The sequence below is a fragment of the Macrosteles quadrilineatus genome, unplaced genomic scaffold (assembly GCF_028750875.1).
Source record: "Macrosteles quadrilineatus isolate MER2022 unplaced genomic scaffold, UCM_ALF_1.0 Scaffold_4__1_contigs__length_99947679, whole genome shotgun sequence".
NCBI classification, from domain to species: Eukaryota; Metazoa; Arthropoda; class Insecta; order Hemiptera; family Cicadellidae; genus Macrosteles; species Macrosteles quadrilineatus.
Genome location: NW_026542597.1, coordinates 5,867,633 through 5,939,721, shown reverse-complemented (window position 1 = coordinate 5,939,721; position 72,089 = coordinate 5,867,633). Strand labels below are relative to the sequence as shown.

General features: G+C 32.6%; 2 protein-coding genes across 2 annotated transcripts; one reads left to right on the top strand and one right to left on the bottom strand.

Annotated features, from left to right (window-relative positions):
- Positions 1–1,767: 1,767 nt before the first annotated feature.
- Positions 1,768–13,965, top strand: LOC128991804 (zinc finger CCCH domain-containing protein 10-like). The gene is made up of 3 exons (XM_054414996.1): positions 1,768–1,934; positions 10,172–11,291; positions 13,392–13,965. The coding sequence occupies exon 2, from the start codon at positions 10,196–10,198 to the stop codon at positions 11,282–11,284; it is 1,089 nt and encodes a 362-aa protein (XP_054270971.1). The 5' UTR covers positions 1,768–1,934; positions 10,172–10,195; the 3' UTR covers positions 11,285–11,291; positions 13,392–13,965.
- A 5,026-nt stretch (positions 13,966–18,991) lies between these two features.
- On the bottom strand, positions 18,992–33,826 carry LOC128992561 (dephospho-CoA kinase domain-containing protein-like). The gene is made up of 4 exons (XM_054416199.1): positions 33,546–33,826; positions 23,983–24,186; positions 22,485–22,572; positions 18,992–19,322 (listed from the first exon to the last, which is right to left on the bottom strand). Exons 1-4 carry the CDS (start codon positions 33,655–33,657, stop codon positions 19,022–19,024), a joined length of 705 nt encoding a protein of 234 aa, XP_054272174.1. The 5' UTR covers positions 33,658–33,826; the 3' UTR covers positions 18,992–19,021.
- Between the last annotated feature and the right edge of the window lie 38,263 nt (positions 33,827–72,089).

Here is a 72,089-nt window from a genome sequence, read left to right as displayed (position 1 = left end):
TACGTGGTAAAAATTAAAAAAATCCCGTTTACTAGAAAAATTTATATAGTTGAAAGATCCTAAAAAGTACCGATTTTTAAGAAACTCTGCACTAACACTGAAGTTTAAAATTTAATTGTAAACAAACTACTCAGCCAATATTTGTGAAATTGTTATGGCTTATTGGTAGGTTTATTGTTAACAGTTCCATGCATTTTAAAATTTTTACTCACAATAGTCTTTATGGTGATGTTTATTTTTAAAACGTATGCTAACATCGTTAATAAGACGCTAAAAATGTCGTTCAAAATGCCATCGTGTTTGTCGTGACACAAGAAATAAAATAACACTAATATGACAGATTTATAATGTGAACAAAGATGTTTTTTAAACAGATATATATTTGTAAACAAAAATTTCTCCCGCGATAAAAAAAAATCGATTTACTACGGTAAAAACAATCGATTTACTTTAAGACATTTCCAACAATATACTAATACGACAATGTACTTCCAGAAAAACCTAAGTAATTTTTATACAAAAGTATTTTTACATTTAAACAAAGCCTATGTAAACAACACTGACTCGAAGCATAGCAGACGACCAGCGCGTTGCTGACGCCGGGACTAGGCTAGCGCCGCCATCTTTGTCCGTTTCGTCGGCTAGTCAGACTGCCACGCTCCTCCGCTCCGAGTAGCGCTTCTATTTTGTTATGTGTTCGCTGGTATAACCATAGACTAACCAACACAAGTAGACTTCTCATCCCATTGTAAATTTTGAAGCTCGTTTTTCATGTCTAGTTCATGTACGCCACACTGGGCACTAGTGTCGACGAAATTTTGTTTCTATTATTTTAGGGTGAATTTCTTGATTTGTGCTTTACTGTGTGGTTATATAACTAGGGGACAGGTTATTGTTTATGATTAGATCGTATTATTTGGTTAAACGAGGTTTTAAATGGCTGTAATAACGGGAAACAAATTGTAAACAAAACACGACCTCTACAGAAAACCGTACAGAACTAACAATAAAATTGTCTTCAGCTGTTCCATAAGGATGAGAAATCTACTAAGGGAGTATGTTTTATCTATGGTATAACCTTATCAGAATTTTTGTTTACTAGGCTACTAAGTTATAGTGAGCTTTCTGGACGGCCCTGCTTTCTGTCAAGTAAATCTTGCATTTTCCTTTAACTAGCCTACTAACCAACAGACAATCAGAGTTGCGAGAAGATAAATTATTTTGAACTACAAGGCTGAAACCGGGCTTAACTTACCTAGTTTTGAAATGAGAATTTTTTAGAATAGGATAGGCTAGAGGAGTAGGACATTGGACGATTGGTCACTGGGCTAGTAGGTTAGGGCTATAAAAAACGACTTCGGTTTGAATGTAGGAATAGATTTTCAATTAAAATCGTTTTGGTTTAGAACACTATATGTTTTATATTAAATATTTTAATGGATTTATGATCATACATTTACATTTAAATAAATAATCCGTAAATTACTAAGCTGGTGTCACTCGCTTTCCATGTTATCTTATGGGACTTTCAGGGCTGGACAGCACCACTTGCAACGTTGCCAATTCTACAAGGCCGCGGCCTGTAGTTAAAGGCGGCCGTGGTTACAACCACGGCTACCTTTAAGTCCAACAGAATGGGTAGAATTTAATCTATGCTAAAATTCAGATGTCTTTGTTAGAGATTCTTATTATTATATGTTATAATCTATATCTCAATGGTCCAGGGTGGCAACACTGTTCGACTTCGGTGCGATAATGAAATGGAATGGAATGGAATTGGAATGGAATGAATGAACAAAGAAAAGAAAATGGAGTAGCCACTAGCCAGTGTTTGTGAGTTAGACGCTGATTTTATCTAAAGCAATTTATTTCAGATCTTGTTATCGACAAATCTTTCGTCCCAATCATTTGGGTCCATTTATACATATTTTGAGGTAAGAATACATTGCATGGGTTGATGAATTGTTGGTATCTTCATTATGTTTGTTATGTATAATCTTTACACCTCTAGCCTAACTTAGGCATAATGTCGATAATCTTTAAATGCATATTTCAAATCTAGCTAGCCTCGAGAAACAATCGATATTAGCATAGCCCAGTTAAGAAATTGTACCCCGAGACACATTCAGGATAACTTAATTAGTCTTTGATTCAAGCGTCTTGTTTTGCTTCTAGGATTTTTTAATTGAGTGTTGAGTGCAGTCCATGTTTTTCTTTGATGACCAGTAGGCCTAATGACCTTGGTAACTTACTCTTAGGCCTACCCCTAACAGGAGCTTAATATCTACTCGAGAAACGGAATTGCTTTACAGAGTACAGTATTAGGCTCATCCACTCTGTGCGTTAGATAGACTTAGGTACTTATGAACATCACTATTGCCCTAACACCCTCCAATTACATGTAATTTTACTTATACTTAAGATAAGTTTAGCATATTCTCTTGACCAATCTTATAGGCCTAACCCAAGGCTATGCATTTATTTTCAATACAGTAAGTTACATCATTTAATCATCTCTTCTTGGATGTGTTGCCATTATTTGATTTGTTGGTATTGCGACGAACGTGACCATGGGAACCTATATAGGCCTAGATTTATTATAGCTAGTTTTATAGTTTAGATTTATAGTTTACTAGTGGCTTGTAGGGGCAATAGCCCCTATATATATATTCTAGTAAATATTTTGTACAAATTATTAGTCTCATGGGTTACCCTACCTTGAATTATCGTTCAACATTTTTGTATATTATAATATGTATAAAAGTTATTACATACCTGCATAATGCAATTTTTTGATGCCTGTTCTGTTTAAAATATAGATTCCAAAGGACTGTTCATGTAGTGTGTTTATAATACAAACTTTCTAATCATGATATACATCTAAGGAAGATTTTCAATAATAATCTTCATGACTATTTATTAAATATTTATCAATTCCTTTGAATATAGACAAATTCACCTAAATAAAACACATAGAGATAATGTCATCCTCCAAATTGTATAATGCTAATTATAACAAAATCTCTCTGAAAACAACAGAGTATAGTATCCATTTTAATCGAATCCTTGGTCTTTATTTTGTTCTAGTACTATTTTAACATCATCTGGCAACTTTAGCCCTCCGAGTGTCACGCGTCATAAAAACGACGCACAACACACTTTGTGTAGGGTCATGCGTCGCTTTTAAGACGCACAAACATCGTTTACGGCGAAGGCTCTATGACTGACTGAATCGGATTGAACTGGATCGAGTTAGGTATCGTTCTTTCCGTAATATTCTAAGCTTTCTCCAGAGGTCTGTCTCTAAGCGCTATTCATTTTAGTTCCGAAAATATTGTAGCAGACAGCTGACGTGCGTGTATTTGTAAACAGCTAGGTTCCCCCGGACCGATGACTGATGTGTTTTATTACGTTTATCATTGTTTTAGTGTTAAAAATCAAAAGTAGTGATATACGTGGTGCATTATAAGAAGATTTAAGTGGTTTTGAAGTGCTGGTTGATGATCCTGAAGAAGTAGGTAGTGATATTGATGTAAATTATCAGCCAGATTCCTAGCTATGGTTAGGCTAAGCATTCTTAGCTAAACGCTATGTACTGAAATCCGTTTTTCGCTCATAACTTATTTATTTGATAACTTACCTCGCTATATGATTATATATTTGTAATCCTCATTAAATTTAGAACAAAGTGGCTATTTTCAAATATTTATAGGCCTATAATTTATACAATTTCATTGAGCACGAACTTATTTTTTTTTTGAAAATTTTCGAAATTATATTTTTTTTTACCTAAAAATTTTTTTTTTGAAAAAATGTTCCTTATGTTTTATATATAATATTGAAGCCCATGATTTTCCAAACAAAATGGTATATAGAACATTAGAATTAACATTGTTTTAAGCTTCTCAGATCCGTTTTAATAAAACCTTGCAAAGGGGCCAAAAATAGGTGGACATTAAGGCCTAAACTATGGACACTCGGAGGGTTAACCGGCTAAAAGCTACATAAAGTTGACCATGGGTAAACACGGGGTTTTTTCAAATAAATGCCAACTTTTTGAAGGTTTGGCCTTGCGCTTTATTTATAGTAATATCGAAAGCTAATCGTAATAGGAATTGAATTCCTAAACTTAAACGGCATATTAGGATCTTTAGATGTTAGTTTTATTTTTGGCATGAAAAATATGTTCCCTTTGCCTACTCCAGTAATTACTTCTAACTTTACACTTTTTTCAGGCATACCTAACACAACTAATCTTATTCCATTAACTAATCCAGACCCTGGAAAAAGTCTATATTTCAGCTTTATAATAGTATACATCTTACAGTACATATATATGCTTTAAATTAAATAAACCACATGTTTTTAAGTAACCAAAGCAGACATGACCTGGATTCCCATGTTATTTAAATGTAAATTATTTTATTACGTAACGACCTTTTGGTGCATAATTAAGAAAAATGAATAATTTTCCCCAAAACTTCATGCCCAGACCTTTAAAATGAGACCTCTCCCAGCTTTCTATGTCCTCCCGTTCGCTCACAATTTCATTGTAAAATTTTGGGCTTACGGAATTAGATATATAGATCACTAGAAACTAGATTTTTAGCTGAAAATAACGGTGCAAAAATTTTTCCGCGCTCTCAAATATTACGGCTGTTTTAAGCTGTATTTACCTAAGTACTTTGTTTTTTGACCTAACCTATTTGTATGCCTGTTCTCTTTTACTTGATATATTACGTTAACCCTTAGAGTGCCAGGCGAGAAATAAAAGTAACGCTCAAAAAATGCCGATGATTATTCCCGAAGGTCGCGCTTAAAATGCCGAGCGCGATCTGGCGATTTTTAGGTTAAAATTTCGTAAAAATCGAATTTTCGATATTTCGACCAACGAAAATCGATGTATCGCATCTAGTAACTTTCGACTCAATGTTAATATATGGTTTAAAAGAATCCGAGTATCCATTCGGTTGTTATGACAACTGTTCGATCATTACGAAACGTCCGGTCAGCCGGACGTTGGCACTTTTGGCTCGTTCTAAAAACGTCCGGTCGGCCGGACGTCGGCACTTTTGGCTCGTTTTAAAAACGTCCGGTTCCCTGGACGTTGGCACTCAAAGGGTTAATTATAAGTTAAGTAATTAAAGTATAAGACTCACTCTTTACCTGGAAATAACAGCAAAAATGTCTCTGAGGCCATGAATATCTAATTAGGTAACTTAAGATAATTTGTCGTTTTGATTTCCTTTATCTAGTCCTACCTTTTAATTCTAGTCTGCTACTCCTTGCCACATTACGTAATTACGGAACGGACTAACTCACTAACTGTTACTCGTAGAACTATTACTGAACCTGAAATGAAAATGAAAATAAGTTAACTTACAAAATTGAAGAGAAGAGAATAAAAATAAGTCAATCAAGACATTCAAAGTAGCCTACATGTGCTACAAACATCTAAGAAACAACACGGCACTGAATAACTTATTTCAGAATGATTTTATTTAGGTATGTGTGGAAGGCAAGTCGGGCTTATGCGGATTCGTGACTGTTTTAAGTGTTTTGAAGTTAGGTTAGATTAGGAAGGTAAAGTGTAGGTTATAGTGAACCGAGTTGATAATTTATATTACACCCAGGCAGTTGTTGTGCCATTAAAATAGTGTGTTAAACACAAAGAAATAATGATTTCACCTCCAAAGGACTTAATGTAGTCACAAATCTGCATAAAGTTCGACTTGCCTTCCACACATGCCTTTTCTGTCATCATACTTATATTTTATGTTACAGCAAGTTTGTTTTGGTTAGGTTAGTTTAGAATAGTTTAATTTGAAAAATAATACGAATAACTTCTTGACCAGCAAAACAAAAATAATATATATTCATAGACTAATCAACGTGTTATTTAAGTCAATGAATAACACAATCACTCATCCCCTGGTTATATAACCAAATGTAAATACAGTTCATTACTAATTTTTTTAAATAATACTGTGGTATTCTCTGGTAATATTTAACAAAGTGTTATGATACTAGCGCTAAAGTGTCACCAACATGAACTAAGTTAGACATTGAAAAAACTTCAGATTTTAGAATGGAATGAGAAGTCTACCTTCGTTGGTTAGTGTATGTTTAATAAAAGTTGTTAGGCTTTAGAAGTATTCCTACATAAAAATCCTTATTCTATAAGGATTTTAATGGGGATAAAAGCTACATGGTTAAAGTAACAATGTTGGCCTATTTTGTGGAGTGGATTGGACTAGAACTGGATTTTGTCAAATCCATCATGCCGCCGCCACTAACCATTTCACTCAAGTAGCTGCGTACAGCTTAGCTATCTTGTTTCCCGAACGTTCATTATGCTGAAATTAATAAGTTTGCGTCAATTAACCTATTGATTGTTAGTGTGACTCTAATATTTACTTAAAATCACTTACAATTTACATAAATTTGATAATAATATATCAAGTTTCTGGTGAGGAAATATCGTAAATTAAAATAGACTAGCCAGGAGACTTACAAAGGTAAATAAAACTTAAAACAGCCGTAACTCCGTTAATATTTGTGAGCTCGGAAAAATTTTTGCACCGTTATTTTCAGCTGAAAATCTAGTTTCTGGTGATATATAAATCTATATAGGTTCCCATGGTCATGTTCGTCGCAATAATTAGGCCTACCTACCGATTTGTTAAGTAATAAGGTCTTAAAAATCTGGCTTGTTAATTATTAAAAGTTAAGGGTCAGCATTCACTCACACACCTCTAATAGACCTTGAAAGAATTGTAAAATTAGCGACTTTTTGATTACCGTAAGTTACCACACAGTAGGCCTACCTAAGTAAGTTAGGCTTGGCTTAACTTATTCTTTTACCAATCTGGATCAGCCTCACAGCCCACTGCTTAGAAATATCCCCATTTAAAGTGAAAGATCTGATGGCTTATTGCTTTACCTAATAATTCTGAAATGGGAACTAACAAATGTAAGTTAGGCATTCTAACCCTTTGCGGACAGGTGACGGATATGTCCGCCTAAGTCTTTGGTGATAAAGAACGGGTGACGGATATATCCGCATATGGTTTTTGATGTTCCGGACGGGAAGAGGTTATATCTGCCTTCTCTTCAGACAGACTGGCAGGTGCGTAACTACCGGTAGATGTTTCGCAGTACCAAGGCGCCTCTTTCCTGCTCTTTCCATGACTGCGCTCTACCCCACACCCCCCCCTCTCACCCGCGCCTCACCCCCTCCCGCACTCCCCCCTCTCACCCGCGCCTCACCCCCACCCGCGCACCTACCACCACTCCTACGCTCCCTCCCTCGACGTTTCGCGCTAACATTACGTTGTCTTTATTTATTGTTTACATATTGTTCTTTAATTATTGCCTAACGTTGTCATGGTCATATCTTCAAAGACGGGTGACGGATATTCGCTGCATTTCTACTCATCCGCGGGCGGGTAGTGGATATATCCGCATAGCCTAATTAAAAACGAGTAAACAATTATTTTGACAGTAGGCCTATAATGTGTTCCACTGTGTTTATTTTATGTATACATGTATAACAAAACACAAAAATGAAAAATTAATTTTTATTTTTTTCTCTAATTTTTCCTTGTCCTATATCATGATTTCGCCCGTCCGGGAAGGGTTAAGCCACGTATGGCTAGAGATAAGTTAGGTGTAAGTTAGTGGTGCGATTTTGTAGTCTTGTTAGTGACTAAGGCCGACATGTTTTTTATAGACATCCCAGAAACAAAAGAACCCACCTACCGGCGCGAACTACGTGATCTTTTCGTTTCTGCGCAGGTTGTTTTGTTCTTGGGATGTCTGTAGACACAGCTGTTAATTAACACCCTTACAACCAATGGCAGCTAAGGGACCTACTATAGTGGAATCCGAACCACATTTTTGCCTTGTAACCAATTTGTCTAATCAAGATAGAACTGTGGGTTAGTCGTAGTACTCACTAGTGCAGATGTTAATCCACACCAGGGAGTATCACATCCACAGTGCATGCCTATAAATAATCCACGATTCTGTTAATTTATAATCACACATAAAATAAAACCTTACAGTTACTTTGCCTTCAATGTTCCAAGTTAAATTCAAATTTATTAACAATTACATTAGCTTTTCATGGATTGGCTTGAGGCTGGTGAATGACCCTTTCCGGTAATTAAGTTATTTTGATCACAGACGTCACATTCAAAAGTGTTAATAGGCCTTTTTTTAACACTATTAACTTAAACACGTCCTGAATTAAAAAATTACGGTAGTTTTCCCTGGAAGAGACCCCAACTTAAACACGGAAAATCAGAAAAAATATGTACAATGGGTTCATATCCAAGTTAAATACACATTTAACTTAAGGTAGGTAGGCTACCGGTTTTTAAATTGTGCAGAATTTTATGCTAAATTTGAATATGTTTAACTATTTTTTTCCACACGATAAATAAATAGGCTATTAAACACGCTATCATCGAAAAAGTAGGTGTATGGTAACGGCAAGGAAACCAAAAAATGACGTTACTAACAAAGCCTATCATTGAAATTAAAATATCATTTTATGACCAAAATATAACCAGCAGCCCAGCACCATATTTTAAGATTGTTCATTTACATTAGAGCGTTATTAAGTAATTTGTTTTCCTTTAAAATACTATCCATACTCATTCTGTTTTAATACCTTCAAACGAATTTAAATTACAAATTGAGAGCTAAATCTTATTCAGGCAAAAATAAAATGAAACTACTTATTTAAAACTAAACTAAGCCTAAACTAACTAACCAAACTTGCTGTAGGCCTAACATTATGAAATTCCCTTTGATAAGTTAACAGAAAAGGCATATGGGAAACATCAAACAGATTTTTTGAATGTTACATCAAGTTTGGTTTCTTGGTTAGCTTAGTTTTTAACAGTTTCATTTCTTAATCAATTTAGGTATATATTTTTGCAAGTTGTGTACCTCACTAATTCGAACCTCGATAATTCGAAAACCTCTATAGTTAGAAATATGTTTGTTTGTTCCACTTATAAAACCGCTAAAAATTACAAATATATTAGGCCTATATGTACCAATAATTCAAAGTGATTTTTATGCTTTATGCAGCCTCTACAATTCGAATTTGCACAGAAGACTCTCTCTTATCCGAACTCCTCGGAACCGAGGCCAGTGCGGGTAATGAGTTTTCCAGTTTAACCGACGTCCCCAAAAACTCGTTAAAATGCATACTGTATACAGTATTTGTCTTAATTTTAGGAGCGCATTTCAACACGTGATCACATGGTCTCAAATCTTTCCCACGAGAACAAGTTTCAGTACCGCCAACACCGTGCCAAAGAAACCGTTTCAGTACCGTCGTCGATCTAGTCTGGTTAAACCGATGTGCTGATAAAAATTGTCTTGTTAAAGAGATCTAATTTCTACCGAGTGTAGTCCGGTTAAAAGGTATCCGGATATGATGGAGTCTACAATACTCGAGCCTCTACAATTTGAATTTTCTTGCCGTAATTCAAACTGGGACCTCCTTAATTTGAATTTTATTTATTCTAACCACTATAAATCAAACTCTCAAAATTTCAAACTTCCCATAGTTCGAAATAAATTGTCTATTCTCTGATATTCGAATTAGTGAGGTTCTAGGTTACTGTAATGTGGCAATTAAGTTAGTCTGTAAGATTATAAAAAGTTGCCAAGAAACATCTAGAATAATATGAGGTATTAAACTTTAGAAATGGATCAGGACCAGTATGAACCAAAGAGGGACGTAATTCATATTCAGAGCCTTCCTTTTGGTCTATAGTTAGACTGAGGTTATATTATGTTGGTTTTTACAATAAATCAACGTTTGGTACTCTACATTTTGTATATTTAAGTTACTGGTTTTATTGTTTAATGGTAGGCTATAAAATAATAAAAGTTGTCCTGTCTTGAGGAAGTTTGTAGATGATTGCATCCCAGACAAACTCTTATAGCCTAACTGAAGGCTGAAATTTCATCCTCGTGACAGAAAGCCATCATCGAAACAGTTTACCAAAACAGTTGTCAGGCGCTACTGCTTTGTTACTCGCTCTACTGGTGTGTAGTAGCACCAACACCCTAAAACCAAGTCTGTAATCTAGAGTTTATATATTTAATCGCTAGTTTATAAAACCAAATACTTTTTCTTGATTTCTAGGTGACAGTATTCCCTGAGACCAAGATGGCCGATTTCGAAGATAGAGGGAGAGATGACCGGAGACAGATTTGTCGAGACTTCCTCAGAAATGTATGTAACCGAGGCCGTGACTGTAAATATTTGCATCCAGATCAAAGGGAAAAAGATTATGGCATGCGATCCAAAATATTAACATTTTGTCATGATTATCAAAATGGCAAGTGTCTCAGATATCCATGCAAATTTTTACACTGTTCAGACGAAGAGGAAGAGCATTATAAGCAAACAGGAGAACTTCCTAATAGGATCCTTGACGAACCTTGGAACAAATGGGTCGCTGCTGAACTGTTATCAGTTAAAATGGGAGAAACAACACCTGTATGTAAAGACTATATAAATGGGGATTGTACCAGAAGAAATTGTAGGTTCCGTCATATATCATTGAGAGAACTTGAAGCGCTTAATAACAATCGCAACCACCAGAGATTGCCTCCTGCGCGTCAATCGTATATTGATGAAGAGCCTATGTACCGTAGGCGAGACGATAGAACAAGGCCTGTTCTCGACGATTACGAGCCAGTCTACAAGCGTAGGCGATTAGCAGAACCAACTTACAACAGCTACCCTAATAATGGGCAAATGCGATCGGATAGGGCGATGTACGTTTTGGAAGAAGAAAACGCAATTTTAAGACAGCGGGTTGCAGAACTGAAGAAGCGAGTGGACGATTTGCAAGCGACCAATGAGTTTTTACTGGAGCAAAATGCACAGATGAGATTGAATGATAAGGGCGCAGCGAGCTTGACCGCTGTCACAGTACCAGCAGTGACCATTACCAACACTGCACAGATGCAGCCTGCGCAGGCTCCAAACCACCAGGTGATGAACGCAGCGATTCGCACAGTGACTGCAAGCGTTGCCACAGTGCCTGTTTCCATTGCCGCAGTCGCTGGCACGCCGTGCTCCATCGCTACCGTGTCTATGGCGCCTGTACAGATCCCACCGGCCGTGGTGACGATGGCACAACAACCCAGCGGACAAAATCCATCCATGTCCATGAGCGAACCCCCCGGACCCCTTGTCTCCTACCCTATAATGACCAGACCAGTCCTGCAACCCAACATATCTCATTAGGACTCAGGTACGCCCATAGTAAACATTTGGAAAATATAAACATTATACCAGGCTTACTTATTATATCTTATATAAATAAAAATATAAGTAGCATTCATAACTAAAAAGAAGTATGGTAGCCTATTTAATTTGTTATGGGATTGGCATTTAGGCTACCTGTTTAAGAATTGGTTTAGTAAGTTGGAAAAAAACATTGGCTGAGACATTGAGTCTAAGGTCAGGGTTAATGATGAACTTAGTAGGCTGTGTTACCATAAAATTATAAATCAGGCATTCTATACATTGCAATGAATCATGCAAACCATCAAATTAAACTCATCATTTAGTTTGCCAAGTCATTCTATTAAATGCCTGTTGGCACCACAGGTAAAGTATAAAATATGCTGTTGTAGGACTTTTTCAAACTTGATTTTTTAGTTTCCTTGTTTCTCATTAACTAATCTAGCCTAGAATAAACAAACCAACCTGAACTATTTACAAAAATAAATGTTTCTAAAGAACTAAGGGAAGTTTTAATTCTTTTTTTTGCATAAGCCAATCTCATCTAAAGTAACCGAACAGACCTAAAACATTTTCTATACAAATATCTTTATTTTATTTTCAACTTTGTGTAAAAAGTTCAGGCAATGTTTAAAATGCTTGCATTATATTCTTTTCTGGTAACATACATACCTATAACTATAGCTGGATTCAAGTAAAATTCCTGGAAAGTTCACTTACCAAAAATTAAAATGTAAAATCACTCAAGTGCAATATCTTGAACTATACGTTTTACAGCGATGGGGCTTTACACTTTTGTTTGAGTTAAAAAGGCTACAATATACCTACTAAATTTTATTAAAAATCAGTCAAGCCTTTTTTTAATACAAATTTTTCAGTTATTTTATGGGTTTTTATGGTAAAATTTCAATTAATAATTGGAATTGTCCCAAAAAATGCCTGTGTGACTCAATTTAGTATTGGACTACAGTGTGTGGTCTTAAGCTCTGTACATGCACACGGAAATCATTTCGCAAACCCACTTTTTTGGGTTTAGGGGTCCCAAAACCAATAAACCCACCCAAAACTCAAACTCAAAAATGTTGACAAAAACAATACTTTCTCCATATAGGCTACTAGTACTATGTATAGAGGGGAAGTCAGAAACAAAACATGAATCAGTATAGCAAAATGTTTGATTTATATTTCACAACAAGATAAACATACACTTTATAAAATAAACTATTTTGGGGAAGGATATGCCTACCCACTAACTCAAGTAACGTATTGTCTTAGTTAACCTGAGACAACACCAGTCGTCCTTCTTTTGTCCGCAGTGAATGGCGAATGCGGTTACTGCTGCGTTGCTATTTGTTACGTGGCTCATTCAGTAAGCGTAGCTTGGTCACTTTTGAGCTTACTGTTATCCATTTGATTACTTTGGATACACATTAAACATTTGTAATAAGAGTGTTGTATTTGTTAACTCCTATGTTGGTTTCTATTAAACACAAACGTGTGAAAGGGTATGCAATTTACAGACACAAATCTTTAAGGGACTGCCCCATTTTATTTATAGAGCTCAAATTAAGTTTTATGATTTTAGCTTTGGCCTGACTCAAAGAGTAAACACTTGTTCGTTTATCCACCAATGATGAAATAAGTGACTCAAGAGCAACTTTTAGCCTACAAAACTTGTTTATCTTATCTCGAAGCAATAACTATTCTCTTTAATTATCAAGAATAGAAAATAGTGGTCAATATTTTAAATATGTTTGTTTTAAAATATAGAAAATTACAAAGATCAAAAGTCAATACCTCAATATACTTTCAAAACACACTTCCATAATTTAGTTTTGAAATAATCAAATAATGATAAATAATAATGAATAATGTTTCTATTGTCAATTTATTTTGTCATCAACTTCATATTGTTACCAACAAAAATTATACATCACATTTAACTGATCTAAAAGCTTCCTTTCAAAATATCAGGTTTTAAATTTGTTTTGGGGTTCCTGTTTTCTTTATGTGTTCTGAAAATTTGTGCCTAGTTATAGTAGGCTCCAAAAGATTAGATTATTCATACTCTCCTATTAGCTACTACATATTTATGTTCTTGTTACAGGCATGTGACGCAGAAAAAACTTACACATTCTTACTACCTGAGCCAGAAATGACCAAAGACATTTTGGCTAGATTTGTGAGAAAAAATTTAAGTGTTCTAAGGGTATGTGTGAAAGTGGATGTTTTGTGTGCTACTCAATTTTCAAACGTCATTTTAAAGTACATTATTCTGTACATAGTATGGGATTACCTTTGTAAAGTCTATATACTATATAGTATACAGACTTCTGGTGTTTTTTTTTGTCTTGGCACATTTTAAAGTTAGTTTGTATGAGACAAATATAATAATTTATAAGTGCAAAATAGTAATCTGATACAATTATGCTTTTACAAACTATTTTAAGGTCTGATCATATAGGCTACTATTAAAAAAATTCTTAAGTGTTTATTGATTTGTTATTTTAGAGCATTTTATCATAACTTACAAAAATATGTATTTATGTTAAATAAGACGTGCAGTAATAGCAGGGATAGTACTGTCACATAGATATTTTGTATTACATTTTGTAATGTTTAAACACATTTTTTTCACATTTGGTTTTGTTTTTGTTTTGCTTACCAATAAAATTATTTTGCAGTACAAATATAGTTTTTCAATTTTTTATCACATTCGTAATAGATAATAGGCTAGTAAGTAGGTTAAGTAATTAAAAGGTTTGAGATGGTACATTGGATTTTGTTAATAACTTGCCAAATTTAATCAAAATATAGGGTGTCCAATCCACAACTCAGCTTCAACTGAGAGAAACTCTGGGAAATGGTGCTATATGTCAAAATGAAAAGAAAATCAGGAATAAGACTTTTTCCGAAATTGCTTCCTTAACCAGATATCTGCCATTTTATATTTTTACATAAAAATGTTTATCTTTATATTGTTCCAACTGATCTTTATGAAACTTGTTATTTATGAACAAATAGAAGACACAAATATTTTTTGCCGGCTCAAGATCATTTTAAAAACGATCAAGAGCTGCAAAACCCTTTCAGCCCGTGGCACAAACGCATTTTTTCACCACACTAGACAAAATTAAGAAAATATATACCATAAATGCACACAAACAATTTTATATTCATTCAAATACCCATAGTAACTCAAAATAATTTGTAGAGAAGTTAAAGGTAAAAGAGACAAATCTTGTTCAATTTCATAACAAACTGTAAGTTGCTGTTGATTCAAAATTCAGTGTCGGAGCTAAGGAATCAACAGATCTAATCCATGTCTTTGAAATAGGGATGAGCATCGATAGGTTAACCATCGATGGTAACAACGACGTCAACCATGGATGTACAGATAACATCGTTGCAAAAACATCAATGTTTTTAGGACTAAAAAATAAAAAAAATTTTTCAGTTTTTTTGTCTGCTTTTTGTACTCTCTAGTAGTAACGGAAAACATCGATATCTCAATACTTGGTGAGAAACTTCGATGACTGACGAAAACATCGATGTAACAAAAACGTCGGTAACCTACCATCGATGTAAAACACTACGAACATTGATAGAAATACCCCCGCTGTAGCAAACCTGCCGACTAAGTGAATTTCCATTTCACTGAATGATTTTCAATTAAATCTATTTAAATAACATTAGGTTTAACGAGTACCTAGCCACAAAGCTGCCACAAGGAAACTGAAACTAATAAAGTGAGTTTTAGTCAAATATTAATAGCTTAGTTTAAATTAAATAAATTTGCCAAGTTTGATCAAAATATATCCATAAACAAGCAAACCACAACATTTTCAATATTCTCCATAAGAATTTTTAATTTACAATTTTTTTAATTTTCTCCGTTACCTAACTGTACAAAAAATCTTTGATATACTAAATTATTTGTTTTTTAAGCTCTTTAATATGGTCCAGAGATAAATTGGGAAATTTTGTATTTTGGAGGTCAAAAATGAGAAAAACCAATCTTTACCCCATAAAACCCCGTTCCCATGGTCCGATCATGCTGGTTCGCCACACCACCTTTGAACAACAACAAACACAAACACAACGCCAAACACCTTTGAACCAAATTTCATCAAAATCGGACAAAAATAACTAAGTTATCGTGCGGATTGACACACACACACACACATATATACAAATATCAAAATGAAGAAGTAAATCGGTCTCGGGCCTAGGTCTTACCATGAGACCTACGGTAATAGCTACTTTCCTATAGGGAAATTCGCTATAACATCGACTATCGATGCTCATCCCTACTTTGAAAGGCCAGAGTAATAACACCACTTATGAATAGTACAATTTTATTAAAAATGTCTATTCAATAATACAAAAAAAGCATTTTTTCTCCTCAAAAATTTATTAGTGGTTACATAAAATATAAAAATGAAGCAACAAAATAAAAATAACACACTTAGGCTACTAATGATGAACTCCTGCTCCATGTTCTCTTACAGATTATTTGGTACACGAGAGAACTATATTTTGTAAATACCAATTTGAAAATATCACAGTGGTCAAATGCGTACAAATATAAAGCAACATACTTTAGCTTTAACAAAGTAATTAACTTTCATGATCAGTAGAAAAAAGTCAACAAGAACTTGTGATTTTACTTTGTGTAATGTTTGTAGGGGTTGTTAATTGTGTTTTAATCAAAACGTCTTGTACCGGTACTCCTGAACGTTAAGAGCTCATATTTTTATAACAGTTGTAAAATTCCAAAATAAACTAACATGAGGTTTTGATGTTAAATATAATCTCAAACTCAAACATCATTATTCTTTTACATTGGTGTAGCTTCAGTTTAAATTCCCAACCCATTTAGCATTTCAACGCAGTTGATGAAAATAATCACTAACCTTATAGATGTTAAGCTTGTTTTATGAAAGAAGATAATCGTGTTTACAAATAAAACTCAACCAAAATTCGTATTTGTTAAAACGGTTGTAGCGGAACAAGTACTTTAATTTTTTAGCTCTATCTAAGAGGAATCAGAAGAAAAAAATAAATGGTAACTTAAGCGGTAATTCAAATTAAAACTAGCCGAGAACTTTCTACCTAAGTAAAACTACAATGAGAATTAAAGCTATACAATAAACATAATGTCAGTAACAAACCAAGCAATAACAACACCAATATAATCTCTTAACATATCTCAAATTAATCAGACGTTTAGGTAAAAATAATATAAGGTAAAAAAATCCTCATAACTAAAATACAAGTTTATTATGTAAATGCAATCTGAATAATAACAACCTATTAGGCGGACACTTATTGCAACTATACAACATAGTTTGGTTTTGGTAGTGGTCATACTTAAAAATACAACGTACAATAATTATTGTTATCTGAAGGTGGCTGGTTCAATGAAGAGATAAGCTTGAAGCATTTTGATACAGTTAAAAATAGAATTTCATCCCAAGCGGCATTTCATCCTTGGTATCCAAATAATCCTGGCTTAAGCCGGGTTTTTTCACTATAAAAACTAAGCCACTTTAGGCGTCTCTCCAATCGCACAATGACATTCCAATTTATGTACACTTAGTTGGAGATTAATAATTTAATTTTGAATATACAAATATCGTGGATCCCCAAGTAATCGCCACTCCTTAAACCATCACTCTCTGTTTATATGTCATCTCTAAAATATGTATGGCTGTTTTTTACTGTAGGTTTTAGCCGCACCACAATTTTTCAATAGAGTGAATTATAATGTGTCAGCATGTATATACTGAAAGTAAAATTATACTATGTGCAACTCACATGTACCAGTGTTGTACATACAGTACTACATTCCCAAAATAATTGTAAACATCAAAACTGTAGTTATTTTCAAAAGAATTTCTGTTGTCTAAGGTCATACTTAAGGACCCATGGATGGCGGTCAGTTGGGGTTTTACTGCACATAGTATTTAGTTTTGCACTGTAATTTGCTACACTAGTAATCCTTATATATAATACGTGAAGGCGATTTCTACGACACACTACTCCTCCGTTAATAATTGACAGATTTTTACAAACGAGGTACCAAAATTAAGTATATTTTGTGTAGACGCCCCCTTTCACAAATTCCTATAATAAAAGTCTTCGGGCTTTGCCCCACAGGCCATCAAAATTCCAATGTACTTCTCATGAAGAAAATATTTTGTTTACTTAAACAGACGAATAATTTGTATTAATTACAGCTGTTCATAGTAAACACATGATACACACAAGAGTGTCCGTTTTTAGAGTGAGTTCGTTTTCAGTTTCGATAGATGGAGTGGAGTGAGTGTTCATTTTCAGAGGGAGTTCGTTTCCGGTTTCGATAACTGGAGTGGAGTGATTGATTACATTATCTTTGCTTTGAGTTGAGTTGACTCTTTTAAGTCAACGGAAATTGTGACTGTTATTCCTTAAAAAAAAAAAAAAAAAAACACCTTTAATATTTTGCACCCAATTCAGGTGCACTAGTATGTAAATAATAGTTTGATCTGGTGTTGCAGCCTTTTATATTAATGAGAATTGTATAAAAGCACAATAAGTAAGTAATATTACTAAATCTTTTTCTTGCTGTGGAAGTAATCAAAACTTGTGAACAAATCAGTTTCGATTTCAACGAAGAAACCATTCTATATTATATGACAACTTCACAAAAAATCCAATGCTGAAGAAGATTCAATTTTTTTATCATTTAAGTGTTAGGCCTGCTCTTCAGATTCTATTTAGTTCTAGGCATATTGGTTTGTGTTAAATAAGGGTTTTGATAAACATTTGTTCATACTAACTACAAACTACGGTTACTATATAAATGATAAAAGCACTTTCAATGCAATTTACATTATTGAGCCCTTTTGAGACTAAGAAATTAGGTCAGGTTTTCAATTTTAATACACTTTTACATATATGAGATTTTTCCTTGGGTTTAAAAAGTTCATAATGTTAAAAAGATTAGAAACCAATAATAATTTTTTAGTAAAACAATCTTTTTTATTAGTGATCTATTCAAAACATGTCCAGAGACAATTTGATAAATGCCAATAATAGCAAGCTCTGTAAAAAGTCCTAAGCTGATAGACAAGTAGGTTCTGTTTGAGAAATAGAGCTAATTTAAAATCACAATTAGAAAAAAATACTACTAGAATAACTCCCAGTTGAAAAATGTGTTTAAGGTCAGTAAATGCCTACACCTACACAATTCTTTAGCGTAACCTTTGACTATTAATCAATAGTCAATGGCGTAACATTGATAGAAAACTGTTCATATTAAATTAAGATTTTGCACACTTAATATTTAACAATTTCCTATTGCCTATGGTTTTTCACCTGAGATTCTTTATGGTATCCATTGAAATTTGTATGCAAGTTGTACATTCAATTAGTAACACGAATCAACCATAAATCATGACTTACCATTTATCAGCATTTATTTTTTAGTTGGAGGCTGGTTAACCAATCAACAAACTTGGTTTTAATTGGTATTTTTTTACGTATACCTGGTGTTTCTGTTTTTACATTACAAATTGGTGTTGGAAGAACGTTTGTTTTGTGCTACTGACAAGATCCCTATCAAGATAAACGTATAATAAACATAATATGCCAATTGATGGTGAGTCATAACTTACAGATTTTTTATAGTTGGTGAGAAAGGGTAAGAGACTTACTACCGTATGCGTTGCTGGTAGACATTTATACACTACATCACTGTGTGATTCGGTTCTGGTACATTCTAGTTCCGAGCCATATAATAAAAGATACGACACCAGAGCAGAACAGCCCGGCAATGATGCGCAGTCTCCAGTGATGTCTACTGCATTTGAGAGCAGCCACAATCCTTGTGACTTGCTCCCGAGTGTCGTCTACGCTGCCTGAGTTCTCTATCACGTAATGTGCTCTCTCACACTTCTGGTCCAGCGCCATCTGTGAGGCGATACGCTTCTTGGCCCGCGTCTCAGTCAGATTACCTCTCTCTATCAGCCGCATCAGTTGGATGTCTTCCTCACTGGAAAACCATCAAATTGAATAATATACAGTACTTGAGATAACAGTGATAAAGTAACTGCTATCATACTTGGGAATAACTAATAGAAATTCTATCGAATAGCACTATTAGTTAGTTTTTTTGGCTAACTTCTATTTTATTCGTTCGTTTTTAAATTAACTAACTAATAACTTCTATCAGTTACTTTTTACGGGACTAACTAATAACTTCTAACCAGTTAGAATTTTCAACTAACTTTCCCAATTATGCGGAAGCATCTCAAATACGGGTTATGTATTTCACGTGATCAGTGAGGGTTGCGTGCGGTCGTGAGAGGTCAGCGCCCTTATATACAAACAACGCGGGGGGTGGGGAAAGAGAAAGTCAAAGTCCAGTTGCTTTGGAATGCAGTGGGCCTGTGGAAGGGGTAGCGGATTTTTATCCCCCTGGAATTTTACCCCCTGGGCAAACGTGACGTCACAAACCAGGGGGTAAAATTCCGGCCGCGAACTTTTGAGTTTCGCGACATCAGCTCGATGGATTAAACGCGGAATTAAACATATATTTTCACGGTTGTGAGTTTAATCAGAACACATCAAATTATAAAAACCTAGAATGTACGGCCCGGATTTTTACCCCCCGGAATTTTACCCCCCGGAATTTTACCCCCGGAATTTTACCCCCTGACCAGATATAAATTAGTGAGAATGATTAATTATCGTCATTCAGTTTTAATTTGATGGTAAACATTTTATTATTAAGTAGCCTATCTTAATTTATATGTACCATTAACTAATCGAACAGGGTTTTAATATTAATTTTGGGATTCGAGTGTCAGGATTCGATCTTTGAAGCCAACTGTTGGTTAATATGATCAAAATAAAACAGCAAATTCTGTTTACTTAGTTGAGATTACAAAATAAATAAATAAAGATAGGCTACTAAATAATGAAATGTTTACAATTAATTAAAAAAAGAAATAAGAAAATCAATCATTCAATTTCTAAAATCAGCCAGGGGGTAAAATTCCGGGGGGTAAAATTCCGGGGGTTAAATTCCGGGGGGTAAAATTCCGGGGGTAAAAATCCGGCCCGTACATCTTCAGTTGCCTAAACGCTAGTTATATGGACAGGGGGTAAAATTCCGGTTTTTATCGCTAATCTAATTAACCACGCTCTGACTATTTTCATTAGACTTCCAAATCCGCGGGGGTAAAATTCCGGCCACGAACAAACTTTTGGCCACTCAGGTTACTACGTCATAGTGACGTCAGCTTTGCCCAGGGGGTAAAATTCCAGGGGGATAAAATTCCGGCGACCCCTGTGGAAGGGTAGTGACGGCCATTATCAACACCCCAAGCACTGATGGGTGGGAAGGGGAAATGTTTGTTTGGTGATTGATATATCATCTCAAGTGTCAAAACATTGTCTTTAAATGATGTTCATTATCTGACAAGTTTTATGTCATTTGTTTATGTTGTAGTAATGTAAAATGTGACAATGTTTGATTAAAACACAAGTACCAGGGGACCGATCTTGCTCGAGGTGTTTGATTTGTTCAAGAGGTAAAAAATAGAGCTTATAAGCCTACAAATATTTTCAGTCTTACTACGATTAATTAAGTAGTAAAGTCAATTCGTTTTTGTTAGACATCCACTTATCCTCAATTTAGTCTACAAAACTTTTTAATCTGGACGATCAATCTATAAAATGTCCACAATAAGCTTCAATCAATATAAAACTCATGATACATAACATCTGTTATCTGACGACCGTTATTGCATTAAGTCACTGGGATTGTGGAACGTTGCAACTATAATTACGGGATGGTGTAATAACGCATCAATTCGTGCGGTGCATCGTCGAAAAATACAAATCTCCTTGGCCTTTCCTTTAGATTTTTAGTTCAATGTCAGTGTATATTGTTTTGCAGTAAAACACTTAATGTTTTTGAACAGTCGTAATTATCCCTTTGGTTAGTAAGACATCATACAATGCAAATGTATTATACAAGCAATTTTCAATAGCATTGAAATTGGAGGAAATCGTAGGAGCCATTTTTTAAATCATATCGTGCGCAATGTTTACTCATATTATAGTATATATTAGTAACCAAGATGTGACATTAAAAAATACTTTAAAACAACTGCCCAACGAGCAGCTAATTTCTACTAAAACTAACTTTATTTTCTAATTCTATCAGTTAGTTTTTAAACTAACTAATAACTTCTATCAGTTACTTTTTAAACTAACTAACTTATAACTTCTATCAGTTACTTTTTACGGGACTAACTTATAACTTCTAACTAGTTAGAATTTTTGACTAACTTTCCCAACTATGACTGCTATTTCAACAGCACTTATCCACATACCTCCTTAAAAGTAAGTTTTTGCCGCACAAATACAAAAAGGCAATATTTAAATTTAAACATAATTTATTATTTACAAATACAACCATTTACTCATTTCAAACACGTATTTAATCAAGAGAGAGGTTTATTAACAGGAATTTTTAGAGTTCAACTAGTTTATCTGAGAAAATTTAAGTCCAGGGACTTAAACACAAAAAATATAATTATTTCATCCTAATATAGGACTTTTTAGGAAGAAGGTATAAGACATAAGTCACATCTCCTACTTAGTTTCCGTTACATAAGGTATATACAATCCTTAGATAATTATTAACGTTGCGTTTTCCGAGGAAAAACCAAATTCATGGATTTCTAAACTTCTGACGAGCGAGGAAAAGTCCTAACACTGGGCAAAAATTGTTATTGCACAGGGTATCTTCTTCCAACATGAGAGTGAGGGGGGCGGATGGGGGGGTCTTTGCCCTAGACACCAGCACTGGTGCTAAACACAACTTAAGTGTATCATTGATTGTTTCCTCTGTATCTTCTCTGTGGTTTACTTAAGAAAATTTCCAAAAGAAGGGCACACAAAAAAAGGCCACAAAATATGGTATTTTTTTCTAATATAGGATTTCATCAGAGAGTAGATTGATAAGAAATTTAAATTTAATTAATAACTTAAATAACTATCTCCCCTTAAATGCAAAATTCACTCTGATAGTTTATTTTTCCACTTTAAATGATTAATTTAATTTACAGACTTAAACAACATTGTAATCGATCGATCAATTTTTTTATTTTTAAATATCAGTTTAAATAAACACAGCACCTACCATGTAACAACTATAATTTTATGGATATAATCCAGCATTGCACCAGATTCAAATAGAAGAGGCAAATCCATTACAATGAACTGATGACCTGGAAGAAACATGCAAATTAGCACATGATTGACAGAAACACAAAGACATTACAATTAGTACTCTTTTGATTCTTAAAATATTCTTTTAAAATAAATATTTTGTTCCATATCTTGAATATGGATCAATTATATATATATCCATTTAGGTGAAATGTCAAGTAGAAGAGGCCCGTACTAATCCATTTTTTTATCTTGCTTTGAGGCATAACCCGATTAACATGTTCACTGCAGCATACATCAAACAGGGGCACGCCAATGGCGGCGAGGCCCAGGTGCGCCACCGAATCAGCGAATGCAATTGGCATTCAAATATTTCAGCCTGACGAATAACAAAAGAGCACCGGTGATTGTGCTGCGATACCTCGATAGTGGAGGTAGTTCACTGAAACACCCAAAGATAGCAGTACCTGAATCCGTAGCCAGTAAGAATAAGAATAAGAATCCTTTATTATTAGACACAGTTGTGCAATAGACATTGTCAAAGCTATAAACTAAAAAATGTAACAGAGTCATGAACATTAACACAGTGGACCTTAACAAAATGTAAAACTTAGCATATATCATCAACCTGTGTTACACAGTGTCTTTGTAATGTGGCTTGAAGAGAGAAAATCTCCAAAACCGGGACAAAAGCATTGCCAGACAGGATTTTACAAAGATTTTTAGTACCAACCTATACCAAAATAAAGCTCACTTGCTGCTACAGGCTGGCAACAATTATAACGTTCCCCAGCAACAACGGAGCTTAACATGAATCAATATATTGGGAGAGACCCAATGACTGGTAAACCCGGCACCCGCAGTGAAGGTGTTAAAAATGATTTATTCCTTTAATGATATATTATTTATTAATCACAGGAGCAGGATGAAAAGGTCCATGGTAAGTTGAATGAAGTTCTGGCAAAGTCTAAAATACTATTATTCATGGTTAAGTACAACTGAAGTGGAGGACTGTTGTTTTAAACTATATAGGTACAATCGTAAATCCACAATTAACTTGTTCGCTGCGGGCTACTATAATTATTGAAGTGCCTGAGCACTAGCACTGCACGCAACCTACTATACATATAGCACTGCGCTTCACTTACTAACATTGCCTCGGACAGTCTGAGCTCAGCATTCGGTGGGGAATGTTTTTATTGTTATTGTTATTGTGTGTAGTGCCGGTTTTGGACGTTATTTTAGTGCAATTCGTTTTTGAATTGGTTATTCTTGTATCAAATTAACATAGGTTAGCAATGTCAAACTTCCATGGTTTGATGTCATAACAAATTGTAAAACCCATACCGTAAACCACTAATTAGCTTGAGAAGGATGAGTTAAGCTTACACATTACTTATTAAGTTTAATAGGCATATAGGTAAGTTACATGTCCCAAGTTCAACTAGAAGAAAATATCAACAACTCACCTTGGAAAAAACATCTGACGGCAGCCCAAAGCAATTCTTTGTAAATCTCTGGATGAGTAATTTCATTTAATTTCCTCCTCTTTTTTGGGTCATCAAAAATTATATCTCCTAAAGCTTCCCTGTTAAGTTCTCCTGAAGGATGAAAAACCTCCTCTCCGAATTCTTGTCTTATTTTTTTCCATGCTACTTTTCCTGGTTCTACAACTGAAATTATCAACAAAATATATTTTCAAAGGTTTTTATATATAAAAACTATTTTCAATTAGGATAAGTTATTATAATTGTATATTATTTCATCACAAGGGCTGAAGGGCTTAAAGTGACTCTTATCGACCTAAGTTCTCCTCAGTCGGAAAATGAGCGAGGGTCAAAAAGACACATATTGTATGATGAACTATTTTCGTCATAAATTGCAACATTATTTGACAAACTAATTTAGAAAACGAAACTAGGCTACTTTTTATGTAAAGATAACCTCTTAATAGCCTATACCTAACTATTTCCAACTAGTTTTCAATTTTGCTTGCAAACTAACAGATGTTCAGTAAATTGTTTTGACCATTAAGATTGTGTTAGAGCAAATTATAATATTGATATGTTGAACAATTGACAAGAATGTAGGTAACAATAAGTTACTACCAAATTAAACAATTGATACGGTACATTATTATGATAACATGCGATTGCTTAAGCCGCGTTTACACCGAAGTTAGGAACACATGTTTACAACAAATGTTCCTAAAAACCCAAGAAACACTACTGTTTTAACAGAAACATTTTTTTATTTAGTGTTTACAATATAAATTTTGTTTCCCACTAAAAGTCGGTAGAGATCAAAGGGTGTTCAAAAAATTAGGAAATGTTTTTGTACTCCTATGATGTTTACAAAACTTCCCCACTACCCTCCCGCGCCTATCGAACACCACGAGACTACGTGGCACGCCCTCGGCGCTAGTCAGTCTTCGCGCTGTCATATAACTGAGTGCACTGTCTGCTACTGTAATTAGATGTTGTGTCATTCAATTATTCAAAAATTCAACATTCATCATCATTCAACAGGTCATTGCCACTGTATTTTGACCTGGCTTGTAGCGACGATCTCGCCCAGTACAAGTACTGTCTACACTGTGACGATAGGATTACACACGCCGCTTTGGCCAGTAAAAGATCCTCTTCTGTAAACATCTTGAGAGGGACTGACTGACTGACTTAGTGTTCTCGGGAACAGTGATTATATGTTTCCAACAAAATCAAAGAAAGGTGCACTTTATGTTGTAACAGAACAGAAGTTTTTTCATTTACTTGGCTCGATTTCTACTGAAATATTCCCTTAAAATTGTCAGATTTATTTCCTATTTAAATTACATTAATTTTCGTGAGTATACTAAGGTTTGCTTCTACAGGGAAGGTATTGAGGTGTGTTTCTTTTTCAATGTTGATAGTTTAGTATGAAACAAGATTTCCAAATTTGATAATTTTTACTCGAGTTATCACACTAACGGACATTGTATATAACTTAGGCTATATGAATTTGAACAGATGGTGTTTGTGGGCTCTGGGGACCTCAAAACAAAAGTAAATCAGTAAAACAGCTTATTCCCTAAGTATAATGTATGGGATATTCGCTAAAACCTGTAAATCTTACTCAATTGGATGGTAGCTTTTAAACTAACTTTAATATAGCCTAATGTGTGGAATTGTGGTCTTCAGGCAACAACTAATTTATGTCTATCTTGACAAACAAACTATTCTTCACCGACGTTTCGGCTTCGATGCATGTCTACGGGTGAACTGACTTCCACACGGATGAAGTCAGTATTTAATAGTCAATGATACAACTGAGGAATTTTACCTCCAAGAAATTAACCTGTGCCAAGTCCTAGTAATAACTGTCCTAAAGGGACCTAAGCAAATAAGCGTCTAGGCAGCCAGTGCAACTCTGAGGCTCGTGGATTAGATCGGAAAACCCCCCACCACCGTTCCGTGCCGATGGCGTGACGTCAACCACTACCTCAACCATACGGAGCTGACTCATGAGCCTTGGTGGTGTAATGGTTAGCGTGTCGGGCTGGTAATCTGGAGGTGCCGGGTTGGAATCTCACTGGTAGCACTAACTTTTTGACAAACATTTTTTTCATATCATCAAGTTTGGTTGGTTTGGTTAGGTTATGACAGTTTAATTAAATTAAAAAACTTAATTTAATTATTAAAAAAATATAAAATTGAATTTGAGACATTTTATTTATAATTTTATTTTTTAGATCAGAACTATTTTTTTGATTACCAAACCTTCATTAGGGTTTGTCATTATCAGCAAGTTTGGTTAGATTATGACAGTTTAATTATATTTAATTTAAATTTAACCTACAAACGATACGTTTTGACAGCGACAGTGATAGAGATAACAATTTTCCGCTAACAGTTAGGCTATGCTGATGCGCTGGTATGATTCGGAAGCGTATGACATGGTGCGGTGGTAGGGGGTGTTCTGATCCACGATCCTCGGAGTTGCACTGGCTGCCTGTGGTGTCCCATGAAATCATTTTGTCCAAGCTCAGGAAGTACGGGGTAACTGGTGTGTCCAGCAGACCATTACCTCCTATTTTGAAGGTCGTAAGGAAGTTGTCTCTCTCGGCGGTGCGACATCTGGTGTGAAGCTTTTAAGGCACGGAGTCCCCCAATGCTCTGTTCTTGGCCCCCTCCTTTTCACTAGATCGTCATAAATGATTTATCCTTAAACAATAAAACCTCTCTGTTTGCAGACGACACCACTTTGGCCACAAGAGACAGGGACCTAAACCAACTACGCACTGACGCAGAATGCCTTCTTGCTAGCGCAAAGGAGTGGTTCAATCAGAATTTACTCAAATAAATGGGTCGTTTCAAAAATTCGGTCACATTTGGACGTTGACTTTTTAGGAAATTAAACATGATAGAATGGTTAGTTTTTTAATTGCTAATGAATGTTTATGGCTCCCCCAGTATGTTACAGAAGTGAGCACACATAATTTTCAACTTAACCATAGTTAAGCCATAAAAAAAAAAATCACTTTTGTAGGGAGTGAAGTAAAAGTGTAGGGAGTGAGAAATAATGGCGTTTTGATTTTTAAATGTTTATTTCCAACATATTTTACTGCTACAAAAATTATGAATGAGCTTGAAAATTATTGCTAAGAGTAAGTGTAACATCACAAATAAGTCCAGTCTTGTAATTCAGTCTTAAAGTGAGCAAAATATATATATTTATTTATTGAACACATAAATTAACTGGCTAATTATATTTAAATATATAAATGAGTTTCATTCAGCTTGAAAATGAACAAACTATAGCCTAATTTATATTGACAAAACAAAATACATTGGCTGGCTTGTTTTAAAATTATTATTTAGCATTTAAATGTAAAGTCACAAGCGAGTTTTGTATTTTCAGTCTTTAGTAACAAAACATTCATTATGGTCTTAACACAATGAATTGGCTGTCTTTTTAACAACAACTGAAGTTAATTTAAATTTAACACTTCTTTGCTAAAAGTTGTAGGTAGATTCATAAGTTAATATAACTCACAAACTAAAACTACTTTACCAGAATACAATTTTTGAATAAAAATTCAAAATAAGTACGGTACGGTATTTTAGTACGTTTTCACTTTTCACAAATATTAATGTCTTCATCAAAACAGTAAACCACTTTTCTTTTGGTCATTATAATATGAGGTAGGGGAAGTATTGCGACTACATCTTCTAGTTTTACAGCACATTCGTCGTTTTCTTTCACTATAAATTGTTTGCGTGAGTGTTCAAAGCTTCTTAGACCGTTTACCCATAGTGAACCATTTTTCTGGTCAAGCTTCTCTACACTGCAAACGTATCGAAACGATTTATTCCCAAAACCACTGAATTGAACCAAGGCAAAACTTCCAGGGGCTGGTGTTTCAGTGGTTGACATATTTAATGTCGTTGATTGCATCTTGGCGACCTCAATTTGAGGCTGGGTAGAAGGCCCCGGATGAAGTATTTCATCGTTCAAAATCTCGCAGTCCACATCTACTATTTGGGTTGGAGAATGGATGTCCTCAGATATAACTCCAGAAAGATCATGAGTCCCCAGAAGATGCTTTTTGCAGTCAAAACAATGGAAGCAGCTTAATGTTCTCATTTTGAGTTCCTTTGGGTTGTCTTTTAGGAAAACAATCTGGTGGGTCTTCATGGTTCCTTTAAATGGAGGAAGAGATTGTGGAATCATTTGCTTGATAGCTTTAATATCATCTTCATGGACAACACAAAGTACTATATTTCGAGTATTTTCCTGCAGGACCTCAACCAATCTTGGCAGGCTATCAATGTCATGTCCTTGTGCAACAACTGTGTCAGCTGTCCTCTTCAAACAGCCGCCGATTCCATCAGGAGCTCCCTTCCCGTGACCAGCAGCTGAATAGTTCCATGTTGCCACAGAAATGTGGTCAAATGATGCAGTTATGGCACTACCCAGTAAATAGAATATAGTGCGATTTCTGTACTGAGTGGCTGGGCTATCTGAGAGGAAGTGAACAGCCTTGATTTTGGGAACAGTGTTTTTAATCATCTGAAAAACGGGCTGTAGATGAGCCCAGACTGCATGAGGCCCATGGTCTAAACTTTGCGATAAAGTGCACATGGATTTTGAAGATACTTGGCTGTAAGCATCTTTTTTAAAGTAAATTTCACAAGTGTGGAGTGTAATTTGTTTGCGACTTCCACCAAAATGAAACGACTGTACCTCTGAAGCGTATTTAAGTGAATAATTTTCACTATAATCCATGTGGATTAGTATTTCTTCTTCGTTCAGCCTCTTCTTAAGGAATCTAAGGGCTCGAAATTGGTGTGAAATGATGCCTTCATGGAATAAGAACTTAGGAAATTCTTTTTCAAACAAGTCAATGGCTTCTAAGGCTGTCATTGTTACAGTTTCTTTAACTGTGTGTTTGGTTTGCTTTTCTACACCATTTTTATTTTTGTATGTTTCCATTTTGTTTACCCATCTACGGAAACAAACTTCTGATGATCCATCAAATAATAAGTAGGGAACCATAAGATCTTTACAATTAGTGCAAGTTCTTTGCAAACATGACGGGTTTTGGCTGTCGCAGCACACAAGGTTAACAAGATCACTAGGCTGAGAATGGCCAATTATGTTAGCTTTGAATAAGCTTGAAGTTAGTAGCTCCATGTTTGCATGGATTGTGCACATACATGTGTCCCTTTCGTTTTGTTTGCGAGAAACGATCCAAAATGGTCTTAGCTTTGTGAAGGTGGTGTAGCTTATTTTGTAATCAACCTGCTTACAGAAGAGGGTGTGAAGCTTTTTAAGAGAACTTGAAAGAATTCGTTTTTGTTTTTTTACCTTTTTCTTTGTAATACAGTCCTTTTTCCCGGGACATAACTTTGAATGTTCATCATCCTCAAGAAATGTTTGCACGTCTTGTTTAACCTTATCACTTATCTTCAACATTTTTGTTCGCATTACGGAATTATTCGTAAGTAAAACACGTTTTTTCCTAAACACTTTTTCTGATATAGATCTCAAGCCTGATAGAAGACGATATTTTTTAAAAGTTTTGGTGTTCCCGCATACAATTTGTCCAAATTTTCTTTTTTCTTTTTTCAAAAGAAGTCCATTGAAACTTTCATGTAGCTGGCGTTTACAGATTTCACCGAAAAGTAGACGTCTCCTAACTTCTTTCTTGTCTCCAGATTTCATTATCCGAGCCACAATCTTACCCGGAGAATTCTTGTCAGTGCTTTTACTTATTTGATGTTTTAACCTAAAAAACTTTTGACGCCATTTGTTTGATAGTTTCTGTAATTCTTTATTCTTTTTCTTAAGTTTCACGTTGTCTCTTGCTACTTTAGCCCTATTTTTCTTCACTTTCTTTCTCCCAGATTTCCGTCGAGATTGAAGTAGGCCTAAGTTGTCTGGTATGGGAGCTTGGACATCGTTGTCACTTTCAGGAGGAGTGTTACTTGCCAAAAAGCTGACTGCCTTCCCTTGTGTTTTTTTCCTCTCGTAAGATCTTTTAGCCCTCTCCCTCCATGCCTTACGTTGAGCCTTCAGATCCCTTACGCTTGTGATGTCCTTCACTAATTTTACCTGACCTTTCTTCTTCTTCGTGGCATACTTTTTTCTTTCTTTTTCTCGTTCTATTTCTAGCAGTATCGGATCATTTTTTATTCTTTCTCGTCTTCTTTTTGCAGCTTCCTTCCAGTATGCCTTCATCTCAGCCTGGCTCCGTTTTCTTCGAGGACTCATGACTAACCTGGAATTAATGACTTTGTTAACATTTTGTATAAAGTTATATTAATTTTTTTCATAATACAGGCTTTTTTATTAGGCCATATTATTTAATCATCCATTAGTAATATGAATTATTTTAATTAAGTATGCATTCAATTTATTTTGAGTTCCCTTATTTTTTTTTATTTTTTTACCATATCATCCCCTCACACTCTTACAAAGAAACACCATTTTTTCATAGGCCTAATTAACTAAGCCGGTAAATGGAAATACACAAGTTGTAAATACGTTTTATCAACATTTAATCAACAATTTTATTCAAAAATTGAAAAAAATCTCACTCCCTACAAGAAATTTTCACTCCCTACAATTTAGAAATCAGTGAACATTGTAGGGAGTGAATGAGTAGGGAGTGAGGTTTTTACCTTTCAAGGTCATTACAGACTAGTCAACAATAGAAACTGGCTATTATGAAATGTTATCAATAAATGAGCAATTAACTGCACTTATTGTGTATTGTATAGTTATATTTCACTTACCAGTACGAAAATGCATCAAGAGTAGGTAGTGAGGGTCAAAAAAACCACGCATTTACTTGACTTTCCAGTGACTTCAGTAAATCTCACATGGAATGGTCTAGAAAAGTGAAACAAACCTTACAGACGCCATATTAGATCAGGGTTGCCAATAGCACTGAAACTGCATGAAAATTTCCCTTCTCTGTCAGTTGAAAATAATTATTGAACTTTTTGTAGGGAGTGATATTAAACTGTGTGACACACTTGAAACGAACGAAAAAGTTGACTTGCATTAGTCTAATTTATTTTTCAAAGGCTTATATTAATTCTAGACATAACATTGTTCCATAATATCTCAGTTTTAAGCTTCCAATATATATGTTCCACGAATAAGAGGTTATGAAAGTTACTTACCTCTAGCCAGTGACAGTAGTAGGGAGTGAGAAATCAGCACTTTAGTATTTTTTCCTGGATTCCCTGGTTGCTGTTTTCACCAATATACCCATGGTACTTCAACATCCTTATGGGTAGATCATAATAAAAATTTTAGATAAGAAACCCTGTGTTATTTGACCCTAATATTTTCCATTGACATAAATGAGACCGAATTTTTGAAATGACCCAAATGACGAGAAGACTCAAACACTGCCGTGTAGGTACACTCAAACCAGACCATCTGGGTGAAGAAGCTGTCAAACTCCTGGGCTTCTGGATTGACACAAGGTTAAGTTGGAAACACCAAATTAGCCTGGTATGCGTCAAGTTTGCCAGAGTGGTCTATCTCCTGGAGGAAACATGTGTTCGTTATCTCTAAACCGTACTTAATCACAGTGTACCATGCTCTCTTTCAAAGCCACGTAAGCTATGGCATCACACTCTAGGGCCATACAGCTGCAACACACAACATCTTGCTTCTTCAGAGAATGGCGTAGATGCGAGAAAAAAAAAAAAAAAAAAAGGCTTTATCACGATAGCTGGGCACAATTATGAACACTGTTAAAGTAGGTCTATCTTTAAAGACCTAGAAATGTTCTGACCATCTACAGCTAGAACATCCTATAAATACCATAGACTTAAAGAAAATTCAGCAAAACTCGCTCGATTTAAGTGACCAACATTCATACCAAACACGACATGGACATCTCCTTGACCTACCCAGATGCCGACTTGTCTGGACTGGAAAGGGTTCCCTTTACTACAGTAGTAAGCTCCATAACATGCTCCCAGTTAAAGTGTGTGAGCTGGACATTAGGGCCTTTAAAGATATACTGAGAGATTAACTTATCTGGTGGCCAGACCTTTATATTAACTAACTTAAGTGAGCTGGACGACACAAGACTTTTTAGCAACCTGCGTCATCTTAGTTAGCTTTCATGTTAAATAACTTAAATAGCATAAGAAGTTACTTGACACAATCCCTTCCGACTTTGTTGGTCCCCGATGCAGTATTCAAGTAGGTTTCATTAACTTAAGTATCGAGTAGTAACTTATTTCTAGCAGTAAAAATTAGTGAGTCCTCTAGGATATCTAGGCCTACTGCCAAAGTGAAGACATAACTTACCCTAGGCCATGGCAAGCAATGCTCTACAAACATTTAACTTAGGCTAATGGTCACATGTCTTTTTGAAGGGGTGAACAGACCGTTGTATATTATGTAAGTTGCGCCTAAATCTAAACTTTAGAGCTAGATACCTTATAACAACCACTCATTTTACATCAAACTTAACCCTCCGAGGGTCACGCGTCAAAAAATCGACGCACAACACACTTTGTGTAGGGTCACGCGTCTAGTTTAAGACGCACAAACATCGTTTACGGCGAAGGCTCTATGACTGACTGAATCGGATTGAACTGGATCGAGTTAGGTATCGTTCTTTCCGTAATATTCTAAGCTTTCTGCAGAGGTCTGTCTCTAAGCGCTATTCATTTTAGTTCCGAAAATATTGTAGCAGACAGCTGACGTGCGTGTATTTGTAAACAGCTAGGTTCCCCCGGACCGATGACTGATGTGTTTTATTACGTTTATCATTCTTTTAGTGTTAAAAATCAAAAGTAGTGATATACGTGGTGCATTATAAGAAGATTTAAGTGGTTTTGAAGTGCTGGTTGATGATCCTGAAGAAGTAGGTAGTGATATTGATGTAAATTATCAGCCAGATTCCTAGCTATGGTTAGGCTATGCATTCTTAGCTAAACGCTATATACTGAAATCAGTTTTTTGCCCATAACTTATTTATTTGCAAATCTACTTCCTTATATTATTATATATTTGTAATCCTCATAAAATTTAGAACAAAGTGGCTATTTTGAAATATTTATAGGCCTATAATTTATACAATTTCATTGAGCGCGAACTTATTTTTTTTTTTTAAATTTTCAAAATTATATTTTTTTTTTACCAAAAATTTTTTTTTTTTTAAATGTTCCTTATGTTTTATATATAATATTGAAGCCCATGATTTTCCAAACAAAATGGTATATAGAACATTAGAATTAACATTGTTTTAAGCTTCTCAGATCCGTTTTAATAAAACCTTGCAAATGCGCCAAAAATAGGTGGACATTAAGGCCTAAACTATGGACACTCGGAGGATTAACTGATTTAATGTTATTTGTTACTAACATAAGAATTGATGATAGACCTAGCCTAAGCTATGCCTTAATCCTTGTAAATAATCAATTATTTTAAATAACTTACCGTAACTTAAATAGCCTAGGCCTTGGTCTAGCTTAATACCTACAAATAATTATTTTACTACCTTCCTAGAACCTACCTTTTCTGGCCATCTTATCTGCATCTATCACTGGGATCCCATATTCTTCAAACATTTCACTTACAGTTGATTTTCCAGTGGATATACCACCAGTTAGGCCTACGATAAACATGACTTTCAAATTGCTTTGACCAAGTCTAAATTACTAATCACAGATAATTTGATTTGAATCAAAATGAATTGCAATTTGCAGTTATATAATAAAATGGAATGTTGCTGCGAAGTGCGAAGTATTAAAAAGATTAAGATTGCTATAACATAACCTACTGAGTTCTGAGTTCAGTGAGTTGATGTTTAAAAGTTAAATCTATCATGAAAAACCAAACCACTTTTATTTACATTAACAGCTGTTTTGTTTTGTTTACCCGAGTGTTTTCCTTCCTTAGAGCCTAAGCACAAAAACTGTACTGCCAGACTTTGGAATAAGAAAAAAAAATTATTTGACCATTGATTATAGGAGCTTTACAATTGGACCTCATAAAGAGAACATGTAATCTGTGAATTAAGCCATGTGTGGAAGTTAATAAACGTTATGTTGAACCAGTAGAATCTGTATATTTATTAATAAAGCCCCACTTGCAAATAAATAATTAATTTAATGAATCCAAATCAGAATATACTTAACCTTTATTAACTTTAAGTTATTTTTAATTAATATCTCTTGCTTAAGGAATATTAAATAAATGACTAAAGTAATATTGGAAAGTCTGGATAAACCTAACAGAAATAGAACTGACTGTACAGTTAAGTGTCATATCCCTGAATCTGTCCTAACAACATAAGTTAAGGTTTAGTTCATGGTGGGTTTAGGATCTTGTCCGATGAGATGATTAAAATTGACGAGAAAGGCAGCTCCAGAAAGTATTACTAATGAAAGGTTTTGTTTATCAATCACCCAAGAATGAGAGTTTCCACTGATCACTTGCTAGGTATACAAACACCGTGCCAACAGACGCATCGATAAGGAAAAATCGTGTTGAAATGTTCCATTTCAATCGTAATCCAAAGATTGATCTTGAAAGGTATGTAATACCATAGATAAAACATACTCCGTGATATCTATGGTAATATCTATGGTAATACCATAGACTAACCAACACAAGTAGACTTCTCATCCCATTGTAAATTTTAAAGCACGTTTTTCGTTTCTAGTTCATGTACGTGACACATGGGCGCTAGTATCGACGAAACTTTGTTTCTATTATTTTAGGGTTAATTTCTTGATTTGTGCTTTACTGTTTGGTTATATTTAGGGGACAAGTTATTATTTATGATTAGATCGTATTATTTGGTTAAACGAGGTTTTAAATGGCTGTTATAACGGGAAACAAATTGTAAACAAAACACGACCTCTACATAAACCGTACAGAACTAACAATAAAATTGTCTTCAGCTGTTCCATAAGGATGAGAAATCTACTAAGGGAATTGTTTTATCTATGGTAATACTTTGAAGGTGTCGTTTTAGCCCTGATGTTTTGTTATTGAACTGCCAATAGAAGCTACCTTTTCATCCTACGTGCTTTACCCTAATCATAAGCTCTTCTAACAGTAACCTAGCTGCCAAGTTGGAATTCTACTGTGTTTATAAGTTAACGTGCATTAATAAAACTGAAACTGAACTTAGAATAGTACACATTTTCAATAATAGACTAAAGATACGTACGAATTTACTTGGGTTGTTCACTATACAATTGATTGTTGTTGGACCACCAACACGACCCACCTTACTTTATACGTTTCTGGAAATGCGTTTCGTATCAGCCTACCTGGGTTGGTATGACGTGAAGTTGTTTTCCATACAATTTTTTTAATATCATAATAATTTTTGGACCATACCAAATGACAGCTTAGTCTTGATGTCAAATGAATACTCTGTACAAATTGAAAGCTAATTTACATTTTGTTTGTGGTAGCACTGGTTGTGTCCTAAGTCCTGTGGTAAACCTACAAAAAAGTCAGAGCCCTAATGAACTCGTCAGTGACAATAATGGTGAAACTGTGGTTCTTATTGTTGTACTAATCCAACTAAACTTCAAATTATCGAAGTAGTTTATTTAGAACATGACATAGCAGAAGTTTGGGCATGATTTACTGACACCACGATTCAGGACGTGTAAGGATAGAGATTGTCTCAGCTATTCAGAGGTTCTCAACTTAGGTCTCAAGTTATCTGTCACAGTCAGTGACGTAATTGAAGAGTCAAAGACAATGTTATCTTTGCTCTGGCTGGTTTAGAATAGGCAGGATTCTCTTAAGAGCCTCCGTAAATTTGCTTAGACACTAATATGTATTACAGCTATTCAACCTAATAATTTCGAAAGCTAAGGTTGGATGAATATAATCGAAGCCTAAGGTAAAAATATAATAATATATCCAATTTATTTTTGAGAGATGGTTATACTTGTTGACATTAAAATGTATACGAAATTACCCTATGCAAAGCTACCGTAAAACGTAACACTATATTTTAAATAAGTTATAATTCATAACAAGTACTAAAAAAATTAAAATCCTTCATATTTGTTACGTTATGTATATTTTGGAATATGATTGTTAGTGAGCCTAATCGCATGAAATTGTGAAATATGATAATATGCAAGCTGATCCGTAAAGCTCGTCTGATAATTCATAGCCACATTATCCCAACGTCAACTGTGGGATGAAGATATAATGTCCTCGTAAATTATGAGGTTTTGTTGTTGGATAAAAAGTTAGTTAGAACCCAATGGACTAACGATGCTCAGGTCACACGTTTTGCACCTTTCAAAGTGCTTTGTGAGAGAATCCATCGATTGATCGTCAACAAACTTGTACAGATGTACAGTATACACCATTGAACATATTCACTATAGTGTATATTATATAGTCAATGATAAAATTAAATAAAAATGATAAATCAAATCAAATCAAACACAGTTAATTCCAACGCAATAAATACATTTATTTATTGGAAATAATGCATGGATGGTTTGTCACATAGGCGATTTTCTTGTATGGGAATGATTTACCATTAGCATTAACTAATTAACTTAATATAATTTATGGTATAATTACACCAGTAACCAACTGAGTAATAGCATTATACTACTGTATTTTTTTCTTTCTAAATTTGGCTTGGTTAATTTCATGACAAGAACTTCAGAGGTAAGTTTTTTTAATTTTATTTAGTTTTTGTATTTCACACAAAACAAAGTGATGGAAGTAATAATAATTGACGTCAAACGATTATAACAAACAAATAAATAAATAAATATATGTTTATTGTCACATAAATGTTTTACAGATTACATAGCATAAGCTACAAAAACAGGCGACATTGTCAATATAATCATAATATATCATAATAAGTACCTAAAATACTAAAAATAAACAATGATTCTTAGAAATAATTATTTGGGTTATTTTATAAAACATAATATTTAGTAATTTAAAAAAAATTACCATCATTCAAAAAATTCGTCAATACTGTAATATATTTTGTTTACAAGAAATGAGGCAAGGCTGCTTTTAAAATTAGTTTTGTTTATTTAATCTTTATATTTTGGTTGCAGTTTATTAAAAAATTTCTTCCCCATATATTTTGGTGTTTTTTCTATTAATTTTAATCGGTGAATCGGAAACTGAAAATTCTTTTTGAAACGGGTGTTATATGGATGGTCAAAATTCTCCGCACATAAGTTTTAACATACATAATACTTAACATTGTCCGTAGCTAATTTCCAAAGACTTTGTAAAATTGGGTTTAATAGCACAGTAAACGTACTGTACTCAATGTACTCATTTTTAAGAGTGTTAACAATCTAAGGTAAAAAATGTGCAAAAACCCATACATTATCCATATAAAATAATTTCGAGAAACATTGAAACATTTAAAGAGAAGTATTTAAAATTTAAATTAGCAGGTGGGAATGATGGAGAAGATGAGTTTGTAATCGCCTTAGTGGATTTGTTGATAAACTGGTTAGAAAACCGTGAGTCTTAAATGAGATATATTTTAGATATTGATCCTAAACCAATTTTTTTAGCTAATAGTTAATCAGACGGATGTTTTATGTAATTAAAATATCTTTTTTAATCAGTAAGTGTGATAGGTTAGTCTATAAACACTTTTTATTAAAGATTACAATTCTTGTTTTAAGATGACAATATTACCTTATAATTGATCTGCCCCTCCCTAAAAACTTTTAAAGATAACCCTACAATTTTTGTTTTTTCAGTTTGGTGTTGGTAGTATGACGTCGAACTATTAGATTTATTTCAATATTTTATATTTTTAAAGAGGACATCATTCATGATGCAAGGAAAAATTGCATCTTTCCAAATTAAAGAAACCTCTATCAGTCGATTCCAACGTTGTATCGTTATTGTAAGGTATTTAAAATCAATTTAAAATTCGTTTTGTTAGGTAACACTTGTTTAGGTCAAGGTAGCCTACAAATGTTATAAAAAAGTAATAAAAAAATAAAATCACTAAAGTAGAAATTTTTTTAACAAAGTGAATTATTTATATGGCTGAAAACGAAAATTTATTAACACAATTACTGCTTAAACGAATTTAAAACACCTTTACTCATAGTTTGTACCAAAATCAATGATTTAGGCAGTAGCAATGCTAGCGATAGCGATAGCATTGTATTTTGTAACACACAAAACCCATCATTCTGAAAGCGTTAACAATTGCACCAAGAAAAGGAAATTGCAAACATATTTTGTAACTCCCTTTAACATTGAAAAATTTAGTTTTAATTAAAATATAAAGCATTTTTTTATTATAAGAATGTATTGTAATGCATGTTCCACTGTTAGACACAGACAAATTAAAGTTGAACAAATTTAAGCTCAGCGTCGAGGACCGTCACATCTTGTTACGGAATATTATGAGCATTTACATTTTATGAGGCTGAGACCACCAAGCGGAAAATTTCCTCCACAATCTATGTCACCAAAAACCCCTTTTATAAAACTTACCTTTTTAGCAAAAACAAAATATTTATATTTATTTAATTTCCATTTGAATCGTTGTCAGGTGGAAATTCGTAGATTTTGTGAGCTAAATAACATGGGGATTGTGGTCAACAAAGTTAAATCCACCATAGTCAACATACATTTAGTCACACATTTTTTGTATTACTGGTGCCAGTAGTGGCAATATGATGGTCCTATGACACTTTAGGCACGTTTTCCCCATAAGAATAACATGGTGAGCTTTTTTTGACCACTTTTTTAAAAATCCAGCTCTCGGCCTATACAAGCCTATATAAATGTTCAATACCATTGTATAACACTATTACTATTTCAAATCCACATCCATTCACAAAATCGAGCGAGGTTTGTATGCGAACTTGGGCGCGCTCCCGGCTCATGGCATGCTCCCTTGGACATCCTTAGTGGAAATCCATGAGTTCTGGCTACTTGGGAACCCAAGCCATTTGACATATAATAAATCACCTTTTCTCCTAATAACCTTTTCTATCAAATACATGTCTTTATATTTGGTCTTTAACAATTCCTCTGTATAGAAGCCTCCCCTGATTATATTACCATTTTCATCTTTCAAGATATAAGTCACAGGCTTTGTATTCTTTACTTCTGCTATTGTAAATAGTTCCCCTGTCCAATTCGGGGTATATCCTTTACTAAAAACATGTTTATACTTGGAAATCCTCACACTATCACCTACCTTATATCTTGGCTTTTTAACTTGCACTACTTTAGAAGTCAACCTCTCATGCACATATTTACTGTTCTTAATATTCACTTGGTTAGGCTTCATTCCTATAGATCTATGCACCTTATTATTATATTTTCGAATTAACTTTGGAAGTAAATCCAACCATTTATAACTCCCCTGAGCACTAAATTCCCTATATAACCAATTCTTTAAAGTTCTCTGAAACCTCTCCACAATTGCAGCCTTAGTTGTAGAAAATGTGTGATAGTGATTAATATTTAATTGTTTCATTAGTTTGCTAAAATATTGATTAAAAAATTCTTTTCCATTGTCAGATTGAATGTTTTTAACCCCCTTTGGTAGAATGGTTTTAATGGCTTCTGTAACCACCAAACCCGTCTTATTCTTTAGCGGAGCAGCATAAGCTTTTTTAGAAAATGTATCTATTAAAGTTAAAATATATTTATTGCCAGAATTCTCTCTAGCATAGTTTTGCATATCAATTAAATCTATTTGTACAGTTTCGTTTATACCTAATACTTTAAAAGACCTTCTAATGAAATTCTTTCTTGCAGGCTTATGAAGTTCGTATGCAATTTCATTCATTTTTTATAACATCACTCTTTCCTTGTACTGTAAATATATTACCATTAGCCCCAATCAATAGATTATCTTCCATTCTTTTAAATACATAGTTTTCTGGTATATATGGTCTATTATCTATATACTTAAATCCACTCAAAGATGTGGGGTCGGCAACTAATAAATCAGGATTGTATTCCATCAAATTAAATTTTCTTCCTCCATATACAAATTTTGATCCATCATAATACATAGCTTGTGACATTAAACAAATATCATCTAAATATTCCCCCATTGGCAGATTTCTTATATATTGTTTTTTGGCATCCCAACATTTTTCTTTTTTATCAAAAGTTATAGTCTGTTCTTTTGTAACACAGTCAGTGTCATCAACGGCAGGTTTAACACGTACTAACCTTTTATTATTAAAATCCCAATAGCCTGCTTCCATTTTTGGAACTTGTGAAACATTCACAGCATCCTTACTATCTGTACCTTCTATCAAATTGCTAAGTTTCTGTTTCTTAGCATTCCAAACACCATTCTCTGATTCTAAAAATTCATAATTATTATCGTCTTGTACAAATTTACCATCTTCTTTTCGTATTAAAGTCTGTTGTAAAGTGGGCACATCATTTAAACTTTCACCCTTTTCTACATTAGTAATTTTCCGTTTCTTAGCATTCCAAACACCATTCTCTGATTCTAAAAATTCATAATTTTTATTGTGTTGTACAAATGTACCACCATCTGTTCGTATTAAAGTCTGTTGTAAAGTGGGCACATCATCTAAACTTTCACCCTTTTCCACATTAGTAATTTTCTGTTTTTTAGCATTCCAATTTTTATTCTTAGATTCTAAAAACTCATATTTAGTTTTACCTTGTAAAAATACATCACCTTTTCTAGTTAATGTCTGACCCAAAGTTGATACATCATCTACAAACTCCCCATCTTTAACATTACCAATTTTACGGTTTAAACAATTCCAACTATCGTCTTGTAAATTTAAAGTAGGTTCATTACTAGCCCTGGGTTCTGTAGGCTTATTATATGGATTATATAAACGATAAAATTTATCTATAAACATATTTTTATTTAATAAATAATTCCACTTTCTCTTAATTCCTCAATAATGGAATCTATTTCATTATCCACTCCTGAGTTACCGGCTTGGCGACTTAGCCAAAGAAGTCTTAACCTATCTACAAGCTCATTAGGATCATCCCAATAAATATAGTCTATTTTATTACCAGTCACTTGTCTCAAACCTTCACCAACAGATTTAAAAAGAGGTTTAATTATATTAAGATATTTAGTATGTCTATTACTTGAAATTGGTGCACCATCTTTGTAACTCTTTAAATGTCCATTTGTGGCTTCCAAAATCTCTTTATAATTTTGCAAATCAACCTGAGTATAATCCTCAGGTTCTTTTAAAGTTAACAACTGCCACAAGCCTTTTGTCCCCTTGTAGGTTTTATTTGCAACTGTGACATCATCATTGGCAATATCAACTTCCTTATTTCCAATAAAAAATTTATTTGCTTCTCGTCTAATACCATATGTAGTGTCTGTCATACTACTTTTACTGAGGTAATTTCCTAAATAGTCTGATGCTAAAAGACCAAAATCTAATTTCTGTGGAGTGGATTGCTGTAATGGTTGTAATGGTTGTAATCTTGGTATCATTGATATTCTAGATGGAGTCATTGGGAGTATCTCCATTTGAGGCCTCTCTGTTTTGCCAATAGCTGTGATTTTTTTTAATTCTTGTAATGGCTCTATTAAAGGTTGGAATGTTTGGAACCTCTCTTCAGCCTCTAGAAACTTGCCACGTTTTAAAGCTCTATATTTCTCTCGTATTTGATTTGCAGAGTCAATCAATTCTTGTTGAATGTTTTTCATCTTTTATTTACATTTTATTTATCTCATTTGACAAAGGATTGTACTCAAACACTTTATCATGTATTATCAAACAATATGCAGATGTATTTGCTGGCACATTGTCTGCAGTTTCAATCTCTAATTTAATATCGACAATTCCTTCCTTCACTGTTTCATTCTGTCTAGAACAGTCTATTATAATTAGTGGATATTTCTTCATAAACTCAGCCCTACTAATCATAGGATCTGGGATAGTATTATAGTAAGTCTCTCTAAACCTCATAAACATCTCATAAGCTTTAGAGACATCTCCATTTTCAAAGTCAAGATTTAAATCACTATAAGGATAATATTCAGAGTTTAGAAATACTTTGAGATTTTTTAATTTACAGTGATCAAATTCGTCAGTTCTTTTTCGTGCACTATTATCCCTAGCTGTTTGGAAACCAAATATAATATACCTAGGCTTCTCCAAACTTGAAGATGTCTTTACTGACCATGTATGTCTTGTGGTATTGGGATATGATGGAAGTTCATGCAACTCTAAACTTCTAAATGCAATTTGCAAATTTTTATTTTGCAATAATATCTTTTGTAATTGTAACTTCTCCCCATCTGATGGTATCACATGTGGCATGACCCATTGAATAGAGTTAAGTGTAATTTTGGGAATTGTATCAGCAGTGCCACTGGCTGGAGCACTAGTGGTTGTTAATATACAATTCAAATCATTTTTGGATCTTTTCAACACCAATTCTTGTTTGACATTTACTAATACCTTATTAAAATCCTCGAATACACCCATTAACAACTCTAATGGCAAACAAGTACTGAACTTGCCACCTTTATGGAACTCTTTTAAATTCGTGTCAGAATCAAATGCTACATTTGACAATTTAGTAGTTTTATTGTAAGAGCTCAATATTTTCATAAGACTAGAAATTCCTGGGTTTCTTACAATGTCTATTTCTTTACCTGCAACTTCGTATCTAATTTCATCAAATAAGAACGCAAATGCATTATTTATAAAATGACCTTTATCATGATTTTCAATTTCTCCCTTAATATACAGATAACTCCTACATGGGAGAGTTAGCAAATCTTGATTATTAATACATATTCGAATTTCATCAGAATTATTTATTGCCAAAGTGTTGTGGGGAACATAGGAGTGATTTGTAATTTTAACCACACTATCGTCGAATTGGGATTTCCCTGTAACGTCTAGAAAATCTTCCATTTTTATTAATAGAAAATTTTAACTTTAGTCCTATTGACTTTAGGAACCTAGCATTTTGTACACTTATAGATAAATTCTTATAAATTCTCATATCTTTTTTATATGACAAGTAATTGTAGTTTCTTCTCCGTTAAAGTCAATTGCCTTGTCATGTTGATCGGCAAATGTAATACTGACAACATCTAAACTTCTCTTATTTACAGGAAAATATATAATATTTCTTGGAACTTCAATAATTTTGTAGCCAGGAGGAGCTTCTGGATAAAAGCTATGTATGGTGTGTGATTTGTTGCCATTTAAATAGGACCCGTTTGCAATATTACATTTTACTCTAATCACATTTACATTATTAATGTTTATTTTATTTGTAGATTCAAACTGAACACCAGGAGTAGAAACACCTTTAAATCCCAATAAGACAGACCCTAAACATGGTTTTGTAAAATCAAACACATGGCTAGAAAGTAATGTCGCTTTCATAGTTTTATTATTAGCTGTAAGGAAAAAGTCTGGGATTTGCTTTTGAATTTCCTTTGCAAGCTCAACCACCTCATATGTTCCTTCAGAAATTTCTATTGTAACTGGAGCATTGTGATCATAATAGAAAACATCATCACCTTCTCCAATGGTTAATTTGTTGCCTTTAAGTTGATTTAATTTTGGAATAAGCCCTTTGAATAAAAGTTTGGATTTAGTATTAATTAATGCGTCTCCATTTTTATCTATTATAACTTTAAGTTTACCATCTAATAACTGGTTTAAATCATCAACTGAGATATCTCCTTTTGGTAATGTTTTTTTCTCTACTTTATAATATGTTAAAGTATTTAGAGGTTTTTTAACATTAAATATAGAATTATAACTTTGAAAATCTACTAATCCAATTACATAATCATCATTTAATTCTATGGGAGGAAAGAACACTGACTTAAGCTCTGGCTCTGTACCCGAAAATGTTATAGTAAATGAATCCATTTTTATAAACAAAAATTTTTTATGAATGATAAACATAAAATTCCACAAATAGAACTATTTAAATCTTGTATTTGATCGGTTGTATAGAAGATTTTATATCCCTCAAAATATTTAATTACTTCTTTTGGAGGTTGGATTCCAAATGGGTCAAAATAAATTACAATATCTTTATTTTTACGATATGCTGTCCAATGTGTGCCAGATGAGCTATCTAAATTAACTATTCCGCACTCTTTTACTCTTGGTTTTAGATTTTTTAGCTCGTTTTTTAGGTACACCCCCCTGAAGTGAGGCACGTCTTTTGCGGCCTCTAACAGCTGGTAGTTGTCCATCTTTTTTATTAAATTTTAATCCCATTCCCATTTTTGCTTTTGCCTTCATCAAATTTGTCACGGCATAAGCAGCAGCTTTTTCAGCAAGACTTGCGTCCTTGGCCGTAACTCTAGTCCAAGCTAAGTCTGCTAATCTCATGTCTGCTTTGTTCCGAGCAGCGGTATCGGGATTATTCATGTAGAATATGTCATGCTCTTTACAATAAGAGTCTAGTTTATTTTTTGGAGGTACATTTTTGGCTAGATTCCCACGTATATTCGTTCCAGGTCCACAGTACTGATATGATGGTATGTGAAGTGGGAATGGAAGGTTATTTATAAGAGTATTCAATAACCCTCGACCCCTGTAAGGCTTTAGGAATAAACCTTTGCCCTTTTTACATGTTTTCTTATTATCATTTTTTACCATTTTTATTATATAAAAAATGTCTTTTATTCAACAAAAACATAAATTTAAAATAGTACATACTAAGGAAAATATACCAAAGAAGTTGGGTCTATTTCCTACCAATATTCGATGTGTTATTTGTGGTCCAAGTGGAAGTGGGAAGACGGTTGTAATTTACAATTTAATTGTAAGAAAGGAAGGATTAAAATTTACAAACTTATATTTAATATCTAAATCTTTAGAACAAGAAAAATATAAAAAAATAATTGAAATATTTAGTTTGTGTGACGAAGTGAAATTACACACGTTTACTGACTGTGAAATCACACCAAATGATGTAAAATCACAGTCAGTTGTTGTATTTGATGACATAAATAGTCAAAATATTACACAATTTTTCTCAATGGGTCGACACAAAAATATTAACTGTTTTTACTTGTGTCAATCTTACAGCAAAGTACACAAACATTTACGTGATAATGTAAATTTCCTAATATTATTCAAACAAGATGATTTAAATTTAAAACATGTATATCACAATCATGTTGGTAATGACTTTTCATTTGACCAATTTAAAAATCTCTGTCATCAATGTTGGGATAAAACTAAATATGGCTTTTTCGTAATAGACAAAGAAAGGTCAAAGAATAATGGCAAATATAGATTTATGTTTGACCAATTCTATCAAGAGGATGGTAAGGGTAAATAAATAAAAGACTGGAGTTTTTTAACATTTGCATTTATTTTATATCTACATACATTTGAACATAACTATGTTTGATCAATTTTATAATGACCAAGAGCAAGAGTATTGATGCCATCTTCCAGAATAAACCTCTTGTCATCGTCAAATGATAGTACTTTCTTGTTCATGGTCAAGGTTTGAAGATGATGATTTGTAGATTTAATTCTCGTCACATTCTCGTAGTAATCTTGCCCAGTTGCAAGACAGTTCAAATAATGTTGATGTCTGAGGAGATGTTTTACTGTAGCACCATCAGCTCCCTTAGCTTTCTTCACCTCTAAAGCTTGCTTGTCTTCTTCATATAACCATTTTAGAGGAATGTAAGAGTATAACTTTGGTCTTAAACCACAATATTCATACATAATATGACCATCCAATTCGTCTTTAAACTTTCCAGTGACTTTTTTATTTTTATCAGAGTATAAGAAATGGTCTTTACTATATCCAGAGGTATCAAAATAGTGCAAGTCACATTCTATTTCCTTGTAAAAGTCCTCTGTAACTATAGCATACATTAAAGAATCTGTATCTGTCATTAGAAATCTTTTATTCTTAAATTTTGACATATAATTATAGTGGAAATCATACATTATTACTTTACTAATATCCAAAATGGTCATTCCCAAATATATTGGTTTATTAAACTTTACAACTAATTTATTTAAATGTATAGCATGTAAATTGTTATCAAACTTTTTGCTACAATCAAACCTTGGATTAGTGACATATTTTGTTAATAGTGACTCATCCTTGAGATATATGTCACGGAACTTTCGTTGATTCATAATTGTTCGACCAAAGAGACTATTATTTAACAATTTGTAAAAGTCTTTTTCGAAATCATTATTAGCACTTTTTCGTTTTTCAATATTAAAATTAATATAGGGTGCAAGCCATTTTGATTGTCTAAATTTTAAAATTCTATGGTATTTTGTAACAACCAACCCCAATTCCTCATATTTTTGTAATGCTTTATAATGTAAAATATATTTAGTTTTGTCATTTAAATTTGGTATTAATTTCCCATTCATTTTCTCTGGAGCCAATGGATAGTCATTATGTAAATCATGTAAGCTTTTATCATATTTTAAATCAACTTCTAAAATGTAACCAAACTCATAATTTTGATTGTATTTGTAGTCTATCTCATTAGTCCAACGGAATTCATCCACAGGCAGTGGCTCGCACATTGCTGTAGAGTATAGCGAGTTACAATCTAAATATATTAAATACACACTCTCTTGATTGGGATCATAGTGTTCACCCATATATCTATTATTGGCTTTAGCATAACGTGTGGAAATCATACTGACTCCTCCTCTGATTGCACTTTCTATGAACAAATGCATGTCAATATCTTGAAATAATTGTAATTTTATACCAGTCATTCTAAGACAGGCCTCCCATGTTAATCCAGGAAGTGAATACATATGTACGGGGTCAAGTTTATAATCCTTTAAACACAGGTCTCTAAAAGTCTCAAAGACATCAGCCAGTAGCAATACATCTGTTTTAAGATATAAATCATGATATTCTTGTAAATTATTTATATTAAAATGGGTCCAGACATTTTTAGCATGTTCATATTCAATGGGAGAGATATGTTCTTTAGTTAGAGTACTGTAAAATGCTTCAATTGGGGGTAGAGACTCTGCAAACTTATCTGGTCCCGTCATATATTCATAGGGAAATACACCTTTACGCTGTAGTAGAGGATTGTCTATGAATCTAAATGTATTTAAATTGGAAGCCAATTTATATAATGGAAGTGACAGAAAGTTATAGGAATCTAAAAATATTAAATCATCAACAGAGAATGAAATGTACTTTTCCATATCTTTGGCTATGCAATTTAATTTACGATCATATTTTCCCAAGTGTTGCATTATTAAATGTCCATCGTAATTTTTCAAGTTATGGAAGAATACTGGGATTTTCTTTGTTACTTTATAGTTTAAATTACAATCATTGTGGGCAGCTCCACGGTATCGGCCAGATGAATGACAATGATCTCGCACCCTATCAAAATATAGGGGTTTTTCACAAATATGACAATGCGTTGAGTTTTGGAAAGATGCCTCTTGTTCAGGAGTCATTACAAGAGGAATATATATCGACATTTGACGTTTAATGAAGTCATAAGTCTCAAATAACCTTTTGAAAAATACATCCATAACATTTGCACCACTATATAACTCTTCAGAAATAATCTTAGAATCTCTCACTACAACAAATGCAAATCCAGATGGAATATGGTTGTTAGAGTTTATAAAGCACTCAAAATCAGCATAAATTACAAATGGGGCTTTAAGTTGATATTTATAATTTTTAAATTGTAATGTATCTTGTTTCGACATTTCCACTCGTTGGGCGTCAAAGTTTTTACAATATGTTGTGTGACGTTCTAATATATCATTAGTATAAAAATGTTGCAAACACAACTTGCAAAAATGCTTCTTATGGTCATCTTTTGTAGAGTGGAACATTAACTTATCAAAATCACGAATTAAACAGTAATGTGATTTACGACCTTGTTGTAATAACAATAGATCTATATGAGTACTACTATTTAGTTTGGTTGTTCTTAATGGATATATACATTTATCATATTCAACCCCAAATACATTAACACTTATGTTATTTTGTATTTCAAATTTATCTATATCAGATATTTTCACAGGATATTTTATGTTTGTCATATTCAACTGACTTTCATAGGGTACATAATTAGAGACTCTATTAGCACTTTCATTGATACAATTCCTTGGATATAAAGCTGCTAAAATTGACCAAAGGAAGCATTTATTATCTGAATTTTTTATATTTAAAACTGCATGTTTTGATTGAATACTTTTTGGTGTGGGTATATATGACTTTGGAGTTAGGGGCTTATACTTGTAAACATGCAGCTGCCAATACTTAGTATGGTCATATATCCAACCACTGCCTTGGGCTTGATATTTGTGAATGGATGCATCAATCTTTAAAAGTGCATTTTTAATTTGAGGCTTTAAATCCTGCTTCTCAATAGTTAAGGTAGTAAGACTTCTAAAATCCGCTATACATTCTTTTTCATTAACTAATTTTCCATTTTTATCCATTGAATATTTTATAAATTTAATTCTCCTAACTAAAGTCCATTTTATTGGCATAGGACAAGACTTAAGAGTATTTTCAAGTTCAGCTCTAATCGATTCACCAACAAATTTAATCATTGTGTATGGACATTTGTTACAGGAATTGACATGTCTTCTAAAATGTCCAACAACATTCATTTTACATAAATTACAAGTCTTGTGACTTTGTAATATATGTGATTTTAGAGCCACATTATTATCACAGATTAAATTGCAAACTTTGCACAGTTTCACCTTCATTTTATGAATTACCTTGTAGTGGCGAATCAGGTTACTTTTGGTGGAGAGCGACACGGAGCAGTGTTGACAGGTCGGCATCATGCACGAGAATGAGGTCTTGGGCCGATGCCACCTCTATTTATAGACTTTTTGAAATTTGCAAAATTTTTTACCAGAAATTGTGAAATTTTCTAAATTTTTTACTAGAAATTAAAAAAATTCAAACAATTTAACTAAAAATTACTTCAACAGGAGGTCTCCCAACTAGGACTAGACCACTAGAGACAAGAAGACCGACCATGGGTCAGGAGCAGGACCATGGGTCGGGAGCGCGCACACGCCATGAGCCGAGTTCGCGTACAAACCTCGCACTGTCAAGTTGATGATTTTGAGAATATACATGTGAATGCATGTGGATTTGAAATAGTAATGAAGTTATACAATGGTATTGATCATTTATATAGGCTTGTATTGGTCGAGAGCTGGATTTTTAAAAAAGTGGTCAAAAAAAGCTCACCATGTTATTCTTATGGGGAAAACGTGCCTAAAGTGATGGCTCTTTCTGGGTTCGCCACTACTCTACATTTACACTTGTAAGGGTCAATAAATATAAGAAATAGCTTTTTTAGCTTAATATCGAATATATTTATGGGGAATAAGTAAGAAATAAGGTTTAACAATTATATAGGGATATTTAGGCAAAGATCAGGATTTTTGGATTTGGTGGCCAAAAAATGATCCCATGTTATTTCTTATGGGAAAACGTGCCCCAAGTGCCTTTAAACCGGTAGTTCGCCACTACTGGTGCCTACTAAATTCATTGATTTTTTGTATAAAAAAGCATAAAAAGCTGTTATTTAGATAATGAAGAATGCTGTGTTTTTAGAACCTAGCTGTACACTTTATTCATTTAGCTTGAACGATACAATGTTACATTATATATAATTTGCATTAGTAGCCTAATTTATTTCTGTTTTAATGTTAACTTTAAATTACTTTAGACAGTTATTTATTTAACTATTTGATTAGTTCACTGAAATAACTGTTTGGTTTTTCTTATGTTATCCGTTGTGAGTTTCATATTTGTTGTTATGTTGTTTAAGATAAGATCATCAACAAAAAGTTAACAAATAAAACAAAATATGTCAAATACAAATTCAATTAGTACAGTATAACTATATTTCTATTGATGGAATGACAGTCTAAAACCATTTGCGATGCAGTAACCAATACAAATATTTCAGTAGGACGACAACCTATCCTATATCGAACTCGTAAATACATCGGTTGGTGATAAATGTGAATCCGATGTGTTATTAGAGACCTACTTGAATTATCACGCTTCAACCCCATATCTTTCAATCCAACCGTTATGATTTCTTATTCATTTTTCTAAATGAATAAAAATCATTTATTGCTAATAGCCTTCATAACTTATTTTATTAGATTAGTTATTTTCTAAGTTTGAAGCCTAGTGATCAGTAAATAGGATGATGCATTTTTTGAAATCGGTTATAATTATAAACAAACACTGTTTACTCATAATTCATATTTTTCAGTAGTCACAATAATAAATTTTAACTAACCATATGAACGCTTACTTTATTCTTTAACGATTATTAAATAAATTACCAAACAATGTGTTAGTTTAAATTAACTGGTTACAATATTTAACCGTATAATGATTCCTATTATACATTTTACAATGTGATTTAGATACCTGTTTAACCGTGTTAACTGTCTTGTTAAAAAAAACACATAAAAAAATCAAACAGCAAATAATGAAGAACAATTAAAAACAATCAGTTTATCACTTAGTACTAGTAATAATTTGAAATGCCCACTTTTATAAACTACAGAAAATGAAAGCTCCCAGCCCTTAAGTCTGAATACAAGGTAACTTAAATACTACAAAAATAAGTAAACATGAAATGCTTAAACTTCAAACGTGACTTTGCAAAAATCAAGGCTCAAGTGTTCCTGATAAAATCCTCGAGAGAGGTAGAAATGAAGATCAAAATCAGGCAAATTAGAAGTTGGCCGTTTGTTAATAACTCCTAGACTCAGATTTACTCGAAGTTGATAATTAAAACATTTATATAAAAGATTTTTGAGTGATAGTAAAATAAGACAACATATAATTAATTAATGAAAGTTGGGATTTCGCAATGTATAATTTCAAACGGCGTTTAAGATTTGGATACATTTACTTCTTACGGATTCAGTGAATACCTTTTTCATTTTAGTTTACAACGGAAACCATTTATTATAATTGTTTAGTAAGTAAAAAAGCAGATTTGATCCAATAAATATATGAAATTGTTTTACTTGATAATGTAGAACCCATTTGTTTGTGTCGTTAACATGCTTTGCTGTTTAGAAAACGATAATGTAAACAGATCGTCCTTCTTAGTGGTAATTTATCCGTGTAAATCCATTCCTTGAACATTACTTATGTTTCAGACAGTCATTAACATTTTCCACAACGTATCTATTTAATGAATCCTTCCTATTACAAACATACTAATTTCAACTGTTAATTCTTCATAACATTTTAAACAACAATCCTATTACAATCATGGATTGAACGAACTATATAATTTACAAATGGGAAATCAATATCGAACTCAGTTTTTCATATGCCAAAAACTAATCACGCATAAAAACTATTGATCTAATGAAAAACATCTACACAATCCACAAAGTAGTTGAGTGATGCTAGCAGGAAAAATAAGTAAAATAATTCTAAATACATAATATTTAAAGTTTGGTAAAGATCAATTGATTGATTCATTAACTCCCCTTTCAAACACTTCTATAACTTGGTAGTAAATAATGTGTCCCCAATCATGGTAATAAAGCCTGCTATATGTGTTTCTAGTGATAAAATTCTATTTTGGACTAAAATTGATTTATATTTAATGTTTAATTATTTCGAATCACTAACCAATGAAATTATTGCAAAAGCCACGAATATTCTAAGTTTGAAGCTTAGAATTTAATATTGAATGAAGTTTCCTGGATTGTACGATCACTGGTCTGTCAAAGTATGTTTCATTAGTTCTGGCACATGTTGTGAATTTGTTCAAACCTCAACTCTGGAAATAATTTACTATCCTGGAAAACGCTTTGCCAGAACTATTGTACAGGGTGGTCATAAACTATTGGACACATTTTAAGATTATATAAACAAATAACCAAGCAACTTAGAAACATGGGAATTGTTTCATTGAATAGTAAATTTAAAACAATTTTATACAGCAACTGCAAAACAATAATTATATAAATGTCAGTAATTGTAAAAAGTGGTTATAAAAATGTGCGAAAATCACTCAAACAGTGAGTGTAAGTTGTTTTTGTTATGACTTGTGTTGTGGCCTAGTCAGCATAGATAGCATGGCATAGTTGCTATCGCAAAGAAAACAATGGACCTTTCTACACTAGCTGTGTATGACATTTGGTAATCAAACCTCGAACCGAATTAAGTAACAAAATTACTAATGTGCAATAAAAAGCAACGTCTTTGGTTTCATGAAAGCAAATGTGTAATAACTGTTCAAAGAAGGGTTCGTTTAGAGTATAACCGTAATTCTCTGTGTAGAAATTCTATAAAATGGTGGTACAGACAATTCGAACGACTGGGAAGTGTCCAAAATATAGTCTAAAGGGTCATCACCTTAGAAAATTAAGTTACAATAACAGTTTAGGTGATTTTTAAAGTGTTTTTATAATTACTTTTCATAATTGCTGACATTTTTATAATTATTTTTTGCAGTTACTGTATAAAACTGTTTTAAATTGGTGAGTCGGTGGCTCAGTTGGTAGCGTCACGGACTTTAGGCCCAAGGCAGAAGTGTCGTGGGTTCGGATCCTGGTCACTGCCACAAACTTTTATCAGTACAGTTCACCTTTGTACTGTACCGGCTCACCCCTTGCTTTGCTGGATACGTTCCACGCACAGATCTGTAGTCTATGTGGACGGGCAAATGCAAGGTTAAAAGAGGCCACCAACCTCTTTAAATAAAAAAAAAAAAAAAATAGCTATTTAATGAAACAATTCCCATGTTTCTAGGTTGCTTGGTTATTTATATATTTTATCTTAAAATGTGTACAATATATAGCACCCAATAATTTATACAACAATATATATAATATATAATTTATACTTTATACAATAATTTATGACCACCCTGTATTTTACCTTCTGGATGTGGTTGGTGTATCATTGTATGTATAAAACTTTCCCGATAAGCTCATCTTTAAATTTCGTATTAAAACTGAATCACGGATGAATCATAAAGTAAAAACAATATGCATTGTTTAACTATTTACCATAGACAAAAATCGCTTTTCATTCCAAATTTGTTTGGGCAGCTAAAAATTTGTGTCTGTTATTGAAAACATAATTTTACAATAATTATAGCTTTATAAGAAATAATGTAGTTAGTAAACTTGTACGGTCACGTTTAGATGTTATGTATTTAATACAAAGATAAGAATTAGTTTAAAAAAAACCAAAGTCATAGTATATATATCACAAAATGTGCCACTAAATTAACCACCAAGGAATTCAGTTTATAAAAATACCACTAAATGTATATTGCCGAGATCACTGTAGCAGATATGATTTTCAATATTTAGCTTGGTGTAAGCTGGTTGATGGAATCAGGAATATCTTAGTCTCAAAACAAATCCTTCAACTTTTATATTTGTTTGGAATTAAGAATTGTTTTAATATGTAACCATCTGCATTTTTCTACTAGATGTAGCCTAAATGTAAAATATTTATAATACTAAAATGTTTGTTTTTTACTGAAAAAGCCTTGTTAAAATATATTATGATACCGTACTCTGATAATAATTATTATTTTTATTATTTCAGCTCATCCCAAATTTAAGATTTTAAGAACTCATCATTTCAAAATCAAATGACCTAAGAAATGTGAATATGTGATAAATCTTAGCTGAATATTGTTTTATGAATTCAATTTATGACTAAAATAGGTATAGTAAAACGAAGACTTTATTGCCATTTATAACTCACCATTCATTATCCATTCAAATATCACTTAACACGTCAACAAAATAGTCATATTTTATTTCTTATGAATTGTGTTGTTTTAGTTACTATTTTAATGATGGAAAGATGAAACTGTTAGATACCAATCCCAATAAAACCGACCTCCAAACATTAAACATTTCTGAGATTAAGGAAATGGTGGTTTAAATGTATGGCAGCGAAAATTTACTGTTCTTAATTGAGCTAAGCCAGTCTATTTATGAAATTGCAATACAAAAAAGAATACGGTTTTCATTTGGACCAGAGCCATAATATAAAATACTGGGAGACTTAAAAGTCATCAATCTTTAAAACAAAGACAAAGTCCTTCGAGTTGCTTTTCACGAAGAGCTTTCCAAACACCTTCAAGTATCTCCATTACCTGAAATCGAAGGGATTTTTTTAAACAAACAATTTCCTAAGAAAATATTTTTTATAAGTTGTATTTCTAATTTAATTCTGTATTTATAACTTGACATTTCTACAAGGTTTTAATTTTGTTCTGTTAAAATAGACAGTATAAGCAACTAATTAATGTTACTTAATATTTGCCTGGTTTGTAATAGCGTAATTGGTTAGGATAATAAATTTGGTTTGGTAAAAACATCGCTATATAATAAGTAGTAAACTTGTTCCTTTTAGATGGTACTAAACATTATTGAGATATTATAGGTTGACCCATAAGACAGTGTTTCATGCAACAATATAACAAGATTTTACTATCAAATCCTGGTCTTCACAACTATTGACCATTTAATCTGACACACTTAATGTACCCTTTATACTGTACCTTGTTTATAGAAAATTGAATACTATGGAAAATTGTAAAACATGTTACTGTGGAAAAATTATTGATATATGACAATTCTAAAATATTATATCTGTTCTATCATGAAACAAATTAGCATAACCCATTTTTGTATTTAGTGCTGTATTTACAAAATGAAAGGAACACGTGAAATTTGTACAGGGTATTCCGTATTGGCAAGGAGATTAGAAGTGTTGGGCGGAAGTTGAGGTTGCAATAATTTATAATATTCTAAGTTTTCAGGCCTTAAACTGTCTAATACCAAGACATTAGCCAGGTAAAAAAGTTAAAACTTTAGTTTCTTTTGTAAGTAGTTGAATAACGTAACAAAAGGTACTTTCTGTCATATTCTATTATTTTCTAAATCAATTTGTAAAAACTGATGCATAATAATCCATACCAATGTTAGCCCTACTCATATTGAGAAAAAAATATTATAATTTAACAGTTTACTTAAATCACTTCCTATTAAGAAAATCTCACTACTGATACAAGTACTGATGTTAATTCCAACGAGTACTTATTTTTATTATAAGGCTAAGGCAGCTTTTCCAGACTCCTGTGTGGATAATATAAGCAAATTGAACGTCAGCCACAGTTCCGGTTTCAATTTAAAATCACCAAAAGCAACCCTGAGACGAGTCTACGGCTAGTGATTAAATTTTCTGCTTCGGTGAACCTAATAAAACATTTTAACAGTGATTTAAATCGATTGATTTAATTCAGTATTATAGAGTTAGTTAATAAAATTGTTTTATCTTTCTACGAATTAAAAACATATTTTATAAATCACGAGGATTTAACCTAAAATGTACATTCTTTCCAATAAACTTCAATTTAATTTTACAGCAAATGAAGATTTTATCAGTATAATCGAATAACATGTTTCTACGAAACAGGGATTTATTGTATTTAATCATTACCAAATTCATCTAGGAATAAATAGTGAAAAACTAAATAAAAAACGCTAAATAAAGTGATCATAGCGAACGGATTACATATCAATATTTAATATTCTAGTTAGTTTGAATTTTATTACGCTTAATATTATTGTAGTTTATAACACCCTTTTAAAATAATTTTGGAGTTAAACGTATCTTATTATGATTGGATCTGCAGCAATCGAAATACATAATTTATTAGCTAACTAATAAACTACAAACATTTTATTTTTCTTTCAGTTAAGATACACAATGTACCACTCATGTTAATTTATCTATCTATCTATCTATACTATTATAAAAAAGAGGTGGTTGCTGTATGTGTGTATGTGTGTATGGGAAAAGTAAACTCGAAAAATACTGGTCGGATTGGGCTGAAATTTGGCATGATGATAGCTCACATTCCCGATTAACATATAGGCATATTCTTATTTCAAAAATCCTTTCGGGCTCCACCCCAGTGGCTCTGGAGTTTCCCATGTTAACCTTATGAGAAATGGAATTATTGAATCTTAACAGCTGTTTCAATTAAACAAGTTGGTTCTGTTCTATGATGTTCAATAGCATTAAAGTTACAAGGATTACCAACAGGGTGCAGCACTATTATTTCTTTTACATTTATGACAACAGCTAATTTGCAACCAAAAGGTGAGTGAGCGTAGCGAACGAACTTCAACCTGGAGGCGAGTTAGCGTAGCGAACGAGCTAACCTGAAGGCAAGTGAGCGCAGCGAACGAGCTCCAACCTAAAGGTGAGTGAGCGTAGCGAACGAGCTCCAACCTAAAGGTGAGTGAGCGTAGCGAACAAACTTCAACCAGGACGTGATTGAGCCATGCGAACGAGATAATCTTGAAAATTAAGAAGTTAAACGGGGCAAAGCCCGCGGGTTACAGCTAGTGATTTATAAAAGGACGATTTGCATTTGCGGGGAAAGTCTATCTTTTAGTTTATTTTTTAACGGACATAGTAGTATCGAGTACTGTTTGATGCACTGATATTAAACAAACGTCAGTTTACCGTTATAAATTTTACAAAAGAAATGTGTAGTTTTTACAACATAACTGGTTTAGGATATTGAAGTTGTAAAACTTTTCCTAATCCATCGCTTGATAACTTTTAAATATCATTGCGATCTATTTATTTGTAATATTATTTAATAATAAAAAAATAACACTGATGAGCAATTTTTTTGTATTTTATTTACACATTTCATGAGGTTTCTCGAAGAAAACGTGTTGATGAAATTATTCACGTTTTCATTTCTAGAGGCCACAAAAACTTAATTTAAATACAAAAAATATATATCTTAAAAAAGATACATTATATCGTATTGTAAATTTGCGATCTTAGATAATTTTTTCCCAGCTTCCATTTAAAAAATTTTTGTCAGTATTTACTTTTTCATTTAACAACTATTATTAACTTTTCTTTTACATTTCTAAGTTTCAAGCAGAAGCAAACATGAAATACATTTTAATAAACACCATTTTAGCTAAACTCATATAATCATGCCTGTTGACCACGTGAGTGAAAAATAATATATTCATAATGGTGTTGCCCTTGATTAAAAATTGAACTTGAAATGAAACTATGATTAACTTTATTTTTCACTGATAAAATGTGAAAGTTGACAAGAAAAAACTTCTGGCTGAAAGACTAAAATAGATTATAACATATACACTTACACATATTTATATTGGGTTACAACGAACGATGATAAAAGTAGCGGTTAGTAATATTCTAAATGTGTTGGAACATAAAAACACCATAGATAAAACATAAAGAAATATAACTGATATAGACTAAATAGACAAAACAATTATTGTTTTTCAACCTGTTATGCTTGAATTTGGTATAAGTGTAAGTGTAGAAGTAAGAGAGATAACTTTGAATAATGTTTTACAAAGTATTCAGTGCGATATTTTATATTTTAATATAGAACGTGACTTTGAAAAATATAAGGAACATAATCCTTAAACAAAAAGTGAAAGACAGCGATCTTACAAATTTGATTATTTTGTCTGCACCGATCTAAGTGGATATCTTTGTAGAGAAATTCATCAAGTCCCATTATACTCAAATTACTGATGTTGTCTATAGTTCCTAAAGAAACCACATTATAAATCCATTGCAGTGTTAGTTGTACGTTCAGTAAATGTTTGGTTTAACTCGTTTTTAAACGTGGAAGGCTATGTAGTAATGAAGAGAATTTTAATCGTCGAAATGCTATTTAGCTTTCCTTAGCAAAGAGAAATAACAGAGAGCTCAAAGCTAGTAATTACAGTCATATCTTTAGAGAGTATTTCTATTCATCACGAACACTATTCATAAAGGTTATAAGACGAAGGCTATCTCATCTTGTATGAAATAATCTGAAAAATCAATGAAGACCTTTTTTCAAAATAACACAAAAACCCGACTAAATATAAGTCTTTTATTTTTTCCATAAACCGTATCAGTTGATGGATGATTTCATAAGACATCACAAATGTAGACAGTATGTTTAGTTTGTAGATAACATACTACTGCGTTAAACTATGTATCCAAGAAACGCAAAACTGAAATGAGAATTTAAGTTGCCTCAATACTAAACTAACATACCCTTATTCACCAAAAATATGAATAGTTTAAGTCTAGGTATTTTAGAGGATTTTACATGAGATTCGTTGTGTCTGGGATGTTTTATAAAAACAATACGGTCCGAAATACAAAATATTTCATTACAGGAACTCAAACGGTCACTAGAAGGTTAATAATAATTTTCTTATGCAATTAATTGCAATTCAAAACTGACAAATTTGACTAAATTGAATCGCAATCGAAGATTCTACCTATTCTGCAATACTAAACATTGGATACTATATTCAACACTACATCCGATGAAATGATTTGTATTTGACCGCAACACAATGTCACTGATTTTGATTAAAAATTGTCCTCATATATACAACAGAGCTGTTGGCATCTTTTACCAATTTAAATATTTTTGTAGTCTTTTACGTTGATTTGTCACGGGTTTAACTTTATTTACAAACTAAAGTTAGCGATTTTAAAAGTATGAATGATTGTTTATACCTTTTCTTTACTAATTACCAGGACGTTTCCTGCACTGTATGGATTTAAGGATTCAATGAAATGAACTTAATTATAATTGCCGTGTCAAAGTAATTAAAAATGTCCTGTTTTATAGATTTAGCCAAACTACACTGATAAAACAATTTACAGTTCAATACAGTTCAAAGTATATATTATAGTATATAGTATATAGTATATATATATATTATATAGTATATAGTATATATTATATTATATTATATAGAAGGCAGGTTCGGTCAAAATAATTAATACTGCAATAACACTATGGTAATGTAATTTTAAATTTCCAAACACAAAATGCCAATATATAATACAAACAAATTTACATTGGCCTTTACATTAACTTGCCAATATCTTCAATAATAAATAAACACTATGGTAGTTTAAATTAATTGATGATTTAATTAATTATCTTTATCGATCGGAATTCGTAAATTACAAGTGATACATTTCAAGCAATATATTGTTTTAAGTATTATTGAAAAACGAAAGGTTGGCTGGACTGCCGACCAGTCCAAGGGATCTATCGTCCATTATAAACATTGACATGCATTAACTTTCTAGATAACGTTGCCCATTTAGTGAAATATGTTGTTTTAAAAACGTATCATTATTATAAACCACATTACCTGCAAATTATCTGCAAATTGATTTTTAAAAAGCACCGTAAGTATTAAATCTTAGTAAATAATTTCCATTCATCTTCATTCCTTACAAATTTTTTACCTTCATGACCAAATTATCTTTAGTATAAAAATTCATATTAATACAGTATATGGCATATTGAATAATAGGCTGGACACAAAGATGGATCGATGATTGTAAATATTTACATTAATATTTAAAAACCCACAACTTTTCAAATTATATTAAAGTCCGACTGAAAATCAGCGGAAGTCATCGACCGGAAGTCAGTAATTTGGCTGAGTTGCTGAGAAACTCCAAACTTGGCGCCGGGATGCTTAGCAGCTGATTTATGGTTGGTTCAAGACTTATTAGCAACATACTTGGGCTCAAAGGCATTAAAATTTACTCATTTTAATAGTATTATGTTTTGTATAAAACTTATATGATATACTTGATACAAAATAAGTAAGCAATCGATATTTTCGTGTGAAAGAGTTGTGCATGGTAGTTAAGCGTTTCTTTCTTTTGAAATTTTTTCTCACGTAACATAAAAAGTTATTGCATCTTACAGAATGTTGATACGTCCTTTTTCCTTGTATGCTGTACCCCGAATACCTTGAGGAAAACAAGAACTCAAACAAAGAATCACAAGCTATACACCATGATTTGGTGAAGATGGTTTTTTTTATTTATCAAAACAAAAAGTGTATAATGGCAAAAATTTAATGAAACGTTTCCTTATAAATTCTGTATTTTGAAGCCATTGATAAAATAAACTATAATCTGGTATGCATGTATGGAAAAGCATGCATGTATATATGGAAAAGGAAATTTACCGAACATAGTGAAAAATAAAGTGATCCCAGGGTTTTAATCTCTAAGGATATTTATCTAAAAATAAACAAATAAAGAACGATCTAACTTTAACTTAACACAGAAAACAATTAAACTTTAAGACTTTCTTTTTAAAGTTATTATATTTGTACGGATATAATTATATTAAGTATGAAGGATACACAACTATTCCACCCAAAAAAGAGCTCAAGACAGTTAAAAACGCAGATCTAATTAAAGGTGAGCGTTGAAATGTAAGCTTTTTAAACCAGGTTTTCCTGATCGTTGGAAATGTAAAGGCTAAGGTTTACAATTTAACCACCTCTATGCGGTTTACAAGAACAGTCATCCATAATGATTTTTAACACACTATAATGTCAAAACTCTGATAATATATGTTATATGTGTTTATGAGTGAGTGTACATGCATCGAACCCATCTAGGTTTATTTCTCTAATGTTATTCATTAAAATTTTTTTGTAAAAAAATATAGTTATTTTTAGTTATTTTTAAGTTATTATGTATATTTTTAACTTTTATCTATGAAAAAGTAGGTAAGATGTTTTGTTTTACTGAAGCATATGTTTATATTTATCAATGTATACGTTTTTGAAAATATTTTAGATTGATTATATAAAAGAGACATTGATTGTTGCTTTACCTGTTTTTTCGAGATCCTGAGTACACCATTGTCGATAGATTCCATCCAAAACAATTGTCAAGAGCAGCCCCTAGGCTACTGACAGTAACGTTCAGGTCGTGAAAGCCCAAAGATTGTCTTTTCCATTAACAGACTCTCCACTAAGCCGTCTGTAACAGTCGATGACGTCATTCCAGACGCTGACTCCAGGACAATGTTATCTCAATATCGTGTTGTCTTTTGTAGTTGTAAGAGTTGCCTGCATGCCTCTAGTTTTTAACTTTTAACACCTTACATCATTTTAATATATTTATACTTCTAACAACACATTCAATAGATCCAAAAGATACCAAGAGATCAGAGATAAATGTAACGATTTACAGGTAAAACGGTAAAAAATTGACTCAAAAGAGATTGCAAAAATGAAAATATATTATGAGTTTGAATAGTACGTCTTTGCTTATTTACTAATCTAATATAATCTCAAAGGAAATGTTTAACATCGCAAAAGGATTTTAATTTTGCTTTGAACCAAAGAGAAATTAAATTTTCCAGCTCGAATAAAGGGAAATCATAAGGAAAGACAGAGTATAAGTAACAGTGGAAATCTAGCTTTTAGAAGAATAAATAATTATCCTCTGAATACTTCGAAGAAAAAATTAACTGAAGCAGAAAAATATAGTATAAATTGATTGTGAAATTTGGTTTAAATAAAGAGTAATACTTGTACTTAGTTATATTTAAAATAGTAAATAATCACATAGTCGAAATTTTAGTTCGCTTGCGTTTGTTAAAAAAGCTCATTTCAATATTATGTTACATTGAAAATAAATGTACAAAAGATGACAATAAGTTGATGCCAAAGGACGGTTTGTTTACATCGTGTAATTCTCAACAACAGAGCCTGGTGGTGACTTAAACTAATGGCTTTTTGGTTTATCTTGTAAGAAGTTTGTGAAGATTTGTTAAATGTTACCATGAACTTGTTTTATTATTTAGGGATGCACTGTGGATGCGATGCTCCCTGGTGTGGATTAACGTCCGCATTAGTGAGTAATACGACTATCCGCAGTATTATCCTGATAATTAGACCAATTCGTAAATTACAAGGAAAAATGTGGTTCGGATTCCACTATAAACTGTAGGTCCCTTAGTTGCCATTAGCTGTATGGGCTATTAATTAACAGCTGTGTCTAAGGAACATGTCGGCCTTAGTCACTAATAAGACTACAAGATCGCGCCACTCATCCTACACTCATCCTTCACTCATATTTGGGTTAAAATACGCACATAGTGGCGTCCCCATCTTAAATAATTGAATTGAGTTGAATTGAATAGTCATGATTGCGAATATTTTCGTTGAATAGTTTTAAATCTATATTACGTTTTTTAGTAAATATAAAATCGAAAAAATCTTCTTTGTTATTTTCTAGAATACGGAAATTGTAATATTATCACATGAAAAGAACTCACTATGGTTTTGTAAAACCCATATCTAAGACTCAGAAAAAAAGAGAGATTAATTCGTTCTGTAAATCGTACTTCTAAACATTTTTATATATTATTCTAAATCAAATTTTGAATGATCAGTCACTAGAAAATATGTGTACGGGTTGTCTTGTTTAAACATTGCTACCTTCCAACACTTTGGTAAAAACGTAAATCTACTCTTCAAGTATGCATAAACTGAAACATTAGTCATAAACAATATGAAAAAGGGTATCACCGATTACTTACCTCAGATCAATGTTTAATTTTGTACAATAGATAGATACACGTTTATAGTAGACTACTCTTCGAATTGTAATAATGTTAAAAGACTGTGTCACAAAACATTAATTTTGTTTACACAAGAGAAAAGGCTTTACGTCTTCAGCTATCAAGGAGATTTAACTTAAACGTCTTTATGGTCCATAAATATTATTGCTCCTCGGGGTTTGAGATTCTAGTGACATTACTGATAACATAGCGATTTAAAGTGTTAAAACTGAGCAATATCGTTCGTCTGCTCGCATTCACACTGTATCATCTATGTTGTATTTTCCCAGGTTTATAACTTAAAATCACGGGTTATAGAGGATTGTATGAAACTGGTATGGTTACCCACAAGAAGAATAAAAATATGACAATAATCTTAAGGGGTTTTATGTGAAATTAATTCAAACGCAAAAAGAACAAGACAAAGTATTGTTTACTTTAAAAGTAAATATTTTAACAATGGTAACGTTTTGATTAGCCTATAAAAATTACTAACAGGCTAAACAAACTGAACGGTAATAGTAACTGTGACAAATATATTTATTTGAAAACCCTAGAAAACTGGTAAAAAATATAAGGTTAAAATAACACTGGGGCGGTGATGTTGTCCTGCAATCCAGCTACTTGGAGGTCATTGTGGATTGGATTGGAGGTATCGCCAATTGTGGATATTTATAGGTATGCTTTGTGGATGCGATACTCCCTGATGTGGATTAACGTCCGCACTAGTAAGTACTACGTCGATTCGCAGTACTATCATGATAATTATACCAATTCGATGATTACAAGCCAAAAATGTGGTTCAGATTCCACTATAGTAGGTCCCTTAGTTGCCATTGGTTGTTTGGGCATTAATTAACAGCTGAGTCTCAGGAACATGTCGGCCTTAGTCACTACAAGACTACAAGATCACACCACTTATCCTACGCTCACCTCTCCATTCATACTTGGCTTAAAATACCTACAATAGTATGGTCTGGTCACCATTACAGAAAAAATATTAAAGTATCTTCATCAAAAATACGGAAATGGCAAGTAATTAAGGTAACAAAGATCCTTAACAGCCCACAAACAGCACTGGAAAACGACGGGAGAACTTTATTATTGTATCTTTATGGTGAACACCTATAAATATGTATGATCCACAAACAATTTGTAAAATTCTCTGCAAAATACATTACCACATTATTTTTACACATTTTCTTTGCGAACTAGGGCACTTCCTTAGGTTAAAAATTATGCATTCAAACAAAGCGTCAATTAAATTTAATATTATATATTCTAGAACATAGTTCAATGTATGGCTTGTAAGGAAATTTAATTCTCAGGAGTATTAGAACGAATTGAAAGAAGATCCTTACATCCACTCCTCACAATTTCCAAATAAAATTACTTGTGAGGAAGCACCACAAGGTAGGTGAAAAACATTCATTCCAGCCAATTCATTAATTGGAAACCTTCATCAATCTTATGTCGGACCATCAGTTCAAATTAAACCTCTGACTTTTTCCAACATGCCTTTCTTGGTGAAATAATCATGGGGGGTTTAAATCAAATGAAAATTAATAAAACAGATAAAAACAATGATTTGTTTCATACAAGATTTGTGCATTCCAAACAATATAGAGGAAGAACTATTTATTACAAATGCTGCCTCCTAGCTACCCTCTCATATTTTCAAATATAATTCGATTGAATACAAGTTTGATGATAAAATTGTTGGAATGTTCTTACAAATATAATCTAGACTACCCTCATCATTCTGAAGACTTTTCAACTGATTAAACGTCATTCACAGATTGCCGCAAGCTTACATTCTATTTGGAAACCAGCGAAACTGCCCAAAATATATATATTTTATGTATATTTTCTCTTCGTGTGTATTTTTATGGTTCTTTCCATCATTAGCTATAATTATTCAGAGTATTGGCAGATTATTTTGTATATCTTATTATTCTTTTAGAGAGTTTACGGTTAGTTAAATATTTGTCTTAAAGGAGTTGTCTGTTTAGAAAGGTTTGAAACTATATATGTAGCTTAACCATTTTATACAATTACAAAATTATTTTCGTTATACATAATTAGTGAGCCATGTAATCGTATACGAATTGTATTTATAGAACACAGAACTAAGTGTGGTTGACAGAGATCATCACGTTCCATTTTTAAACTCACTTTACATTCATACTTAGCTTGAAATAAGCATTTGGGTGTGCATTTCTGTCCAAATGCATGAAAGTAGTGATTTTTATATACATAAGTAAAATAAGCTATTCATATGTTTAAACCCAAATAATATATAGTTCTTTATACACTACAAATACAGAAGCTGCATAAATATGCTGTGAACGAAAACTAGGCCAAAAAGCAAATGCTAATTTGCTATCAGCGAAAACTAAATGTTATCCTCCAGGATTAAAATTTACTGATTTCGTACTGCTAAAATTTCATTACTATGATTCAATTGATTAAACGTAGTAATACGTAATATATATCAAAATATATCTCCGGAATTTTTTTCACAAACTTGGGCATTACCCATTGTTTTCTACCAATGTGATTTGTACTGTGCTTATACAGTGTAAATAAAGTGGGTAAAATTTTAGTAATTTTACAGTTTTAGTAAACAAATATCTCCTTAAGTTTAATTTACTTCTGACACGATTTATAATGTACAACTTGCATTATAAGGTGATCTGGATAGGAATAGGGTTTTTGGTTTTCTGATTGCTGACATACTTAGCTTATTAGGAATCACAATAAACTTTAGCATAATCTGTTACGCTATCGGTGGACTACATCAGCTTACTGTCTCTATGTTAATTATTTGACACATCTACCTTAGTACCCGTAATCGATGATAAGGGATCAACAAGTATAACTATGGTATCTGTTAATAAATTTGCCCTAGCGACTCGTTACGGCCAAGATATCTGCCACCATTGACCTTATAGTTGTTATTCTTATGAAGTGTTTGTTGGATTCACATAATCCAATTTAACAGGGAAGATTTTTAGAGTAGATTTGCCAAAGTTACTATACTTGGACTAATCTCAAGATTGATTTTAGTGATTTCAAATTGAAGCCTTCTCTGATTACAACAGAGTTCATGTTGATGCTCATATCTCTACGTTACTCTTAGTTCAAATGGAATTTTAGTTTAATCAAAGAATACAAATTTGTATATCAGAACGATATTTATTTCATTGTGACAATAAGGTTGGAAGGTTACTGTCGTAGCCTAGTAATTTTCTTTTGGATTTCTGAGGTTTTGCGATTTTGAGTAATTTACGCTCAATAAAATTAAGAGTTTGGCTGATTTTTTACCGTTTTATTCTTTAATCTTGATTTAAAACTACTAAGCCATAAAATACAATAATTTAGCACAACAAAAGTTCTATTGATAGCAGTTTGAATAATTTGTTCAATTTTCGAGCACCATTTACTTACAATAGGATGACACACAACGAAGTATAAGTTTCTTGGTTTTAAACGTTGACAAGGAACTTAACCATTGCTTAAAGCTACTAACGTAACGTAGCGTAATGTTGTGGCCTTTGTAGATTTAAATTATCAAACTAAGTTACTAAACTTTATGTATTTATGAATTAAAAAAAAACTTATTATTGTTATTATTGTAAGCTTTCCTGTTGCAAATACATTATAATTCTAATACTAACAAAGAAATTTGGTTTCACGTGGATTATTTACCTTGATTTTGTTTTTGTCAAAGTTCAATAAAAAATGTATTTCATAAAAAAAACCTAAGATATTCACATAGGGTTATCTTCAATAAGTACGAGGTTACCAATGTTTTTAAGTTTTTTTACGGACGAGAAATGATGTTTGGTTGATATAATTCATATTGTAAAACGTGCTATAATATCAGGCATACGTTTATTTTGTGAGTCGGTGGTTCAGTCGGTAGCGTCGTGGACTTCGGGTCCAAGGCAGCGATGTCGTGGGTTCGGATCCTGGTCACTGCCACTAAAATTTATCAGTACAGTTCACCTTTGTACTGTACCGGCTCACTCCTTGCTTTGCCGTAAACGATCCACGCACGGGCGCTTAGTCTATGTGGACGGGCAAATGCAAGGTTAAAAGAGGCCGCCAACCTCTTAGAAAAAATTTCAAATATCCTATAGGTTGTTATGTCATTTGCTCAATCGTAAATTCGCCACAGTTAATCTAGTGTTTTAAATTTGAAATCATACAATTGTCATTCAAAGTCAGATTATACATTGGGCCCTATTTATAAATTATTGGCTAAACAGTGAGTCAATTTTAAAAATTTCGACGTTTCCGTCTAAGTTTTCCGAAAATGCACTTAAAATTTATTACTAATGAGAAAAATGTAATACCTCAAAACAAATGGTTTGGAATAAGGATATCCGTTAATAATTTAGAGCGATAAATTTCAGTCTGTCTGTCTATTTATAGCACTGGTATACGAGATGAAAACATACTCTACTCGTAAATTATGCTTGTTTGCATTAAAGTACTTTGAGAATTAACGATCCATGGGTTGCATGTTTTGCTGGGTAATTACATCGTGAAAATATGCAAATTTGGGTTTTATGAAAGTGTATTCTATCTGTTCCATTACTAAACGTTGTTTGTAAAATATATAGAAGTTAGGCCTATATGTTAAATCATAACAAACACGTCGAATTAAACTACCATCTTTACGGTGAATATATTTTGGTTAATATTAATAAATAAATGTATTTAGAAAGGCACACTTAATGTATCAGAATTTTAGTCATAAGCACCAATTAACAACATTGGGATTCTCTACATTTACGTTAAAAATCTTAATTTACTGTGTAAAAGAGTATATTAACTACACTCTAATGATGTATCCATTTGACTCTAATACACAAGGCTTAAAACCATAGCTCCCATTTAATTAGCACTATTAGATTATATTTACCAGGAATGCAAATTTATAAATTTTCCTCAACATAGCTCTCTGGCAACCTTTTTTGGCGATTCCTGCATAATTTAATACACTTATATCACTTTTATATTGTACATATGGAGCTGTACAGTTATTGAGGAAAACTGATATCAGTAAATATAACAGTTCACCAATAATATAAAAATTTACATTTGCGTTAAGTGGCTTATAGCTGATTTACACGAAGGCATCCAATACAGTGTTATTTCCTTAATTCCCCATAACCACCAATCTTTTCTAACAAGACAAATATACAGGGTGTCCCGTAACTCTCTGGACACTTGTATATAGCGTTATTCCTTAGGTCAAGACAAACACATTTCACCGTAGGAACATGGGTCTGTGGTGTCTAGTTTACCGACTGTCGGTATTTATGTGTTTTTTACAAAAAAACTAATAACTCCTAAACGGTTTGAGATACAGCTTTGATATTTTGCAAAAATGTTATTCTTATTAAGACCTATTATCGTTAGAAATTATACTAAAAAATCATTAACCGTTTCAAAATGGCAGCCATTTAAAATATTTGATGCCAAATTTCACGAAAACCGTTAACTTTACAAAAAAGTTGCAAGAGACAAAAAGGTTTGTAAATTTTATGTAGTTTTCAATGATACCTGATTTGTTAAGATTGGATAAATAATAACAGAGAAACGTGTTGTTTTCTAAATGTATGACCACTTTTCTCCATTTAAACAATGCTAAACAACGTAAAAGGAGTATTAGCATTGTTTAAATGGAGAAAAGTGGTCATACATTTAGAAAACAACACGTTTCTCTGTTATTATTTATCCAATCTTAACAAATCAGGTATCATTGAAAACTACATAAAATTTACAAACCTTTTTGTCTCTTGCAATTTTTTTGTAAAGTACCTAAACAACGTAAAAGGAGTATTAGCATTGTTTAAATGGAGAAAAGTGGTCATACATTTAGAAAACAACACGTTTCTCTGTTATTATTTATCCAATCTTAACAAATCAGGTATCATTGAAAACTACATAAAATTTACAAACCTTTTTGTCACTTGCGATTTTTTTGTAAAGTTAACGGTTTTCGTGAAATTTGGCATCAAATATTTTAAATAGCCGCCATTTTGAAACGGTTAATGATTTTTTAGTATAATTTCTAATGATAATAGGTCCTAATAAGATTAACATTTTTGCAAAATATCAAATCTGTATCTCAAACCGTTTAGGAGTTATTAGTTTTTTTGTAAAAAACACATAAATACCGACAGTCGGTAAACTAGACACCACAGACCCATGTTCCTATGGTGAAATGTGTTTGTCTTGACCTAAGGAATAACGCTCTATACAAGTGTCCAGAGAGTTACGGGACACCCTGTATATTACTTATTTTATTGGATTTTCAGAGGGTATTTCTCATAATGTATTAAGAAAAATTAAGATCAAATCTTTAATGTTTTCTATATAAATAAAATGTAGTTTTTGCTGTGAATTTTGTAGGCTCTTAATATTATAGTAATATTTAGAACTAACAACCTAAAAAAATATAGGAGCCTTATCTAAATTTTGTCTATTTTTATGTCTGTTGCGTTTTTGCAGTCCTCTCTGGGAAAAATAAATAAATGAATCTATAAACAATGCCTGCACTTAAGTTTCAAAATTGAAAAAATAAATACCAATGGACGTTTGAAAAATTAATCCTTATTTTTAATAATTGGGTTCCCATAACATCAAGTTTCAAGGGAACAGATTTGACCTTTTGAATTTCAACCAGGGATCCTGAAAAGAAACCATGTTTTATTTCAAAATTCGCTACTGTAAAGTAAACCTTCTTGAAGCCCAAGACAGGGTAAGCAAGGATACAATGAATAACGTATGAAACACCAAAGTGTGTTCTAATGTTCTACTCAAATAAACTGTCTTGACCCATCGATATTTTTGGGGGATGGGGTTCTCCATTCTAACATAATAAGTTTAGGGTACCTTTTAGGACAATTAATTATTTAACCGTTACAGCCACTCATTTGTTAAAGAATACGTGTTTTGCATCCAGTGTTGTATGCAGATATTAATCTGTTCTATAACAGGAACGAATAATATCTACGAGTTAGTTAGTTAGTACTGCCATTAGATATCAGAACAAAAATTAAATGAACTTTGGTTAAAGGAATCACAAAAGAAACATGGTTGCCACAATGCAAAATGAAAATAAATGACGCTTCCTAACATATTATAACTAAGTGTGTACATTGTAAAAAAAAATAAGCTCAACAATTCAATAAATAGTATGTCACTTGCAGCAACATATTATGCTTCATGCGAATAATGTATACCTCATAGGTCATTATTGTTTTACAGTAATTCAAAGGAAAATGAATGTATGAATATCCATGCACTGTCTGTTTCCAGAAAAAGTAAAGCAATTTCTATTAAACAAATCTACATACTCCAACTTACGTTGAACATACTATAAAACGCACAAAGATGTAGAAACTAAATCTCATAGACCGTGTGATAAATAAACTAATGTATAGACAATGTAGAATGTATATACAAAAAAAATTTTAAACCATTTTAATTTCAAAACAATTTTTTTTTAACTTTAACCATTGATTCTGCATATTTCTTTCATTGTGTGTAAAATATCTTGATCTAGTTAACTATTCTTTTCAAATAAAAAAAGTTGAAAGGTAAAATGAAAACAAAGTAAAATGTATTAGAAAAGGTTCAACCACAAATAAGTTTTTTCATGAACTGAGAAGTATACAAACAAGCAAAAACATTTGCAAAATAACTTAATAAACTGGATGTTTGCCCAACTAGTGCTGAATCACAATACTCCTCCGAGTATCTCTGCCAAGCCATTTTATTCTCAGGTTAGGTACGGAGATAGTGAATCAACTTTTCAGTTAAAATAGGGGTTTTCAATATTAAAAACATCTTGCACTTACATAATGAGTTGTCCTAGGTGATCAATAGAAACTGCAATTGCGTTTTAATAATTGGTCTGTACATTATATGAAGTGGAAGTAACATAAATAATAATGAAATAAATCATTTAAAGATTCATTTTAATATTTCAATAGTTAGTGATTATTTTCTGCGTTTTTCTGTATGTAATGTTAAGCTAGTACTGGATATATAGGGTGTCCCACGAAGAGGTTAAACGTTTGGCTTTATATTTCTTGCCCATTTATTGACCGATGTTTTTGAAACTTTGCATAATTTATTAAATATGTTTTAAAACTATTCTGGAAAAATTTAAGCTCCCTAATCCTCGTAGAAAAAAACTGGTGGCATATTGAATGTTTTTAATTAACTAATCATATTAAATTAATTAATTTATTATTATTTATTAACTAGTGATGGATCACGGTTTGAATAATTTTGGACTCTGCCTTTAGGTTTTTCATTAGGCTATGTTCTAATTTCCTGATTAAAAAGCATTATTTCCCTAGGATGTGATAATACAAATATTTTACAAAACCAAAAACACTATTTTAATATGTTTAAAGTATCATTTTTTCAATATACCACCATTTTGTTTTTACGAGGGTTAGGGAGCTGAAATTTTCCCAGGACATTTTTTAAACCTACTTTATAAATTGTGTAAGGTTTCAAAATGTTTGGAGCATAAATGGGCGAGTAATTTTAAATCAAACGTTTAAACCCCTTTGTGGGACACTCTGTATTACTACTAACAAAAACAAGTAGAATTTTGATTTCTTTTGAAAATCAACCAGATTCATGTGACATATAAAATATAGGATAACATGTTATCATTGTATTATAAGGAATTATTTCTGGTCTAGGAGTAATATAAAAAAATATTAGTCTTATGAAAAACATTTGTAGCTGTAGGTACTCATATATAGAAATAATTAGTTGGCGTAATTAAGGAGAATTTGTTAAAAAGCTCCGATTCAAAAGCTTAGTTAGCCTATTGTGAATAATCAACACTTAGCCCGGTAAAAATATTTTGACAATTATTACATAGAACTGAACAATTATGTTAATGTGTTAATGTTAGGAAATATTTGTTCAATATGAGATATTGAGGGGAAGATTGATTCAGCTGTTTAAGGTAAAAGCAGGTAAGGTGTTAGTGACCGGGAACTTAACTTTGGCCACAAATTGAATCAAAACCAAACCTAAGTAACTAAGCTAAACTCACATCAAGTAACTGGATAATCAAATTGTTGACTGGCCAATTTGTTAAGTACACTATTATGGATGATTTATCTTTCTATACAAACTATTCAATGATAAGGTTGATGACTGCGAGCTCCTTAAGAGTTCCTTGTTCGCCAACCCTGGTCCAGAGCCCGCGCGTTGTTCAGTCCCTTCTTCTCACGGACTTGCCTAGGGGCTTAACCCGCTCAATCTCTCATCAACTCAATGATGAGACTGAATTATTGACTATCGAACAACACTGGTATTTTTAACTCGAGCCTAGCCTCTTATAAAAAATCTTAAGCCACACATAATACGTAGTTAATGTTATTTATTTATCTATCCTTAATCAGTTAACGTGTATCTAGTATTTTACTAATTATGTTATTTATTTTTGTCATTCTTAATTAGTCTTATTTGTTGTTACTACTTTTTATTTTTGTTGTTATTGCTAATTAAAATTTATTATTATTCGTAGTCTATGAATATTTCACCTCAGGC

Coding starts and splice junctions, on each gene's coding strand:
- LOC128992561 (XM_054416199.1), bottom strand. CDS start 33,657: ATGTTTATCGTAGGCCTAACTGGTGGTATATCCACTGGAAAATCAACT. Junction 22,573..23,982: donor CGTCAGATGTTTTTTCCAAG/GTGAGTTGTTGA, acceptor TGTTTCTTCCAG/GTCATCAGTTCATTGTAATG. Junction 19,323..22,484: donor AAAATTATAGTTGTTACATG/GTAGGTGCTGTG, acceptor ATGGTTTTCCAG/TGAGGAAGACATCCAACTGA.
- LOC128991804 (XM_054414996.1), top strand. CDS start 10,196: ATGGCCGATTTCGAAGATAGAGGGAGAGATGACCGGAGACAGATTTGT.